Source organism: Diadema antillarum, unplaced genomic scaffold (genome assembly GCF_040938485.1).
Source record: "Diadema antillarum isolate AM-2024a unplaced genomic scaffold, OU_Dant_1.0 seq00001324_RagTag, whole genome shotgun sequence".
NCBI classification, from domain to species: domain Eukaryota; kingdom Metazoa; phylum Echinodermata; class Echinoidea; order Diadematoida; family Diadematidae; genus Diadema; species Diadema antillarum.
Window position 1 is genome coordinate 840,855 of NW_027272095.1, and position 72,089 is coordinate 912,943.

Sequence of the window (72,089 nt, forward strand, 5' to 3'; positions counted from 1 at the left end):
CTTTCAGCATTCCACCGTCCACTAGTTAGACATCTCAGTGGGCTTGAGCCGTTAAGTGTGTAGCCCTCTTTACACCGGAAGTAGACCGCGTCACCATCTAGGAACGTAGATACACCTCTTGGCAACCTCGAGCCGTGTCGCGGAGCTCCAGGGTCCCCACAGGCTGCCACCCCTGTCGACATTGCGAACACGTTTGTTACATAATGTCACGTGTATATTGTAGACAATTGCATTGCGCAAACGAATCCAAGAGACTACACCATTTGTATTCCCCGGAAAGCTTCATTTATTCATTCATTCATTCATTTTCATTCATTCATTCATTCATTCATTCATTCATTCATTCATTTCTTTGGCAAAATAAAAATTAACAACAAAATACAAGTCATAACAGAGAGGCAAATATAACAAGGCCAGGACTCCTAAGAAGTAACATGTGCTTGAAGCTAGAACTCTAAAACGATAAATGAAAAAAATACATCTCAGTATGATGTATATCCACGAATGACATGACATTCGGTGCGTTTATGCTTAAATTCGCAAAGACGGAATCAGTGGTTTCAAACGCTGATCCAAAATGCCTTTCACGGAGGTGGTGTTTGTGCACATTGTTGTCCTGCTCGAAAAAGGACCGATTTCGCAAATACGCACTGCTCATTGTTGAAAAAAAAACAACAACTGTAACCATTCTTGCAGCAAGCTGTTTAGCGTACATGATATAATGTTTATGTTTGTTTGTTTGTTTTTTTTTTTTCCAGTAAACATGATTAGAGAGTTAATGTATTTATGTGCGATTGAAACGAACTTTGCGTGAAAGTGAGTTGGATGTAATCGTGTTTTGCACTAAACCTTTTCGGAATTGTGTTTATGCACATGTCAAACCCATTGTGAATGGTTGTCACATTGATTTTAACTCTGAGAAAAGCTGAATTCCCTTAGACGCTCATGTGAAATACCGATCCCCGTAAGTATAATAACGGTTGGGTGTAATTATCATTGTAAAGAAATAGACCCCATTGGTATTACAAATCAGCACCAAGAATCTTATCCTCTTTCCCCCGCTCCCCTCCCCCCCCCCCCCCCAATATCCGGGACTTTTTATTTTTGTTTTCTGTGAACATCGGCACTCAAAGCACCCATACGTTGAAGTATTTATGTTTTGCATCTTATACTCGATGACCATTTTGTCATTCTAAACTAAAGCGGAAGTAGAACTCAATGAATACAGCTTTTGACTTTTTTTTCTCACGTTAGGAAAATAACATGAAGAGTTTGTTCGCAAAAACCGATAAGTCCATATTTGCCAAATGAAGATATTTGCGATTAAAGGTCAAGAAAAAAATTGAGAATAATAAGAAAATGTTTGCTTCTTTTGACCATAACTTCAAAAATGGATCTTTATTATGTAGTGACTAATGTATCATTTAAAAGGTATTATTTTGTACTTTATGACAGAGACCGTGCTTCAAAATCTTCAAAAAATGGACTTAGAAAGAAATTGTGAAATCCACCTTTGAATAGCAAAGTGCCAGTTTCCTTGGTACCTTGATAAAATGCTTAATCACTGCTAAAATCCACTTCCTGGCAGTTCTCCTCCTCGCACATGCATATCCTGTTCCGAATATGGACAGAGACAAACAATCAAATTGAAAAAAAAAAAAGCCAAGAAAGAGTAAAAATTATAGGATTGCTAAACGTGATAATATTGTTAAACTTTACCTTTCTGACACAGGTATGTTCTATCGACATCACATATCACATTTTCCCACGGTGGAGTCATTTTCACACAATCGGCATCTTCGCTCTCGATTGGTTGTCCGCCTGCCCACTGAGTTGTTGTAATTCTGGTACCTGACAGAAAAAAAAAAATATTGGCGAGCACGTCACTTACATTCATCTATGAATTTTATAAAATGTATTTTATAAAATGTATCGAGCATTTATTTACTAACGTGAAAAAAAGAAAAACAAAGCAAAGCGGTGTTATATTGTTGAATAATCATCAGAACAAGACAAATGCAAAAGATAAAACAAAACCAAAAATATTGACAAACTTGGACTAGGTTCGTGATATAAGAAAAGGACGATATTAGAAAACTTTAGCATTTTAAATAGTCTGCCCTCATTTGCAAAATACAATTAATGACGACCGTTCTCTCTCCCCCTCTACTCTTTCGCGCTCTCGCTCTCTCTCTCTCTCTCTCTCTCTCTGAGTCTCTCTTTGTCTGTTTTTGTTTATCTCTTCTTTTCTTTGCATAAAAGCGCCGTCCAGACACGTCCGAACTAAAACTTTTTGGAACTTGGCCAAAAACAAATACAAATACAAAAACAAAAACGAGTAATTATAGCGATTCCCATCGCGATGAAAAAAAAAATGATTTCGCTTGAATTTGTTGTTTCTGTTTTTTGGAAGCATCTCAACTTTCGGTACTGTGTGAACGGTATATGCAGAAACTCAATGTTGTCAACCCCACTATTCAATAGGCCACAGTTAGGTTAGTATACCCATGGATGTTGGGGGTCACGTTACGGTCAATGTTGATTTGGATTACGGTTGTTGTCGCTGTTGTTGCTGTTGTCTGTGTTGAATCATTGCGATACTTTCAGCTGCTCGGCATGTGTGAACAGCGTCAAATAAACAACAATTTTGCATCAAAATGGGGAAAAATATACCATGTATGCAGTTATTGCATTTATTGCATATATCGTATCAGAACATAGGCCTATGTATTATGCTATATACGATACGCATTTACAAATACCGCTCAATGTACTTCACTTCCTGCCCACTCATAGTACACGCACACTCACGCATCCTCGGGGTCATAATGATCACTCTTTGAAATAATCTCTCGTGTTGTCACGTACGTGACATAATTGCCCTATGCACGGTCACAGTAATCACGTTGTCAATACTTAAGTAAATGAGGTTATTTTTCTCCATGAGTGAAAGTTGTTATGAAGGAAGTATACACATTTTATAAGGTTTTGAATAATCGAGCTATTAGTTCATATATCTGACACAAGATTCATAGAGATTCATATGTTGCTTCAACACTAGCATTTAATTTTTCCTAAAATTATCCAGCCATGACTTTTTTTATGAGTAAAAGCAAAGTGATAGTGAAAAAGGTAACACAAATAATCACAGTCCGTGTCTCAAAAGAGAAACAAAAGAAATCTAAAAGTAAAGCGAGGTTGAAATTACAATAAAAACGTGAGATCAAAATCATTGAGATGATAAAGGACATTACGAGTAGTCCGTTTTGGTGTTATATTCTGGAAGCAACTGCAAGAGACGCATCCTCCTCAAGCATCGGGCAACTCTGCCAGCATTGGCCAAGTTTCACCGTACTTCATCTCGTATAGCTGTAAAACACATATTTTCCCGCCGCATTTTTTCTCCGAAGTGGAGCCGATGGCCTTTTTTTTTTTTCCGGCATTGAATTTTCGCGAGTTTCCTCTGATGTTCAATGCATAAAGTGTATGCAAGAACTTTCGCGTGCATTTTTGCGAATTTGCGAAATTAAGATGCACGCGAACATTCCTCATTTACAGTATTCACTATCCTTCCTGCCACCCCCTTGTATGTATCAAAAGATACATATTACATACATAATGATATGGGGGGGGGGGGGGGTAATGGAACCACCGAGGGAAATTTACCGTCTGTCCAAAACCAAGACTTGCTTCCAGTATCCTCCACCCCGCCGATCCACCATCGCTGGGCCTCTTCATTCTCCTCTATATCAAGAGCCCTTGAAGACAGGTATCTTTGTGTATAAGAGTCTTGGATCTCGGCCAGGATGCCGAACCCGCTCTCCCGACAAGCATGTTCTGCTTTCTCCCTCGTGACGCTATATCTGACGAACCGGAAACAGTTATCAAGGTACGAGAACGGCAACACTGTTGAATTTGCTTCTTCAGATTCACACGTCTTATCTGGAAAAAAAAAAGATAAGAGAAAAAAAAAATCCGGCACATATGACAGCCTCAGCGTCCCTAATGTGGCCAAATGAATATCTAGATAATAGCATGGATAGTAACATTTATCTATAGATTACTAGGATAAAACGAGCTGTATTTACTCAAGACAAGTCAATGCAGATTTGCACTGCATAGTTCCTTTAATGCTTTAATACATTATTGCAGATACACTCAGCAAAAAAAAGAAAGTAAACACTTTTTCGAGGTCATATTTTTCATACAAGATTTTTATGAAAATCAATGTATTATATACCATATTGAAGGGAATTTAATTGGCTATTAACCCGTTCCATACGGGAACCTGGTTGCCTCTGTACTAAGTCTATAGGGACTTCAGAATTCAGTATGGAACGGGTTAAGCTGATAGGTTAATTGAAAAGAAAACTTTACGCATGAGTGAGCACATTCGTTTTTGTCCTTCAAGGAACAGAATCAAAAATTGCAAAAATTGACATGTTCTCTTTCATTTGCAAGTGGCCTTCACGATAACATTGACAACAAAACACCAGTTTAACACAATAGGAGACATGAATTAAATAAGAAAAATAAGTTTTTGTTCTCTTTATCTCTTCATATAACCTCTAAGAAAAACATAGTGGGAAACTAAAGGGGAAAAATAAGAAATTCCTGTCAAGTCAAATTTCAAATGACATAAACTTTAGGGAATGATAAGCATAAAGATGATTATGTAAACATAATTTCTTTTTTTATTTCTTTTAATATAGTGATTTAAGAATCCATGTGACAATTTCAAGAACCAAACATAATTTACTATTACCTAATTTAAAAAAAAGGCTCAAATTTGTACCATTTTTGTTAATTATTACTTCTTCTCTTATTTCATTTGAATGTTGATTTGACATAAGATGCTTTATTTTCCTCCATTATCCCTAGCCTTCATTGATCTTTTGGGCTTTAAAGATATCATAGAGATCAAAGGTTTAGTCTTTCAACTTAATTCATGTTTCTTTTTGTGTGAAATTTGTTGTTTGTTCTTATTGTTCTATGGAAGAGCACATACGCATGAATGACAACTTGTTCAGTTTTGCAATTTTTACTTTTGCGTCCTGGAAGAGAAAAACAATGGTGTTCACTCATGCGTAACGCTTCCCTTTATGTTGACCTAACAGGTTGATAGCCAATTAAATTACCTTCAATATGGTATATGATACATTAGCTTTCAGCTAAATATTCTATGAGAAATCTAAACTTGAAAAAGCATTTACTTTCTTTTTTTTTTTGCTGAGTGTATTATTGGTAAAACATGAAACAGCTAGAACGTAGCACACGGCTTTGTCCATTTTTCTCTTTTTCCAATTCTCTGCCCCATACGCTGAGCGCTGAATAAATAAGATGCAGTAATATTCTTTGTCTGCTGCTTCTTTTTCTTCTTCGAGTGCTTCTACTTCGTCGTCTTCTTCATTTCGTTTCTACTTTTTATTTTTGCACATCACTCTAATATTAAGTTTATCGGTGGATCTGCACAAGACGACAAGAAATTGATAGACAAATTTATTGCAGAATGATAGAATAATGGCTATAGGATTGGAATGTCATATTTTACATGATCCTTGTTTATAGAAGAAACAGATAATATTCACATTCCAAAAGTAACACAGACACGCTCATACGCAGAATACATTCAAATACCAACAATGAAAAGAATGATAATCATAACTATAAGCATAAAGATTATTATGAAGCAATGATTTTGATTGTAATGATATAAAGTTACACTATCATCACTAGCATGACTAGGATTTACAATAACAGTAATGATAATAACAACAAAAATGTTGATAATTATCACAGCAACAACAGTACCCAAAATAATAATCACCATTCCCGGTGTTATGATGATGATAATCATAAACACCATAATAGTAATAAACGCTGCAGCTGCATCGGGCAGTGCTCTGTGCAAGGATTATGAAAAAACGTACCTGCTTGACAGATAAATCCATGGCGGTGGCCACAGAGGGCGTCATTCCACAAATAACCTTCCCTCTCTCTCCAAAACTCGACACAGGTTTCACCAGGAAAGTTCGGTTCGCCATCGTTCCAGAAGAATCGTTCAATGAGTGAACCTTGTTCTGCAGAATAATTAATCGCAAAAAAATCCGTTTACAATTCCTCATGAAATATTTTTCCCCGTTGAACCGGACGGAGTACATTACAAGTCGGCTTATAAAGTAATAATTATTCATGAGTATGCGCTTTCAAGATGTCACTCTAAATGTTGGTGCCAAGGAACTTCTGATACTTGCAAGTGGAATTCATATGTAGCTTTAGGATAAATAAAAAAAAAAATATGATAAAAATATGAGCGCAAACAAGTACAATTCTTCGGGATATTACAAAACGATAAAAAATAAAGTAAAAAATAAAAACAAAAAAGTCATGCGTACGATTAATGCGTATGATTATGGTTCAAGACCTGCCATGTAGGAAACCAAATTGTACATTGTTATGCGTCCTTACAGCTCAAGTGAAGGTGTGCACTCGTTAATGCATCGGTGATGATTCGTTACGTGTTTTCCTGCTTTTAGAAGATGGGAAAGAATAAATGTGAGCTAAGCCTTTCAGAAATAAGATATGTGACCGTGCATCACAAAGCCAACAAAAAGTCTCTCGTTGGGCGCGCAGTCTCTCGATTATCGCAATCAGAAAATTTGCGCCCTCTCCTGGTTTATTGCACCAAGGAAAAGGGGACGGAGCCCAGACTAGCTCCAAACTTGAAATCTCTGTTATGTGAATAATTTCAATATTTGGACTCACTTTGCACAAAACACAAAAGCATCAGAGCGCCAAAGGAGTTATCTCAGGGGTACCCATAGAAATGGGAGAAAAAGAGATCAAGTCAGAACTAAAAAGACAAAAAGTGATTAATGTAAAGAGAATAACTAGAAAACCTACAACCAGGAAAAGAAAGATACTCTCTACACCCCAACACGCAGTGTCATTTTAACATTTGACTCAAAACAAATCCCTGAAGAGGTAATTCTCTGCTTTCAATCATTTAATGTAAAACAGTGGATTCCACCTGTTGTAAGATGCTTTAAGTGTCAACGTCACGGTCAAACGGCAGCCAACTGCCGTTCAAAGATCCGATGTGTCAGATGTGGGGAATCTCATTCTTTTAAGGAATGTCCCAGAAAAGAAAATCCCAAATGTTTTACCTGTGGCGACGACCAGTCGGCGGCTTACAATGGATGTAAGATGATAAAGAGAGCGAAAGAAATACAAAAACTAAAGACGGTACATAGTTTGTCATACGCTGAGGCCGTAAGAACGTATCGGGCAAAAGAAGAACAAACAAAAGAAAGGACACAGAAAACTCCTCTTCCAAATCGAGTGAGCTATGCCTCAGCGGCAACAATGGCAACCAATAGTGGCAATCCACCGGTAGCCGGTGCCGAAGGGTTGGCAAGAACAAAACCACAGAAACAAACGGCGCCACGCATTCTCCCATATTCTCCAATACTGTAAGTCAAGCTGTTGAAACAATCAGCAATTAGATGGTGGGAACAGACAGAAAAACAGATACTAATAAGAGTGTTGTACGGGGTAAGTAAAAAATTGAACTCAACTATTGACAAAACAGGACAAAAAGAGAAAATCAACATGGAAGTAACTTTCTTGTGAATGCTTCAAACGAGGAAATATTTTCCTTTGTAGCCGAAATTTCAGAATTTGCTCTTAACTAAAAATCCATGTCTGGCGATTTTTTGCTGGTTTTGTGATGCACGGACACTAACATATATTGTTAAGAAATGTGACACTGCACCTCAAAACAAACAAAAAGTCGCCAGACATGAATTTTTAGTTAAGACCATATTCTGAAAGGGGAGACTTTAAGCTTTAAAATGATGTATAACTCAAATCAAATGGACTCTCCTAACCTATCTAAATATTGGAAAGAAAGCACAAACTCAGGAAAAGTGTGAACTGAGAAAAGAGGCTCTGAAGTACAGTGTCTATTCAAGCGTTTAATCTTTACCAAACCGTGCTAGCTGTGCGATAAAGGGGACAAAAAACAGGAAGTAAACCACCAGAGTAAAAACAATGAAGAGATTATCAAATTAAACTGAAATTAAGCATGCCTCATTAACACATTCTGTCCATAATTAATGCCAACTTTCAAATCAGTAGCACTATCCTTTCAAAAGTTATTAGAGTTGAAAGTGAAGGGTGTGGACAAGATTTTTCAGGAATGAAAAAGGGATTCTAAAGACACACCTAATCACACTATTCTACCAAAAATGTTTGAGATAAAGTGCTAAAACAACACACTTTCCTGCCCGTTTTATGATACCAAATTTTAGCATAATGTAAAAGAAGACCCGCTCTTTCAGAAAATATGGAAAAGTCAAGTTCGGCTATAGGTTGACCCATTTCACTTATTTTCAGTCCTCATGCAAAATCAGTGTGTGCGACTTTATGTTCGTTTTGAGGTGCACGGTCACAAATATACACCCACTGAGGGGCAATGAACACAGTGGAAACCTGAAATTAGGTCTATTAGGCGTTCCATCATTCTCTGCTAAACTAAAAACGAAATAAAACAAAAACAAAAAATGTACATCTCTCATTCTCTCCGATATCTCCTGTAGTAAGCTGGACCTGATATTTCCTTATTTCTGACACCATAGGCAAATGGTGTGTTGTGGTTTTCTTTTTTCTTTTTTCATCTTCTTCCTCGTTTTTCTTTCTATTTTTTTAGTATGACTTCATGGAAACTAATGGTTTCATATCCTAAGTCAACGGACAGTTTTTTTTTTTTTATACATATATATGGAAACAAAAAGACAATACACTCACCTGCCGAGCCCCATCGCCACGTTCTGCCTCTCTTGGCGCCAATCCAGTAAGAGTTGGGACTATCTTTGATCATTCTGGCGAGGTAATCATGACTATCTTCGTCCTTCGCCAGGGCCAACTGTCCGTCGTATCTTTGTCGACAGGCTGCGAGGGCGCCCTCCCAGTTCTTTAGTGCGTTATTCTCCCTAAAGTAGCACACGTGGGGTTGTTCTGCGTCCTGAGATCCCTGGTTGCAGTCAACTTGAAAAATAAACCCCAAAACAGTAAGTGAACAAATAATGTGTTATTATTTTTTTGCTCTTTTAACTAAATATCTCAGTGACAAAATGTTCGGGAGACATTGGTACAAAATATAAAACAAAGAAAAAGCTAATCAACATGTGCAAGTTGATATAAATAACCGAAGTAATAATGTTAGTCCTAAGGTTCGGTGAGAGTTTAAATTTATCTCTTAAAGGACAAGTTCACCTTCATAAACATAAGGATTGAGAGAATGCAACAATAATTATTAGTAGAACACATCAGTGTAACTTTGAGGAAAATTGGACAATCGATGCAAAAGTTATGAATTTTTAAAATTTTTGTGTTGGAACCGCTGGATGAGGAGACTACTACAGCTGGTGAGTCATGTGCGTACAACAGTATAAAGAAAATGTAAAAGAAAATTCAACATATTTTCACTTTTTTCGCATAATAAAAGAGCTCTTGACTTCCCTCTTTCTAAATGCAGGGGGAATAATATTACCCATAACATTTGTCGGTAACGAGTCTGGGGAATGTGTACTTTTTTCAAAAGATGGAATTTTGTGAAATTCTCTGTATATTTTCTTTATATTGTTGTACGCATGTGACATCTAAGTTATTCATACACTGCAGTAGTCTTCTCATCCAGCGGTTACTACACACAAACTTAAAAAATTCATAACTTTTGAACGGATTGTCTGATTTTCCTCAAACTTTCAATGATGTGTTCTACTAATATTGCCACATTCTCTCAATCCTTATGTTTATGAAGGTGAACTTGTCCTTTAACAGGACGTTCTTTTTATTATCTCAGGTGTCTTCCCTTCTGTTTATCAATATTTTGCCCCCCCCCCACCCCTCCCTTTCATTTCTCCATACTTCCCGACACTCAACGAACTATCAATAGAATTAGATAGTGGCAGAGCCGATAGCAGACAACTATTAAATGTGCTCTGCTTCGAAATCGATAATGCGTATAGTGCAACAGGGATAAAGTCACTTAAGTATCACAAAAACAATACAAAGGCTGATATTCACTTCGACAAAAAGGCTCGCTCGAAGACCAACGACCTTCCATCTCACATGACAGAGTGACGTTATTGGATAAAGAGTATCCAGTCACTTTGTCGCACGCAAAGGAAATAACTGCTCCCGGCAGGTATCTGTCTCGCGGTCCATTTGATATGTTGCCGTATGCAGGCACGGGTGGTTCCGCACATTCGACTTTAGGGGCAACTGCATGCAGAAACAAAGAGAAACAATCATATGAAAACGACTTTTCCGTTGTTTCGTTTCCTAATAGCCCTAATAACTTAAGCAAATAGGCATATAAATAAAAACATCAGAAGGAACGCTACAAAAATAGCGTGATATGCTGCTGCTAATAATAATTACTATAATGACAATGATAATAAAGATAATAATAATTATCATAATAAAGATAATAATAATAATAACACTATTATTATTACTTTATTATCATTATTATTATTATTATCGTCGTTATTATTTTAAAATGATAGGGTTTTCTTTATCCAGGGTAGGCTCTTCATATTTGCCGACTGCTCTACCAGAGGGCTCTGCAATGTTATTATTATCACCCTAGCGTTACCAGGTACCCATTATACACCCGGGGAGCGTGGTGGGTAAAACATTTTGTACAATGGAGTATACCCTGTGCTGGAATCTAACTCGGGTTCTCCAATAATTAGAAGTTTGGGTATCCACTATGCCACAGCGCCCTCATACGACGGAGTGATGAAGTGATAGATATAGTTCAAGAGATGAATTGTAAGGAAGTCGACAGTCTGTTGTAGAGAACGTCGTAATTACGTCTCTCGGTTTTCTTTATTTCTCTTGGAATAATAAAGCAACACGAAAATAATTATGGTAAACGCAGCTGCAGCATATTGTAAGTTGTGTATGACATGAGTTCGACATTGTCCATCGAATCACGACAAATCTGAAGCTCACACGTTCGCATAAGATTATTATTAACTCTTTCGAAGCCAGAGTATAAAGTCAGTGCTTGAAATGCTATGGAGTTTTCTGTCGTTATCAGCACCAGATGCAGAAACAGGGATAGCACAGTCTTCCACCCGCTACAACTAACGTATTAAGACTTTACCATGTGATCTCAACGCGTTAACACCTTTCTATTTTCCCTACATTATCCCCTTTCAAAGTACTGGTCCTCACGTGGTTAGCGCTAATTGCTAAGAAGGAAACAGCCGTATGTAGCAGAGCGCTTCGCTATTTTTGAATGCAGGAGATATTATATCTTTGCTTAAGATCTGGTGATGTCAGTATACGATTGATGCATAAGACACACTGAGCACCTAACTCGAAAATTAGTATTCATGTTCCATGGGGGCAGATTGGATCGGTGAGGAGTGGTTGCGCGACTTTAACTTTGGCACAGTTTTAAACCCGCGAGTGGGGTTAGACTGTTTCCAAAGTGTAACGAGAGCATTCAGTTCTCACCTATCCAGAAAATAGGCCTGGACATTATTCGTTTTATAAAATTAGCGCGTAAGTTCATGAAAATAAACCTTTTTTTTTTTTAATACAAATCATACGTCCAGAACACCTACAAACAAGACGCATGGCTCAGTATGAATCAGTAAAAATCAATGCATAATAATTGACCAATCAGACTGCAGAAACCCTAAAACCATATTTACGATACTATTCATGATGAGGTTCAAAGCCGAGCACGGTCACTACTAACACTAATGCCGCGATAACTTAAACATTTTGGTGAGATCCAAGTATAAATTATGACCATTTACGTTAACCACCTGGACAGGCAAAAGTCTAATTTCAGAGAGGAGGAATTTGGGGGGTTGGTGAATCTATTTCTGATAATTTGTTACTTGTATGTTTGTTTGTTTGTTTGTTTGTTTGTTTCATTGTTCCATATTCCTCGTATTACTAAATGAACTGAATTTATGGAATAAGGATTATAACAAAGACAAGAATTAAGATGATTAAGACATGTACAATATGTAGAATCTACAAAGAAGCATTGTTTGTAGGGCGTAGATTCAAAGAAATTTTACCGATTCAAGTCAAGCTAACAATCTCTCAAAATCTCTTTCAAGGTCAAGTCAAATTTATTAGTCAATTCTAATGACCTTTTCAGGCAAATTGCATCCTTCTGTAAAGTGGAACTGATTATCTGCCCCATTTTCGTCTTTTTGCTACTCCTTGAGTTATCAATCCTGAGGCACGAAAGTAGGAAAAAGTCCCGTTTATGCGTGCGTTTCTGATCATAATGTGTCACGTGCTAGCAGAAAGTAATTGCTGGTGCTGAAGCTTTGCTTATTTTTCTTTTCATTAATACCGACTAAACCAAAATGTAAGCCGTATCAATTGCCACTTACAATGAACACTGTCCATTGTCTTGTTCACAATCACTATTCGGAAGTGTACTTCCATCTAAAATGAGAAGAGACACCACCCACCAATAAAAACAACCAACCAAACAAACAAACAAACAAAGAATTCATAGATGTTTTTGTATTGTGCCTGGTTGTTTTTTTCCGAAAGAAGAAAAAAAAAACCGAGCACATGCTTTGTACACCGCTATGCAAATGCCTTCCTTCGAAAGCCATCTGCTTTTCTGTTGTAGTAAAGTATTTTTCGATATAATAGAGTGGGGTGTATTATATTATGCCTATTATATTTTCTGTATCATATAGGTTGCAAATAATCTTATCCTCATCAAGTCGTGGAATGTGTATAGGATCTTGTTTCGGTCTGCAAGATTAACGGTAGAAAAAACAAAATCATAATGATTCATGCCGTCTTTTCAATGAGCAAAACAAATATAACAGTATGGAATGTTGTTACAATGATAGTCGGGCACATTTCGATCCTTTTGCATACTAGGATAATTACTAATATCATATGTATGGGGTAGTGACAATGTAGGTTGAACGGGGTAATCTGTATCATATTGTCAAGGACTAGATGCACGGTTGACGGGTTAAAAAGAATTATGTGTGATTTTTTTTTTCCCTCCAAATATCAAGATGGCATGACGAAGGGAATAGGACTTATGTGCGTTTGCTCCTATGGTGGGGGAGTCTTTGTTTATCCCACCCACCTATAGACCTTGGATAGTTCCTATAAAGCGGGATATTTCCTCCCCATTGTCAACCGTAACGTCTGTTGTAAAGCGAAGCTCGTGTTTTCTTTTCTTTCCTTCCCACCACTAATGTCAGGAAACAAAGAGGAATTTGCATAAAATGTTGACATTTTCCATCACGATGCTTTTAGGGTTGTACATAAACAATGTGTATGCAAATAATGAATTACCGCCACGTTTACACGCATTACCTTTTCAAAAGATACCGTTTGTGATCGTGCACCACAACATCGACAAAAAGTTGCATACACTGATTTTGTATCAGGACTCAAAATGAGTAAAACGGGTTATCAATTAACGTGATAGTCAATGTGGAGTTTGTCATATCTTCTGAAAGAGCAATTATTCCTCTTCTATATCCTCAAGAGTATGATCATTAAACGGACAGAAAATGAAGAGCTCATTTGCAAAAGGGGTTAGATCCATTTTTGACGAAAATTGAGTTATTAGCATCACACTGCACAGAATTCCATTTGAGTTAGTTACAGTGAAAATTTTAAATCCAGACAAACATTTGAATAGAAATTATAGCAAAATTAGATTTTTATTTTCCATACACTTGTGTACAAATTCTCACAAACAAACCAGTTTTTCTCTAAAGTACTAAAAGTGGATCTAACCCCTTTTGCAAATAAATTCCTCAAATAGCGTTTTTAGCAGTTTTTCTAGAACATTTTTATTATATAGTGTGATCAGGTCCCTGTTTTGTGAAGATTGATAATTGATTATCTAGATGGTTTCTATCATAGGTCTATGGCAGCCTATGTGGTAAGAAAATTTATAACCAATTATATCTTTTCATGAAACGGGGTCCCGGTGTGTTTTAGAGTCTCCTTTTGATTTCTTTAAAAAAAAAAAACCTCTGCACACTTTTAACTTTCATCTCACGTAACTTCTGAAAGGGTAATGCTACTGCTTAAAAAGTTGGAAATAGTCATGGATGGAATGTGTTGATATAAAATTATCAATTTCAGATTGGTATCATAATCTCTTCATTGTTACCATCGTGTTTTACATTGTGTTTTTGTCCCTTCACTAGAGCTCGCACGGCTCGGTAAAAGTTAAGTGCTGGAAAAGAACCTGCAGGCCTACTTCAGAGCCTCTTTCTTCAATACACATTTTTCCAGAGTGTGGGCTATCTTTCCAATAGTGAGAGAGGTGTAGGAGAGTCCATTAGAATGACGTTTAGGAGATTGTATTTGAATCTACAGGCTTAAAAACTGCTCTTATATAATCTGCTCTTAACTAAAAATCCATGCATGGCGACTTTTTGTTTTTTATGATGCATGGTTTTGATATACGTTCATCTCACTCGGCGGAGGGACTTTGTGTAATAAATAATAAATAATTTAGGATCATCTTCCACGCGGTACTCGAAAAGTTTTCGCTGAAAGAATACACTAATATTTACAGAACTGCCAACAGTAGATTGACCCTTGAAAGAACTAGAGTGTATCCTTATCTCTTCAAAATCAATGTCTAAACATAAATAAGAGTCATTAAAATTGTAATAATGGTTTAAAAATGATCTGACTGTCACATGACCGTAATTTTACTTTCTCCACTGTTGACATAGAATTATAACTCTTAGTTTAGCATCCATATACAGGGGCATATCATAATCAAAATGAAGCTCAAGAAAAACAACGTTTCATCGTGAGTATCATTGAAGTGACTTTCAAGGGTACATAGTCTGAATATTAAGATCACTCACAACCTTACTACTCATAGAAAATGATGATAATTATTAATGACTCTGTATGATTTTGTTACCTTCAAAATGAGATGTATCCATGTGTGTGTGTGTAGCTCGTGCGACAGCTAGCTCCTATTCCCCCGGGCCGCCCCCGTCCCCAGCACCTTGAAGAGAGAGACCCTTTCTTTGACCCCACTTCTCTCGCAATCACTGTAATGCGAGAAGGCCTTTACTTGAAAAAGACTATGATAATCCCATCACACGTTTAGAACATGACATTGTACACATCGTTTGTATGTTGTTGTTTTTTCAGTTTGTAAGTGTAGTATAATACAGTCGTGTTTTCCCGTTTCATGTTTATCAACTATTACAGTAACCACGACCTCAAAAAACTCAATGACACTTTAATTCTGGATACTGAAACCAACCTGTGTAAATCTCCAGAAGACTTAGCTGCATGTTTTTAAACTAGAACATGAGCTGTTAGTGTGTTTCCATCCATTTTCTTGCGCTTTCAATATTGCCTATATAAATACGAGTGGCTGTGTGCTAAATTTACCGCAGCTGCGTCGAAACCCAAACGGTACTGTCGTTGGATGAGACAGTTTGTGAACATACCACAGCACAGACATCTTCCTGGTACCTTCCGGGTTCAAAAGAACTTTAAGTGTGTGTGTGTGTGTGTGTGTGTGTGTGTTTGTGTGTGTGTACGTTGTTGTTGTATTTCCTTCATCGTTTAGCTATAATTGAGTCTCATGACAGGAAACGGATAAATTGATTGGGCAGGATGATGTTGACTGATGAGTTTAACACATTTCTTTCCTTGTGTTTATTCTGGAATGATGAGTAATTGCATTTTATTTTCAAGTCGTGCTCTCTATAATTTATACAGATGATTATTTTACATGAATGAGTTGGCAGGAAAGTGTTTCTCTTGTTTTTGTTAACATTATTCTGTTTTTGTTTAAACTGTTTCATTCGAAACTTGCTTTCAATTACCAGTCGGGGTCCGTCGAGCCGGCATTCAATATTTTGTTGTCTAGGTCATGCCATTTCGTTCTGTCATACTGCGTACACTGCGTACATAATATAGATGTTTGAATGAAAACAACAACATCAACAACAACAGCAACAACGACGAGAAAATTCTAGAGAATAATATCACAGAAAAAATATCATCATCATGAATGATGCGAAATGAATGAATCAGGATTTGAAAGAAAAATCCATTGACCATCCCAAAACAATAAGATAATCATGATGAAAAATCATTTTTATTATGATAAATAAAAGATCATAACAGATTTTCTGCAAGAGAGAGATGTCCATATTTATTAAGAGAAATGTTGACCATTATGATGAAGAAATCAAACAAAAAAGTAAAATGACACCCAATGATAAGATAAACAAAAACACCCAATGATAAGATAAACAAAACCACCTTCTGCAAATGATATGAAATAACACACCTGTGCAGTTTGGAATGGCACCCTTCCATTGGTTGTCGAGTCCGCACACCCATATGATCACCTCCCCATCACCTGCCATGACGTAGCCCGATTCACAGGACCATTTCAGGGTAGATCCAGAGGGGACCACGGCAGAAAGGTTGAGGGCTGGATCCATAACGCAGTTAGAACATGACTCGACGGGTGGAAAGCACTCCGCGTGCACCCGCCCTGGAGGCGTAAGATTTGAGGATGTTGGTATTACTTTGACGGATATATTTGAAAGAAGGGGAAAATGATTGGTGAAGGCAGAGAACAAATGGCCAGCTATAAGGCACATTCCCAAAGAGGTACATACATTCATATTCTGTTATTAGGATGGTCACAAACACACACGTATAGAAGAAAGTAAAGGCCCACTGTTTAAACAACGCCAGAGTTATCCTATTAAAACGGTTCCAACAAAATGTTGCTCGGAAGTTGCTGAGGTCACTTTTGCCAAAGTCTACAATAGCCAGCAGTGCCAGGGTAATTGCTCCGACATTACCCAGACATTACCCCGACAATACTCGTTTACCCCTACATTACCCGGACATTACCCCAAACACACTTCTGTTAAAAAGTTATCGCGATGATTATTCCTTTGATACAAATCATACGCATGTGCAATAGTCCTAATAGAAAGACACACCTCTCGCCGATCTTGCACGTGGGTACATTGTACCCATACCTTCTTTGCACGTGAAAAGGGTAGATTTTCATGTATTTCTACCCAGGGAAGGTTTTCGATGCATGCACGTCTCTTAAAACAGTACTCCCCGCTCTCTCCAACAGCAGTTTTATTGCCTGAGGCGAGGAATTTTGTTAGTGTACATGCTGGACAGTGTGCTGGATGCTGTCCCTACGTTGTAGGGGAAAGATCCATTAAAAACAGGGCTTTTTATAGACGATAAAATATAGATAATCAGACAAAGAGGTTCATATAGGAATAATACGCAAATGCATATTGCAGGAGAGGGATAAATAGATAGGAAGAGACAGAAAAAGAGAAAAAAAAGAAAATAGTGGGAGGAAGGTATAAATAGTAAAGATAGCGAGTTGTAAAGGAGAACATAGTATACAAATGGAGACACTTTCAATTCTACTACGCCCTTTCAAGAAGTCGATAAAAGTTGCGATTCGAAACTATGTACATGTTTAAGGTATCATTACGTATGTGCTTCAGTACCTAACCTTTTATCCCCTAACCCTTTTTATTTTTTTTTTTACAAGAACGATAATCCATTATGTGTATAAGAGATATGACTACCAAATTATTTTTAAGAAAGTGAAAGAAATGGGAAAACGAATTCACCAAAACATCAAATCTTACCAGCCCAGCATCCGAAGGCAAGGAACGCGGCGAACATGAACTGGAATGCAACCATGATTAGCTCCTGACACGTCCGTCGCTAAAACAGGATATTCACTCCACCTCTTCAAAAGGAAGTATGCCGCAAACACGCAATAGATCAGTCCAACTTTGCAATCTATTTAATGCACATAGGTATCGTGTTGGAAACATGAACCGATCGACGCACGCATAGAATATTGATGCATACACAAAACGCGTTTTGATTTCCTTTTCCTTGTAGTGGTTGTATACAGAAAGGTCAATCAAAAGTACACTTTGTGATGAATAAATTGGAGCGGTTTTGTTTGTGATATCTGGAAATTTAGTGCAAGAAAACCAATAGTGAAAGTAATATTCATGGAAATCAGAGACCTGCACAATGTACACTTTATTTTTCCCCATTAAAGAGAAGCCAATGTTGATAAGAAATGAATAGAAATGAACATTAATTTGATGTAATTTAAGATGATGTATCTGAAAAAGAAAACAAAACACACACACACAAACACACACACTTACACAAAACAATTAGGCTGTCGCCTTATCAAAGCAAACTGAGGAATTGAAACCAGCGGAGTAAATTGGAATCAGTAACAGATAATATAGTCAGGCTGGTCTAGGTCGACCGCACACAGGTCATTTCTAAAAATCTTCTAAGTCGAAGGAAAATTTACCCGATGGCTATATCCATGTGTATAAATTCAATCGTGTAAGGTCGAAATTTGTGAAAGTCAAAATTTGTGTAAGTCGAAATTCACGTCAGACGAAGCAGTTTCTCCACTCCTCTTTAATTCGACTTAAGGGGTGTTGACTGTGCATAATGAAATTCAAGGATTTCAATGACGGATAAGATGGCACTACTTTATTGTATGCTGACAATATTTGCCATTGTACAGTCTCAGAGAAATATACAGGAGGAAATGGTTATCTCAGACAATCTCTAGAACGTAAAAATTAGATGAATAGATAACTGACACAACCCCATACTAAAACATCAATGCCGGTTCCACTCTAAGTAATGCATGCACGTAATGCCTCAAGTACCAATAACATACAGACCAACCTACCTGAAAACAGTAGACAAGATATAGAAATGGCCAATGGTACCGCAAGGACTATACCATCATATTAAGGTCTCGTCTTTAACGAGACATCCACCAGCCTCTTTCGTAACTTCCCGTATTGATGGAGAGTGGCCAAGTTAGTGTCTGTCCCACAAATTAAGCGTTTGCTATTTATTCTTCCCCACCACAGAAGTCTTACCCGAGGTCCTTTTACCATGCTTGCAAGTTTGCCACTAATATGAACCATACAGAACAGTGATTAAGTTATTTGGAATTAAGCCAATACAGTCATACCACGCTACGATAGTTTAGCCATGATAAACGGTATATGAACTTGCTGATTCACGAACAAATGGGTTTCCTCATTTATTTGCGCGCTAATTTTAGAAGCTTGCAAGTCTCTGGATTACACAGAACATTCGATTGCCAAAAAAGTAAAAGAAAAAAAAAAGAACACCAAAGCCAACATAAACCATGCGATTGATTATTTCGGTCATTTTAGGTATATGGTGACAACTCCACCTTACTGAGTGTTCAAATCTCTTCAAATAGTCGTCTGAAAACATGTTATAAACCAAGATTTCTTAGTTATACATTTCTGAGGATAAAAAAAAAATTTTCCATACTTCATTCCACAATGAGTATACAGACAAATACTGGATTATAAAACCTTTATTTGTATGCAAGAAAATACAATGGACTGTTTATATCCTTAGACATGTATAATAAGTATAATATAGACAGACATTTTGGACAGGTGCTAAACACACACACACACACACACACACACACACACACACACACAAACGTACATAATGGGGAATTTGTATAAAAAGCATAATATTCAGATAAAATGCAAATACTGCCCTTTTTTGAAAAAAATACGCGTTCATGTTGGTTCAATGAAATATTAAATTGACAAGAGCACAAAATGCATCTTTAACCACTAAATTCTCTTTGTTAATGAGAAAATACAACTTTTTAAAAGAAAAAGCAGATGTACCTACAAAAAACATTTCCCAATGACCCGATTTCTATGCACATCCAATATATACTCCCATTTTTTTCATCGCTGACATTCTCCCCTAAATTTTATTGATGGTACAGTCCTCAATCTACACACACTACGCCATCTGTGTCCTACTGTGGAGTAGTCCTTTAGGCCCAAGACCACTGATATCATAAGACATTGAAAATTATTGTAAAAACCTTAAAAGGGGAGTTAATTGAAATTTCCCCTTTGGAAGGAATTCCCCTTTAAAATAATTCGTTTTCAGACGTATTTCCCCCAATGGATCGTTAACAGCCTCGACAACTACTATGCGATAAGCTATTTTCAACTTCAATTATTTTCAGCTCAATTACCACTTGGCATTTCGCAAAGCGCCATAGGGTAGTATTAAAGCTACATCAGCAAAGATATTTTGTTATTTCATTATAGTGGACATAGGCTGCATTAATTAGGTGTAAGTGATAATATTATTTTTTTTTCGGTTCATTTCTGCAAATTTTTGTTCAAGAATACAACAATGTAAAATAACGCAAATACAAGTTTTGTGAGAAAAAATGAAATTATACACTCATTTAATCACAAGTCTTTCAGATATAGATTATTGCATTTCCTTCTACATGCTATAGCTGAAAACAGTTGGAGGCACTGTTGTAAGATACATAAATGTTTGATTGGGTGACCGCTGTTTCCGCTTTCAAACAGAACAACATAATTATGTATTCTAGGATTTGCCCACTAAAGAAGGACAGAACGTTTGATTTTATCTGAAGGGAGAAGAATAGATCAAAAAAAAAATACACAGAACAGGGAAATTATTGAAAGGTCATTTTATAGCAGTCACGTAATGAACTCTCTACTTGTGAAAATGTAAGTACAAACACGGAAAGATATTAAATACAATACCGGAATCAATAATGATTATTACACGTGCAATGAGAGCAGTTCATTGCCCATTAACTTCTCCATTGCATTGTTACATTACATTGTTTTGTTTTTTTCAGATTGTTACAAGAAACATTAGGGTCTAGCTATTCAAAATGAAAGTCAATTCAATTTAATTCATTTCTACAAAGTTGATGAAACAAATATGAGTAGACAAATGCATACAGGCAAATTACAAAGTACAAAGCAAATGAATAAAATAATATTAATCAGAAAGTGGAGGGATTAAATTGATTAGCACAGGCTAAGATCAGCCGCTGAAATTCCAACTTATCCCCCCCCCCCCCCGTCCCCATTATTCAATATCGACATCATTCTAATGACGAACAAAAATAAGACATTTTTTTAAAGGGTGTGTACAGTTCTGGTTGAGGTGAGGATTTAGTTTTTAACGTTTTGCAAGATATTCAGAAGCCACTCTGTAAGATGTCGAGGAGCGTGCCATTTTAAGGGGTATCAAAAGTTTATTTAATGAAAACCGGTTTTGAAATGGCTGAGATATCCAAAAACAAGGTGAAACAAAGAGATCCTAATAAAAGACGTGGCCTGTTGACTTTTATTATTATCACTTTTTTTATATCTCAGCCGTTTGAAAACCAATTTTCATCAATTAAACGTTGAATCCTTCTTAAAATCACATGCTCTTTCATATTTCATAAGAGGTTACTCATTATCTCACTTAGGAATTTTCAAAACATGAATCCCCACCTCAACCAGTACTGTACAGTCCCTTCAACACACCATATGTATTTCTCGAAATATATATCATATCGTATCTATGAAAATTACGTGTAAAAAATGTGATAAAACAGCAACATACCCAAGAGAACATCATCTCAATCGAATTCTTTTACATGATGGTAGTAGTAACTATATGTATAATATCTTGCAATCATATGTAGACGCTTGCTTTACTTGCCTCGGTCTAAAAAGTTAAAGCATACAAATACATGGTAATGTATCATCCGCTGTATGGATGGTTGTCAACACATCTACGACATGCACTTTTTGAATAATTTTTCTTTTCATTCATTGGTGATTGTTGAATAGAGTGTATCATTAGAGTGCTTTACAGAACAACCAGTTACATCTCTTGTATACGTCATAGTACTGTAATAATTTCGAGTTATTGCATTAATTAGAAGAAAAAAAAGCTTATATTGTACCGCATAGTAACTTATGGGACGTGAACATTCTAAAATTGAAATTATAATTTGACTCTTCTCTCTTTTTCAAAGCCTCCCCCAAGACCGTTAATGATATCTTGCTCTTGTTCTACTCTCATTGTCCATCATGCAGTTCTCTACAGAAGCTACAAAATAAAGCAATTCATGTAATAGTTTGGCAGCAGATGGGACAACCTTACGATATGGTTGATTCTTAACTTTTTCAAAGAGACAACAATTGATACATATTTTCCTTTCTGTCTTTCAGCTTTTCCTGCCTGCAAGACCGCTACGATTCACTACCATTTAATTGCAGGTATGTTGGTGCAGCTGCCTGTTCCCCATACAAATCATTGTCAATCCTACCATGTCTTGTCTTTTTCCCATTGATTCTTGCATCGTTTTCGGTTAGGGGTTGCTTGTCAAACGCTCCCCAACCACCATCGTCTACACTTGATCTTGCATGGGTCATTTCGTAGTATTGCTTGCCATACAACGAGTTGTCATACATTTTGTCTTCTTTCTCATCACCGTCGAACTCATCCCATGGATTGTTGTTCTTTGGAGCTACAGCCATTCCCATGCCATCAGCATCGGTGCTCATATTGTTGCTGTACGCATTTTCGAGGGACTTTTCGTCGCTAAATTCTTTCTCCAAGTATTCTCTTCGGTTAGATTTGGCTGCGAGGCGTTTCCTGAAATGGGACCGTACAAAAAGATGAAGTTTCATACTTTGTGTTTTGTATGGTAATCGGTATGTTATTGGCGTGTGCAAGTTAAACGCTTTTACTTATTAGAAAACTGGGTGTGGCTACTACAAAACACACGCGCACACACACACACACACACACACACACACACACAATCTGCTTTGCGATGCTTTTTAAAGGCTCTCACAAATTTGTTCAACGTACAGAGCTCAAACTACGAATTATTTCGTCTTAAGTCTGATAAAATATCAGTCATACGACATTACAATTTTACGACTAACATCTATCAAACAAGTTTGAAAGACGCTCACGATACTATCAAAATATTGTAAAGCTGATGCCTGCTTTGACCATGTTATCTTCCAATAGCACTTCGATGGCGATGACTCTGGAGTACTTTTGTGTTTGAATCTAAATACATCGCAAATTTGACTAATGCGTAAACAAATCATACTCACCTCCGTTTTACAATAATGAACACTGCTATCAGAACAATCAGGAGAAAGAGTTAAGCTGCACTCGTACCGGCAATAACTACAGATTTGAGAGAGGAACGAAAAATGATACTTTAGATCGTGGAAGGAATATTTACTGCATTCGGTGGTAATTATTTCTATTAATCCTGAGTGTTTATAGTACTTGAGTTTTTCCTTGCTCTCTTCTTAGAACTACACTTAAGTGTTTATCGGAACGAGAACACCGACAGCAGTGATTGAGTATCTGAATGTAAGAACGACCCATGTCCATGGAAGACCATTTCGGGTATAAACTTTAAAAATTTAATATGTTTTTTATTTGTCCAATAATATTCTATTTATCTGTGATGGGAACGCGACATTGTATGGTTATTAGAACATATGTTATTATGACAACTGAATTTACAATAATTGTAGAGAGGCCATTTTGTGTGATGGACTTGGGTCGTTCTTTGAATCATATGGACCTGGGTCGTTCTTTGAATCATATACATGATATTCTGCTATAGAGATGAGAGAAGGATGAGAGAGGGCGCTATAAAATGAATGTATAAAGAATGACCCAAGTCCTTCTTTCTTACATTCATATAAGACTTAACTCATTTATTTCAGGCACTTCCGGGGGTAATTAGGATTTATCATTTATACACAAGATGAGTCCATGCATAAGCTACAATCTCCCATGTCAAACTGAATTTGGCAAAAAAAAAAATGGACTTGGGTCGTTCTTATATTCAGGTCTTCAATTCTATTATGTTCTTCTTCATCCAGGATATAGCATCCTCACAGACTTGTCATTGCTCTAACCAATAATAATCGAAACGTTATTAATACCCCCCGGCGTTGCTATATAGGTGCCCACTGTACACATGAGTCGAGAGGGACATTATGGCTTAAAAAAAAAAAAAGTGTTGTCCGATTCAAACGCGGAACTTTGACTGAAATTCAAATATCTAATCCGGTATTTATCACCTTCTTTTCCAGGAGTAGATCAAATAGATTAATGCAGACATTACTTACTCGGTAAGACACAAACATTGTGTCCAAAGGTACAAAGGTAAGGTTTGAAGTGATGGTATAGGAATTTTTTTTCTTTTGTAATACAATGCGTTTTATGGATTTTTCACCTCAAAATCATTAACATAAGGCGGAATTACAAGATCCTGACATCCGATCAATATTCATTAATAGATTTCCCTAAAATCAGTAAAACAGCATATTTATTGAAATGATTCTTGCTTGGAATAGGTGGTCCTGGAGGATCTGCTCTTGTTGTTTCTTCGTTGATAGCCGTTGTTGTTAAATCGGTCGTATGCAAATCTGTGTGGAATCGCCAAAGTGAGCAGTAACATTTTGGTAATGCCGAAATAGATTTTGTATGGACATCATTAATACTTAATAGAATCCCTTGTTTAACAGTTTCTCTGCGAATGAGTCAGATATGAACAAAATTCACAAATGAACTTATGGACAGGGGATAAATGTGACAAATAGGGGGTTAGACGTCTTTTAGTTATAATTTGTATTATTGAATACGGTGTAAAAAAAAAAGATTTTAAAAACTTTGTAATGAGGGAAAAGCATTTAAGACGCTTAAAATATAAACATCTACACTAATCTACGCCTGATTGTGTATTGAACGATTGTGTGTGTGTGTGTGTGTGTGTGTGTGTGTGTGTGTTTGAAGGAGACTTTCACATTCTATTTTACTCATGCGTAACAAAACAACCACCCCCCCCCCCAACAAACACGAAACCACATATTCGCTCACATGGAACGTTTCAGCTAAAATGTGCATGCTTAAATGTTTAATTCCATTTGAAGAATGAATGGAGGGCATCAGGTAGAAAATCTCATTGAGCGTGTTACTTTATCTTTAATAACATGGTTCGAAGCAACATAATTAAGTATGACAACAATGTATCAAAAACTTTTCGTAGACGCATGTATTAATTGAAACACATCGTATCCTCCATATTTCACTTTTGATGTATGCAAATACAGTGAACTCCCGTTTTAACGAAGTCCTCAGGACCGGCAGTTTTCTTTCGCTATATCGAAATTTCGGTAATCATGTAGAAATGCATACCATGCACACCTACCATTTCCTTCCTTAATTTGTCAAAGAAATCTTCTTGTGGCTATCAGAAATGTCAAGGTGGACCATATCTGACGGTTTCATGGAATTTTATGGTCAATTACAGAAGAAAAGTAGTTAATTTTGACTCAAAAGTACGCTGATCGACGGCTGTGTCAGCGTAGCATGATGATTGATCGATTATGTGGAAGAGCGATATAACTATGATAATCGATCGTTGTAGTCTGTGATACAGCCGCTTGTTTGGTGTTTAACCACAATAACTACGTCGGCTCGACAGTAAAATGTGGAAGAAAGAAAGTGATCTTGATGCGTCTGTTTTTTTATCGTTTTAGTTAATTTTCTCCTGCGTGTGACTGAATATCTGTCAACATTTTTGGCTGACTAAATGATGGACGGATAATATGTGTACAAAACTGTAAAAGATGATAAAACTGGGAATTATCCATCATGAATATTGCACAATAAAATTGATTTTTACTACAAAACAAAAACAAATATTGGGGTTTCAGTTTTTGTATACATAATTAAAAAAAAAATGAAATGGAAAAATAAATACTATCATATTCATATCTAAAAGACAATTACTTTCTACTATAAGTTGAACTTATCAATAAGAAACAAGTTAAATTTACTATTTCAATTTCAATATTCTCTTTCTTTTTAGGTAAAATGAGCACTTTATGAGAAGTCCACAATATTAATACATGACTGTATAACATACACTTTTTGTAATACTATTCTCATTAATTTATTAAATTAGGCCTATGAATTATGTAGAATACTAGAAATCCCCTTTGAATTCAACCTCCTTCTCATCTTATTTTCTCTCTCTTTTTCTCTCCCTCCTAATAGCCTAACCTTTTTCTTCCACTTTTCCTTCAGTTCAACCTCATTCTATTCCCTTCAACACTATTCAAATTAAATTATTATTATCAACTGTTGTCATGATAAAATCAATACTTGCCACAATTTTTAAAGAAAGGATCAATGTCTAAATCCTGGTATGAATAATCTGTATCAATAATTTGAATAGTGATAATCATGATAGTGGCAATGAAAACAAAGAACTATCAATAGCTCACTTGAGCCTTCGACTCAGGTGAGCCAACAATAAGAAGAAAAAAAACGAAAAAGAAAGTAGGGGCTACACCCTACACGTATTGCACGAGTCAAGTTCGATATTGTTAGTAAGCGGCTAATTAGAGACTAGAATCTAGACCAGAATCGATTATAATCGTTGACATCCTTCTCTGCGAAATCGGTGCACTACACACTCGCGACCGACGTACTTTTCAACTCCGATTTCTCATTTTTCTTACCTTTTCGGCTTTCTAATTCCATGAAAACTCTCTCATATGGTTCAATTTAGCATCTCCAATAGCTGCACAAAATGTGATTGTCAAACGGCGAAGCGAACGGTAGGTGTGCATTGCTACATGATTACCGACATTTCCTTACAACCGAACAAATAAACGATGAAAATAGTGAGAGTGGATAATGTTGAGGCCTGAATTTTTACTTCGTTGTAACCGGAATTTCGTTATAACCGTACCTTCGCTATAACGGAAGTGCACTGTGTGTGAGTTAAAAAGGGACAGATAAACGCAAATAAAAGTCAGAAAGGTTAATACTTTCAAAATATCATGTTGACAATGTTACCTGTCTTGGCTGATGCATGTGAAATTTCACCTTCGGTAGTCGGGATAAGTGTTGTTGGTGAGTCCGTCGGTGAGGTAGGACTATCTGAGAAGACAACAATATGTGAAAACGGAAGAAAATAAGAAATGACATCCACTATTAAAATCTCATAATGTTGCTGTTACTAAGGGCACGAAAAGTGTCAATAGGGTTGCGCTTCCTTCAAAATATAAAAAGAAGAATATTGATATTGAGATATCATGTGCCCGCCTATACTGTGTATTATTGTTATACGTATGGATATGATACTTTTTTTCATTACGAATTACAAATAAACGCACACGTATTACATATTGAAAATACAGAATATGAAGACGGGGAAATATGCGATTACCAGAAACTTATACACATTGTCTTTTTCAGTACTTTAGACACTCTTTCTCGAATTTACTTATGGCTAATAAAGACAAATGTCAAAGAAACCTGTCCCGGACGACGTGTGAGTGATCTCTCCTCTGGTTGTCCCGCGTAAAGTTGTTGCTGACTCGGTTAACGGGTATCCTGCATGGAAATGAGGTAATGATAATGATAAGGGAATAAAATAAGTATGATTTGTGAAAATGTCACTTGTCTTTGCTTATGTAGCTAACATACAAAAAAAAAAGAAAGCTATGAATGAATGTGACGCCTCATAAAAATCATATATTGGTAAATGCAAGTTAATTGATGGACTTAATAGGTCCCCACGCATTGTAATGTCTAATTTACAAGGTGCAAGATATATCTGTTCTTGATGCGTTTTCCTGTTTTTGTTTTTTTTTTGGGGGGGGGGGCGGGAGGAGATGGCTTTTGCAGTTGATGATTATTTCCGCGATTCTTTGATTTAGAATATCTTGCTCAGAAAACTTATTCCCATCAGGATGGATTTTATTGAAAACACACACGCACAAACAACTTTCTCAAGACTGGATTTTGGCTCCTTTTTTTGGTACTAGTTGTAGTACTGGGGTAGTAAAGAATGTAGATGAGATAGAAAAAGGGACAGATGGTTTTATCTATTGTAGATTGAAACGCGGATTATTGACTTTACACAGGAACAGCTCAAATGAAATAGGGAAAACAAAATCGAATGAAAGGGCAGGCGATATTCAGTAGAAATTCAGACCACAATATTATCCGCTCTATGTTATTTATTGTTTATTTGTTGGGTTATGACGAAAATTCGATAAAACGAAAGAAAACTGCAGGTCCAGGAATTCGTTACGGGAGTCCACTGTATCAGACAGAGCCGAAGTAATATTACCTGTCACAGACATCTTTGTAGAGCTAACCCCATCAGGTGTCGGGGAGGAAGACATCACTGGCTTGGTTGAATGTAGAGAATAAGCTGGTGATAGATAAAAAAGAACAAAGATTATTTATCTACATTGAAGATAATGTTATATCTGGCATAAACAGGTCCCTTGCTTAATGTAATTCATCTCGCACACACATAGACAATGCAAGTGTATTATCGCAGTCTTAATGAAGATTAGAATAAACTGTCTCTTCACTTTTCCAATACAAGTGATTTTCATAGTGATAAATGCTTACAGAATTTTATAGCATCATTGAATTCAAGAATCAGTTATACGTTTAGCAGTCAAGAGGTTTTTTTGAAAATTTTACAAGAGAAAAAAGAAATGTGGATAAGGAGGGACTAACAGGAAGACAGTGTTCCGCTCTAATGACAGGTACAAAATATTAACAATAACTGAAGAAAAGAAATATCAAATCCCATGCAGATAATGATGCGGGTGGTCAAAGGACTGTCAACTTCAATGTTCGCACCTGTTGTCTGAAAATTTGTTGTTTGAGGCTGAGTCGTCATATCTGCAGACACAAAGAAGAAGAAGAAATGAAAATTTGTTGTATAATTTCAATCATATATTATTGTTTTACGAATTGGATCTTAATACACACTTTAAAATGTGTACCCTATGATATCTGTTGTTTAAATGAGAAGCTTTTTTTTCTTAAGAGTCATTTTCCAAATAATTGTTGTTGCTCTTATTCCTGTTCCTCAATTTAATGTACACACACTGATATACATGTCTATGTAATGGCGTTGTTTGCTAATTTTCAGCACTATTTTTGGAAGCCGTATAGGTGGCCCGGCCTCACGGAAGTCATAAAAATTATGTGTCCTTCATGGCTTGCAGGGTGGAATATTTTCAGCAGTTCCATGCATCATAAGCGGTGCAATGTAAAGTTTACATACACAGGAAGTGTAACGTTAATCAGAGGCTATTAAGCACACTCAGCAAGTATTTCGTCTGCACCCGAGAAACAAACGGAGTCTCCTTTTAAATCGATATTGGCCGATATAAAGCATGCGTGTGTATGTAGCTTTGTGAGCTCTCTGATCGACCATAAAAGTTATTTTTATTGGAAGAGGACAACTACAACTATCTTGGCAACAACATACTTTAGTATTATTCTGTTTCTCTTCGTTGGGCCTAGTAAGGACAGAAGTACAGTCATGTGGGCTGAACGAAAATGATTTTGGATCATTCTTTGCCTTTCCAATGTGTTTGTGTACTGGACTCTGTTGATTGTGATACTGCTGTTTTTATGGTTAGTTGGTTTTTGTTCCTGCTTGTTCAGTCATTTTCTTTCTTTTTAATGGACCGAATTATATTCAAATCGGTAGGTATACAGATAGCGGCACAATACGTTTTGATCAGACTGAAGTTTACCTGTCGTGGATAACGACTGTGATGTTCCCCAGCCAGTTGTTTTGACTGAAGTGGGAGACGTTTCCGTGGGTGAAGAGGTAGGAACTGAATGGGAAATCAAGGTCATGAATTATCGTGCCATCATGATCGTATCATACTGTAAAGAGAACAGGTGTGTGTATTTCCAAGTACGTACCTGTAAAAAGTACCCATTCCTCCTCCTCCACCTACCCCACAAAACACACACACACACACACACACACACAGGGAAAAGGAATGAAATGATTTGGATAACAATAATCTTTGCTAAGGTTCAGTTTTTTTTTCAAAGACAGGTCTGCATATTTGAATATCACGTGTGTGCGTGTATGTGCGTGTGTGTGTGTGTGTGTGTGCGTATTTAATAACACACAAAACTGTAAATAGAATGGACTGGTATGAGAGATAGTATCACTGAAGAAAGAAGTATTACCATGCATTTACCTTCAACGAATTTGTCAACAGAGACAAGAATATATTTTCTATGTTCTATTTCAGCCTGGCAAAAAATTACCAATTGAGTATCTGAATATAAGAACGACCCAAGTCCATGGAAGACCATTTCGAGTAAACTTAAAAAAACTTTATATCTGTTTTATTTGTCCAATAATATTCTATTTAACTGTGATGGGAAGGCAACATTGTATATACAAATTAGAACATAATATATATTAAAATGACAATTAACATTTACATTAATTGTGGAGAGGCCATTTTGTGTGATGGACTTGGGTCGTTCTTTGAATCATATACATGATATACTGCTATAGAGATGAGAGAGGGAAAAGAGAAGGCGCTATAATATGAATAAAAGAATGACCCAAGTCCTTCATTCTTACATTCATATAAGATTTAACTCATTCATTTCAGGCACTTCCGGGGGTAATCAGGATGTATCATTTAATACACAAGATGAGTCCATGCATAAGCTACAATTTCTCATGTCAAACTGAATTTGGCCAAAAAATGGGACTTGGGTCGTTCTTATATTCAGGTCTTCAATATACTGTGTTATTCATTCCCCTTATTGATGTTTTCTTTTTATTTCTTTCAAAAAAAAAAACCCCGAAAAGGTGGAAAATACCTGTGCAGGAGAAATCTGATTGACTCCACGTGCCGTCCGTCTGGCAGTAACTGACCGGGGAAGCTGTGGGTATCAAACCATCGGAGCACTCGTAGATGGCAAGGGCTTTGAATTCGTTTCCTGTGACTGTCACGTTTGTACCGTTCACTGATGGTGGCTCGCCTTGGCAAGCAACGGCTGATGACATAACAAGGGTAATGCTAATATTAATACGAAACATGCCAAAAAGTACAAAAAAGAAAGAAAACTAATATTAGATCAATTTTAATTTCATCTTTTTCAATAATACATTCATGTATTATCCTTTTCTCCCTTTTCTATACTACTACTGCTACTACTACTAATAATAATAATTATAAAAAATTATGCTAGTAATAATAAATATAATGATAATAACAAAAATAATAATAATAATAACAATAACAATAATAATAATAATAATAATAATAATAATAATAATAATAATAATGGTGGCTACTTGCATAGCGCACAGGTCCATTTTTTAGTACTTATGGCGTTTCAAAAAAAAAGATGTTTACATGTGTATACATGTTCAAACATAAAAGCAGAGAAGAAAAATGGCAAGCAATAGACAAACATAAACCAGATAAAGAATACAATTGTTCTGTACAGTATAGACCGCAATTATAGTCATCAGTGTCAGAGGAACATACGTTTTAATTTTGGTCCAAGGAAATAGGTTGTGCATTTAAAAAACACGTAGTTGACTCCTCTATTTGTTTTTCTGTGCTAGAGGTTTGAGTTTATTACTTGTTTGTTTTAATGATTTTTCGAACACTTTTTGTGGATTTTGTTTTTCATATCAACATTCTTGTAGCTGCATACAACTGTAGGTGCAATGTAAAACTGCAATGCAAGACTGTACATTGCAAACTGTTTAACGAGTTAAAGTTGTTGCGTTTAAAAGATATCAATACATTTCAATTGGGCTTATTTATGTATAAGTTTACAAATAATCTTCTCCCTGATCATTTTTGTCACTTATTTGAAGAAAACTCAGAATAACATAAGTATGAAACTAGATCATCTTCATTAATTCACATTCCAAAACATTAAAAAGTCTTATTCCAACACACAGTGCGTTTTTGTGGTCCCAAGGTCTGGAATAATCTCCCAGCCCATTTAAAATCTGTACCTTCTTTGAGTTTGTTTAAATCCCATTATAAATCGTCTCTCTTTTTTGGAATAATAAGGGCTTTTTACACTTGTACATTTTTGTTTAGCCCCGGACCAACGGTGGGGCTAAGGGGGGGGGTGGGGGGGGGGGGGGGGGGGGGGGGTGGGGGGGGCCTGAAAAAATTGGTACGGGACTAACGATAGTCCTGGGTCAGAGAAAGTCCGGGGTTAAGAAACACAAGTGTAAAAAGCCCTATAGACTTTTTTGCTGATATTGTCAGGTTTGTGGGTGTTTCTTCTCTTCCGCCGAGCCGCGGCCGAGCCCTCCTTCATTTCAGTGGAGGTGGTCTCGGCCGCGGCCGATCCGCGGCTGAGCCCGACCTCTTCTTGGTGTAAACGCAAACTGGGTCAAATGCGCGGCCAATTTTAGTCTGGCTTCCAGACCCTCTGCCCGTACTATTTCGCTATTCACGATATTAACCTCCTCAACGTCGAAAACTAGTATAATTTAAGCTGATTTTGTCCTGCAAAGGATTGTTTCCTTCGGCAAAGGCCTTTGCCCGAACGGCGACTTCGTCGCCACGGAATTCAGTTGGCAAAGGGTCTGAAAACCAGACAATACCAAATTGCGTTTGTTTACAAGCAGAGCGCCACCACGACAAAATATTGAAAGGTTTGAATCAAAAGCGCGGCCGAGCCCGGCAGTGTAAACGGAGGGGCTCGGCCTCGCAATTGAGGTTGGGCTCGGCCGCGGCTCGGCCCAGCCCCGCACTGTAGACGGGGTCTAGAACTGCAATATTTCTCTTCGAGGAATATCTCATCTTAATATTGCCTTTGGAAATATTATCATAATATCATAATAATAATATAAATATTGTGTTTTTGCTGTCTCTTGTGTTTGTGACGCAGTGCGTTACTGTTAGGCAGCTCACCACAAGCTCTGCTTTTTGAGGTTCTCTCTTCCTTGTACAACTTTATGTATGTGATTTACAACATGAAAAAGATGGAAAAATAAATGTTTTACAAACTTGAACTTGAAAACTAGCCTAGGAGAATGGAATAAATCTGTCCTCGAAGGTGTACTATATTTCACACAATAAAAAAAAATGATTATTAGAAAAAAAAACTGTTTATAAGTAAAGTCATACTGAAAGAACGTATGACAAAAAAGTGAATAACATTAAAAAAGATGTTGTTTGTAAGTAAAATCACATAGAAAGAACGTATGATAAAATCAAAGCTAACGTAAAAAAAAAATTAAATAAACATACACAACCATATCTTTCCAGAGTTGTTTTCGATTTCCAACTTTTTTTTTTGTCTGTATTATCCAAGTTATAGATCTGTTGCCTCTAGTTTTTCTTCATTTTTTTTTTTCGTATTAACACTTCCTACGTTTCTTACCTACCTTGACATTCCGGCAACTCCGAGTCCCAGTTCCCGTTTGTAAGACACGTGATTGATGAGGAACCGTTCAGGTGGTAGCCAGTATCACATCGGAAGTGAACCTTGGCGCCATCGAGGAATGAAGACGTTTCGTCTGGCGTCCTCACACCATGAGCTGGTGCACCAGGATCACCGCAAGCCACCAGTCCTGCCAGACAGAGAAAATACTTTGTTTCGACTTTTCATAGGTTGATATTGTTGTTGTTTTGTTTTGTTTTCCAAACACGAGAGAAGTGGTAAATATTCTTCTTCTTTTTCGCCCCCACCCCTTACGGAATTCCTCGGTCCTTCCCTGATAGTCCTGTATTGCGTCAAGATGGTCTTTCGTATAACAAGGCACCCCTTTTAGTCAGTTTGATATAGTTTTGTTATGAAGATGATCTGAAAAAATAGACACTTAATTTGGCAAATTTTCATACAACATGAATAATGTGACTAATCGGAATGAAGTAATGAGCAAATGAATGAATGAACTTTATAATTATATCGTGATTATATCATATTATGATTATCTACAACCGAAAGTAATGTTCAATTTGCATCAAATACTCGTTGCTCACGAGGGTTCTGTTTGTTCGTCAATTCGCCTGCATTGCTTTTTTTTTTGGTGTATCTTTTAAGTTTTTGGAGAATAGCACTGATAAAAACTGTTGGCCTGAACTGCATACTGTAGGCTTCCTATATAGTCTCTCCTGCTGAAACGATCACTGTGTGTCCAAATGTGTTCTCATAGTCAACTATGTGAAAACGCTCGAATTTAACAGTGTGAAGATGGTTTCACACTTGGGTGTGGTTTTTCACAGTGAGTTCACATAGTGATGATCTGTTTCACATTGAGAATTGATGATCCGCAATGTGTTCACATTGTTGAAACGCTCGAATTTATGGGTATGAAGAGATTTCACACTTTGCTCACACTGTTTCACCATGGAGCTACTAGAGCTCCGTGGTTTCACATTGTATTCACATTGTGTTTCACACTGTGGAACACTGTGTTCTTTCCAGCAGGGGCGTTTAATTGCGACATCTCAAACCACAGCTGATAATGATAAATGATCTGTCCGACAAACAAAATCTCTTCTCTGCTTCAACTTCTGTGACACACCTTTTTGACAAAAGCATGATGCAACTTGAGAACAGCCCTGATCATTCCAACCGAAGTTAAGGCTTTCCCTCATTTCAACGCACTCCTCCGCGCCCATGTTGTTAGGTTCTCCAGGGGCCCATTGTGTAGTGTGGACTCTAGTGTCTGCAGGTAGGTACAAAGTACAGTGAACTTCCGTTATAACAAAGTCATCGGGACCGGCATTTTTCTTTCGTTATAACCGAACAAATAAACAGTAAAAATACATAGAGCCAATAATGTTGTTGCCTGAATTTTTATATCGTTGTGACCGGAATTTCGTTGTAACAGTGTGTCCGTTATAATGGGAGTACACTGTAAATACAGTGCATTCCCGTTATAACGAACTGCCATTTTCTTTCGTTAAATGGACATTTTGTGATAGCTGAATAAAGTACATAAACATAACATGAAGATGATAATCTTTGGAACTGAATTTTTCCTCCGTTGTAAAGAGAATTTTTGTTGTAAAATCATTGTTGGAGTAATCATATTTTTGGTTTCTCGTTTAGTTCTCTTTTCAGATTTTTTTTTCTTTGTTATATCGGAAATATAATCGAGCCAAAATAGTACATGAAGAAAGTGTAAGACAAAGGAACTGTCTACAGCAAGCAAACAAACAAATAAAAATGTGGCATCAGTTGATGCTTCTGCATGCATAGACCTATGTCTCAATGCAATTATATTAATGGATACTTCGAAGTCAGGTAGCATTGTTACGTCACCTACCGTCCGACCAGAACCAAGACCTTTCAATGTCGTTGGTGTCTTCGGACGCCCCAATCCACCACAACCTCTCCGTAGAATAGACAGACTCCCAAAGCGATGCAAGAGAAGACAAGAATTCCTGGGTGCTAAGATCTAAAATCTCCACCAGAAATCCATAGTTTCTCGATTCACAGGCGTCTCGTGACTCCTGCCATGTAAGGCTAACTCCGATGAAATGATAGCACTTGCCGTTATACGTCGCGTTTAGACTAGAAGATTCTTCAGTCCCATTAATACAAGAACCCTCTGCAATAGAATAGTGTTTTGATGAGAGATAATAATGAGCAAAAATGAGACGAAATTTGAATAGCGCTACATTCTTCTGCTCTTTAAAAGAGATATTGTGTTATCTATATACACATTGTTCTTCATTATAAGATATCTCTACACAATTCTGCATTGTTTGATACAATCAACTCTTGTTATAACGAAGTCCACATGACTGGCAGTTTTCTTCCGTTATATCGAAATTTTGCTATCAGCGATCAAACAAACGATAAAAGTAAAGAGCGTTTAATGTTTTCGGCCTGAATTTTACTTCGTTGTAACCGGAATTTCGTTATAACCATGTTCGTTATAACGAGAGTGCCCTGTATATTCTGAAAACAAAATGTCTGACTCGCTTGCTGAGTCTTCCGAGAAGACGTGCCTATTCAATTCATAACAAGGCCTCATTGTTATACATAAATCATTTTAATAAACGCTTAATGAATACAACGTTGTTGAATATGTTCTACTTACCTATCTATTGAGTTGCGTATGATTTCTGTAATGAAACCCGAGTCGAAATCAAAACTTCACGTTTCTCTTGTCAAGGGGATCAGTAACAAAAACTAATGGTTGATGATCTGCAAGTTGTTGTTGTGTATCCGCATGTTTTTCTTTTTTTTTTTTGGGGGGGGGGGGGGGTTTGAAGGGGTTCTGGCAATGAAGAAAATGTATGAAAAAGAAAACATCTTCGCTTGCCTGCTTCGCATATGAAACTATTTTGTTCGCCACAGGCAGCATCATTCCAAAAATGGTCTCCATCGTCAGATTTCCGAAGTTCCACACAGCTTTCGTGGTTTCCGTTAGGTTCCCCTTGGTTCCAAAATAGCCTTTCAATGTACGACCCGTCTGTGGAAATGAAGCAAAGGTTAATTGACCGCTCTATTCACTCCAATGTGTTGTCTCTCCAGATGATGACATATTAATTAGCAACTAGGCTACGATAAACTAGTAATGATAGGTAATAATATAGTGTTAATGGCTTTACTTTATCAAATATTCATATTTTCTATATAAACAATGTGTCCCTATTAGAATTTTGTTCATAATAATTTTAGGCATTTTTTTCCTAAATGTTGTAATTTGTGATTTCCTTATTAGCACTGAGAATTAAAGTTGGCCTTATCATCAGCTTCTCCCCTGTTTACAATTGAATACGATCTTGCCGTTTTGATCGCTGTAAGTGATATTTCTACCCTCCATTATTTCAAACTTTCCAAAACATATTCGGTTTCGTCTTGTATGTGTTTTCAACTGTTTTATGGTGAATTGTTTCGTGAATAAAGTTCAATAGCGCCCTCTGTAATCTGCATGGGTATACTTTTTTAGAGCATTCTGCTCACTCACCAGATGCCCATTTCCAGTCTCTGCCCTCTCTAACGCCAATCCAGTAATTGCCACTGTTAACCATGCTTTTCAAATGATCATGAGTGTTGTTGTTCTTTGGGAGCGCCAGAATGTCTCCCTGGACTGCGCATGCCTGAACAGCGCCATACCAATCGCTGAGAGCCGTTGAAGTCGAGAAACATACGTTGTCATGCTCTGTGTAGGACTCTGGGCAGTCAACTGCAGATGTTTCAATGCCATCATAGCCAAATTACGAGATAATGTGATGATGACAAAATGGCAAGATTTACAACAAAGTAATAGGATGGGAACCGCAGAGGGACAAGAAATATAATAATGATTAGTGGTTTGTTTATTTCCTTTCTCTGGGTGGAAACTAAAAATCTGCCTATGTTGAAAGTGGTAGGAATGCTTGCACAACGTTCGAAAAGGATTCGTTATATTATACTTAGAAATTCAGGGGAAGCGTGGGGAGAAAATTGATATTTGGGATGTTACTGTTGGGATGTATAATGAATAATTTGTCGAACTACACTTTCACATCGGCAATTTGTTATACGAATGGAAGGATTAAAGGCATGATTAGACAATGATGAATCTACAAATTCATAACCTTTAAATTGATACTTAATTTTCTGACACTTTCGACATTCGAGATTTACTAGTTGTTGGGCATGTAATAGAAAATAACCAAAACAACGAAGTAAATTGTCTTTCCAACATGTATTGTATCTTTGACAATCCCTTTAAGGCACACTCAAATTGCCCTTGTACTCAACAGGATTTTTTTTTTTTCACTTGTACCGTTTCCGTGGTAACTGTTCTGAAATAAGGTAGCGATATCATTCGGTAATAAACGTTTCTATTTTAGTAACACCAGAAGAAATTTATAGAGTTGGCCAATGTTAAACATATTAAACACGTTAAGTGGTAACCCTGCTTTAAAAAACAGAGTGTCCCACATCGTAAAACATAATGTAAAAACAGTGTGAACGAATTTTAAACACAGTGTGAAATCTCTTCACTACGTGAATTCGGGCGTTTTTAACAGTGTGAACACATTGTGAAACATTGATTCACAATTATTCGTTAACAGTGTGAAATAGAACTTTACTGTGCCAATACCGTTTGAAAAAGAAAAAAAAAACACCACAGCGTGGATTGTATTTGCACTGTCAAATTTGAGGGTCTTGACAATCGACTATAATTATAAACACAGATTGAACAGACTGCGAAACTCTGTGTTCTTTCCAGTAGGGAAAGCTTTCGCGAAAATGATGACAACGACTATAAAAAAGATAAAGAAAATAAATAAATAAAGATCACAGTGAATAGATTCAATCACGATTATCATTCAAGCGTGGTGCCGGCATGTATACTCACTTCGGCAGATTGGGGCATTGTCGGGAATCCATCTCCCATCGGTCCCACACGTTAGGTTTCCAGTGGAGTTTGGAAAGCTCAAAGAATAACCAGTGTCACATACATACGAGATGTTGTCACCCTGATGGTATGTCTGTTGATCATCCTCGACTATTGATCCGTGGGCAGGTACAGGGGGAGATGAACACGTGACCTCTGTAGCCACAGATATAGGGGAATGGGATATGAGACACTTCGATTAGATGGAACTGAAATTGGCAAACTTATGGGAATTTTTATTCTCCAAATCAGTGAAATCATAGCACGGAGTTAAGCATCCCAGGATATGGAGCCCCCTCCCAAAAAAAAAAAACACAAAAAATAAAACAAAATAAGATGAGCAAATTATGTTGACTAAAATGCGCACATCTCGTGAGATTCGATCTACACGATGGGCTTCAGGTCTATCTTACACGTAGAGGGAGGCAAATCAGTTATCATAAAGAGAACAGTTACACAAAATAGTATATGCACGGGTTTATGATCATAGGAAGAAGAGGTGTTTTTTTTTCTCAAACACAGAGACATAATTGAGGGGGTCGGTGCAATATAGTGCTGACCCACACTTGTGTCAAAAATTGAGTTACATGCATTTTCATAATCCTTATCCTTCACTCTAACCTCCGTGAAAATATCATATTTGAATTCAACCAATAAGATGGTAAAAATGCATGCATTCATGTTTCATTAATGTACAATGTATGGACTTTCCCAACACTCAAAGCGATTATATCAAAGTGACTATTTTGTGGGTTAGCACTATATTGCACCGACCCCCTCAATTTTTTAATTCCATTTTCTAAATTTACCTGTACAGATGGGTTGGGGTCCGATCCAAGTATTGTTTTGTACACACACCCATACCACCATCTCCCAACTCCCGTCGATGACGTAGCCGATGTCACAGGTCCAAAGCAGGTAGGAACCCTGTGGCACGGGGGCCTCTCCGTCAAAGTGTCCATCAACAGAGCAATGAGAACACGGAGAGGAGGGGAGGGAGCACTGGCCATCGACTGACCCTGCCGAAATGCAAATTTAAAGACATTACTTACCCTTTGTAGATTAGACATTTTTTTTTAGCAATCTTGTTGTGCAAACAAATCATACAAACAAACAAACAAACAAAAATACAAAGAAAAACAAAAAGCACAAGTACAGACGAATGAGCCAGATTTCGTACGTTATCACGGCACTTTCACAGAATAAAGTACTTGATGCATCTGGGTTTTTTTCCAAAGAAAAATGCACATTAACAGTTCATTTATTGACAGGGCAACGCATGAAGAATTCAGCTGTGCACATCATGTTTAGATTTGAAGAGTTTGTTCGCAAAAACCGATAAGTCCATTTTTGAAGATTTTGAAGTATGGTCTCTGTCATAAAGTACAAAATAATACCTTTAAAATGATATATTGGTCACTGAATATAAAGGTGCATTTTTAAAGTTATGGTCAAAACAAGCAAAAATTTTCTTATTATTCTCTTTATTTTTCTTGACCTTTAATCACAAATATCTCCGTTTGGCAAATATGGACTTATCGGTTTTTGCAAACAAACTTCATTTGTTTTGATAGATGGATGGTACTTGATGGCAAAAACAACATGTCTTGAATTATTACTTTGATACAGCGTGGGTATGGGTAATGCAAAATATCGGTGACATAATTACAATGGAGCTCCGTATTATCTTTCAGATGACCTGTTACAACACGTCTTGAGACGAAAGAAAAAGCATACCAGACTATACCTGGTGGATAACTCCATATTTAACTTTGGTCAAATCCTATATAAGCCTGTTAATATTAACTTATTTTTTTTAACATCTTCATAACTGCCGTCCACGTGAAGCAATAATAGTCATTACACAAGCCCAGATTTCAAAGGGTAAAAGTACGCACACCGGGTCAACTTGGTGGGTGCGAATATTAATGGCCTTGAATTATTGAATTTATTTGACGCGAGAACGCCCTAAGATCTAACAGTATCGGGGTCATATTTTGGCACAGATAAGAATGATGAGTATACACCTTGTATGTACTTACCACTAAGATATCCAACGCAAACAGCAATTAACCATAATGCTATGCACCTGGACATGTTGAAGTTGAAGGGCCACTCTGTTTTGTGAACATGTTACGTGAAAAAAGGTTAGACTACGTAAACAATACTTGTCTGTTTATCTCTGACAGCCAGTGTCTTAGTGTTATAACGGTTTCTTTTCAAAATACTAGTAGACGTGGATATGTAATGGAGGCTTGATCTAGGTACATCTTTAACTTTAACATATTCTGAAATAATGGTCGCCAGTTTACTTACTACAGGTTTACTACTGACAAACCAATAACAACAACAACAAAAGGAGCGTTTCCCGATGGTATTATAAGGACTCAAAATTGGTTGAATTGGTCAACCTGGTCAGCTACCTTTTCTGTTTGGTTTTTGACTGTCCTTTTTCCAAAAGAGGAACTCTATTTCAACACTATTCTGAAGTTGTGGATGGTGATATCTATAGGAAATTGTAATCTTTGTAGCTTACAAGAACATTTTCTTGTAGTGCGGTTTGATTAGGTGTACATGTATATCTAATAGGTCATATCCCATTTTGACAAACCCATTATATACTCATCACTTTTAACTCTAATAACTTTGTTATACTGATTTGAAAAAATAACAATAAAAATGCATATCTGGCGACTTTTGAGTGGTTTGGGGATGCATGCAGGGTTACATGTAAAATCCATTGCATCATCGTCGGCCAAGCGTCTATAATATGATGAATTTAATCGTCAAGAAACATTTATTTGACACATAGGTTCATGTTGAACTTAGCTGTTATTAATGACTTATCAAAAGCAATTTGGAGAGTACGATTGATAAGTAACTGATATCATCATAGAAAAAAAAAATGATTTTAATGCAAGTAAGGTTTATAACTGGAAGGCACACTGCCAAGCAGTTGTGATGATGTGTGGCCGGAACATCCACTCCCCCTCCTGTTCTTGGCAACACACGCACACACACGCACACACACGCACACACACACACACACACACACACGCAATCAACATCAACGCAAGAAACGCATTTATTTTACCCCTTTAACGTCACTGTTAAGTTATTTCGGAGTCGCAAGTTTTCCATCGTGAGAAAGCATCATCAACCCCACCAAAAAAAAAAAAAAAAAAAAGGAAATGATGATTAGAATAAACCAATCAAAATATCCATCAATAAACAAGTATATAAGATAAGTAACTGTGTAATTGATTGATAAATAAAATTGATTAAAAAGAAATAATTCGTAGATTTCCAGATACCATCTAAAGAAATTTTTCTGAAAACTGTGTAAAAATTCTTACTATCACACATGCTATATTTTGGCTAATTGTAGCAACAAGAACAACAAACCGAAAGCAACAACAACAAACAAATTTCTCGTTCTTAAAATGTGGTCATTAAGACTAACGACCATGCAGGCGGTGATGTTTAAATTCAATTACAAGGCCAAACAAAGCAAAGCAAAACAAAAGGCATACCCTTTTTCAGCTCTTGCAACAGTAATAACATGGGCTTGGCAGGTCAAGTTAAAATTTATGAATAAGAACTATAAACGGCGAAACAAAAACTTTTCCATGCATTCTGTGGTTTGGAATGTGCTTTCCAATCCAATTTTGACAGGTAGCTATATAGATAAACGCCTTGTGTTCTTGTTCAATAAACGGATTAGATGTCATTCGTTACTATGTTTTAGCTTGAATTAAACCAGTTTTAAATAAATATTTCGTTCTACCCCTAAATAAATGAATGAATGAATGAACGAATGAATGAATTAAAGAATACATAAATAGAAAAAAATATATAATATAAAAACTTACAAACCAGTTATACCGTGGAAAGTAGGGTCCCCGTCACAAAAAAGCAAGGTGTGTACCAACAAAAAAAAAACCAAGCAAACAAACAAACATTGCCTAATCTTCCCCAATCAAAATTATATGCAATTAATACAAAGCTATATTATCGAGAGTATTGAAACCGTAACACAACACTATGACGCTGTAATAACGTATGATTCTAAAAGAGAATATTATGATTTCACATCCTAAAACTTTGCGACAGTTACTGAACAAAGCAGGAATATAAAAGTGATCAGATATACCACGTCCTGTTATTCCCCGTTTTCTAAACAAGCACGCGGTATAGTATCAGTACGACTGTCTGAATAGGAATACGCCTCCCTCAGTTAAGCCTTTTGACTCAAAGTTAGAATTTTCGTTTGGTCTAAGCTTCGTTCTGATTACCAACACCATCGATGAGCAAAAGGTTATCAGACATCAAATTTGTCATGATCACTAATTTACCCTCGATTAGTCGGTCGGGAGCAAACAAAAACAGAAGATGGCATGCGGCCACCTGAAGTACACTTTTAGTAGCATCGTAAACGCATGCATGCACACACACACACACACACACACACACACGCACACACACTCACACACGCACACACACACACACACACACTCATATATATATATATATATATATATATATATAGATATATGTTTTATATTTATATATATATATTTATATATATATATATATATATATATATATGGTTCTCCGGTGGCCTAAAATAAAACCAAAAAAAAAAATGGTTAGGTCACTGAAAACGACTTTAGTGTCCCGAACTCTCCACGAGAAAGAAAGAAACAAAACAGTGCTGAGGTATGATTATGTTTATTTTCTATGATATAAATTACTCCAATAAATTAATACAGTTTATTCCATCTGCAAAATCAACCTTAATTTATGCATCAAATCTGTAGTTGCTTTTTTTTTCTTAAACCAATCTAATATAATTGTAAGAACATTGCCAACTATTCTGAAGGACTTTGATGCTTACCTACACACAAATATGCTACCAATTCGTCTAGTGCACAATTTAAATGTGATAACAATGGAAGATCTAATAATGATGATAATGATGTTGATGATAATACTAATAATACTAGTGATGACAATTATAGTAATAATAGCAACAACAATAACAATAATAATAAGAGTAATAATACTAAAAATAATAATAAAAAATGATACCAATATAATAAAAATCATTATCATCATCATGTCTACTTTATCATGGGTAGCCTCTTCAGTGTTGCCACTGCTCTACCAGTGTGACTTTCTATTATTATCACCCTAGAGTTTGTCAGGTACCCATTTATACACCTGGGTCGAGAGGGATATGGGCAGGTGGGTAAAAACATCATGACCCGGAATCGAATTCGGGAGTCGGGAGTCTTATCAACTATGCCACAGCGTCCCATTACTTGTCGCCCTGATCACTTTTCCTACAATATTTAACATGACATGATATAAATTATGGTCATATTTAAGTTAATATTGTAAACAGAAATATGTAACAGACATGCACGTGACACATACATAGAAACACTAAAAACAAACCCAATTATGTATGATATGCCCAAACGTTAAATTAACAAAATTCATTCAAACCCATTCTTGTTTGTTTATTTTTTTATCTGAAATTCGTTTATTATAACGACATGAAATATTCTGAATGAATAGTCTATTATTATTTACATACTTTACAACTGTTAAATCCACGATTCCCTTCTGAACTTTTTTTTTGAGGGATATTATGCTATACGTCTCATACATGTGTAATGTCTGAATCCAACCTTAATAAACTTAGGGAGAAATTAAGTTCAGAGGATTGGTCCACCGTATACAGTCAAAGCGACATTGATTTAGCCTTTGAAAATTTTATGAATATTTTAATTACTAATTATGATTCTTGTGTTCCTCTCCGAAGACCTCACCATTCTAATCATAAAAAAATACCACGACAACCATGGGTTACAAAATCTCTTCTCAGGTCCATTAACCGCAAGAATGAATTTTTTCAAAAGTATTGTAAAGATCCATCCCCTTTAAACAAACTACGATATGTTCGTTATCGGAATATATTGACATCCATAATACGTATAGCCAAGCGAAATTTTTTTCCCCGACAGTTTGTTAAATATAAATCTGATGTGAAGAGTACGTGGAAGGTGATTAATGAGGCGCTCAAACATAAAAATAATACTGAATCTCCCAAATATATTTCAGTGGACGGCCGCCAGATTAACGACCCGGTCAATATGGCGGAATCTTTCAATGATTATTTTGCAACTCTTGGTCCACATCTTGCCAGTAAAATCCCTAAATCATCAACTGAATTCTATAGATACTTAGGTAATAGGAATTCTCAATCAATATTTTTTTAACCTATTGCTGAAGAAGAAATTATAGATATAATTAAGAAAGTTAAAGGATAAAAGTTCAGGATATGATGGAATTACAAATTTTCTTTTAAAAAATGTTTTAAACGAAATCATTACTCCTCTTACATACATGTTCAATCAATCCTTATTTAATGGTAAAGTCCCCAATAAGATGAAGGTCGCAAAAGTTGTCCCTATCTTTAAGAAGGGACGGAAAGATTTGGTGAATAATTACCGACCAATTTCTTTGTTGACTTCAATCTCTAAAATTCTTGAAAGTTGTTTACACACGATTATTAAAATTTCTCACAAATCATAACATTCTGTCGGATTCTCAGTTTGGTTTTAGAAAACATATCACAACCCATGCTTTACTTACTTTTAGAGACAAGGTAGCTCATGCTATAGATAGTTTTGAACATACAATTGGAGTTTTTCTTGATTTCTCTAATGCTTTCGACACGATAGATCATGAAATCTTGTTTTATAAATTGTGTCACTATGGAATCCGCGGTACCCCCTTAGAATGGTTTAAGAGTTATTTAACAGAAGGAAAGCAATTTGTTAATATCATTAGCAATTAAAGCCTATTTCATGTGGAGTCCCGCAGGGCTCCCTCTTGGGCCCACTTTTATTTATCGTATACATAAACGATCTTCCAAAATCATCGCAAATTTTGTCATTCATTTGTTTCGCCGATGACACAAGCTTGTTTTTTCACATCGAGACCCTAATGCATTAATAAATATGATGAATACTGAGCTCAGGTCCGTGCAATCCTGGATTTATGCGAACAAATTATCCTTGAACATAGAAAAAACCCATTATATGGTATTTAGTAATTCTTTGAATGTTGTTCCATATGATATCAAAATAAATGATTTATGTTTAAAGCAGGTTAATAACACAAAGTTTTTAGGGCTTTGGATTGACCAAGAATTATCCTGAAAAACTCATGTTAATTTTGTAAGTAAAATTTTGTCTAGAAATATTGGGATTTTGAATAAGCTCAAACATTTCTTTCCTGTTCATATTTTGCAGAGTATATATTCTTGTTTAGCTCTTTATGTGCCATGGTGGAAACACCCTGTGTGCCACGTTATTCTGAGACACGAAGGTAGTCATGCTTTGAGAAAGAATTTTGTTTTTCCAATCTATATAACTACTACAAATTTCTGTTAAGATGGGCATAATTCGGTATAAATTTATGACGAATCTATGTTCAATTTTTCTTTGAATGACCAGTTGCTACATTACTGTAAAGGCATGATTTTTGCACATAAAACCGTGACAGAAACTTAAAATGTACGAGCAAATCTAGTTGGGAACATCGCTTGATAGCCGACCACCACATATAATGCAAGCCGTATATGAGAGGAACAAAAGCACGAGAAACGCTTTCATTGTGCCGCGGGATTAGCAGTAATTAGCGGTTTATCGATCGGTCTTGGCGGCTTTGTTTGTTGAGCAGAATATGCGAAGTTGGCACGCCGTCGACTGACTCGGACGTGCGAACGTGGCACATAAAGAGTTAATATCTCCACACTTTAATTATGGAATTTTGGCGTGGGGAAATGCAATTCACTCATTACTAGATTCCCTTCTCCGTATTCAAAAGCGTGCAATAAGAATCATAAACCACGCCGGATATTTTGCCCATACCAATTGTTTTTTCCATAAAAACAGAATTCTGAAAATTTCAGACTTATTTTATTATAATCTCGAAATTTTCATGTATAAACTAACAACTAATGAATTACCATCTGTTTTTATCAACATGTTCAAAAGGAATCGTTCTATCCACTGTTATCCCACTCGCCAGAGTGACGCCTATCACCTTCCCCGTACTCGCACTATTTTTGCAAAGAAGACAATTATATTTACTGGACCCAGATATTGGAATGATCTCCCTCTAGATATCACTTCTTCCTTATCTTTATTCACCTTCAAACGCAAATTAAAACAGTTATTACTTAGTGGATACACACTACCAAGCTTTTAGCAACATTTTTATGCTCCCAGTCTTTTGTCCTTGTCCGCAGCACCAAGTTATTCAAGTGATTTCATGGTACCGATACATCTTTTAATAATATTGCATTTTTGTCATTCAAAACACTGCAAGATTTGTATGCAGTCTGGTTTGTGCGATATCTATGTGGTTCATTAGTTTATTACTCATCGATTTGTTGTACTGGTGTAATTTTAGTTGGTCAAGACAAACATATCCGTTCTCCGTGTAAAATTATATGCCTATGAACTCGGGGAACCTACAGTTTTACAAGCTTTAAAGCTTTTATGTAGGCCCCATCATATTTCTTATACTTACTAGTGACATTTTCATACGATGTGACCATGTACATTTGTGTCAAGTATATTTTCTTTTTCTTTTTCTTCTACAATCAAAAGACATGATTGTATATATTTTGTACTCTTGTTTTGTTGTCAATAATTTTGTAATGTCATCATTGAGAAAATGGAAATATGAAATAAAATTGAACTGAACTGAACTGAACTGAATACATCGAAAATTGTCATGTTGATAGTTTATGATATATATTATATACTTTGAATTAATGTGCAAGAGATTATGCTGGCTTATTGTGCGTAGTGTAATGATAATTACTTAATCTATGTAGTCTTTTGTTACACACGTCATTTGGGAAAAAGCAGAAAGAAAACCAAACAATCCAAACCAAACTCAGGAAGTACTGAATTAAACCAGTTTTAAACAAATAATTATTCTACCGTCAAATAAATGAATGAATAAGTAAGTAAATAAATAAATAAATAAATAAATGAATTGATGATATCAAAGTTAGAACCAGTTGCATGCGTACTAGTATAGGATATACGCATATCATGGAAAGTATGCCCCCTAACAAAAAAGGGGGGTGTACCAAATAACATTGGCCATCCCCCCCCCCCAAAAAAAAGGGGGTTTTGTATCTAAATCAAGACTATTTAAACCTTACACAACACCATGATGCTGTAATAACTCATGATTCTAAAAGAGAACAAGATTTCACATTCCAAAACTGTCGCAAGTTACTATAAAAAAAGCGAGAGTATAAAAATGATCAGACCTACCTGTTATGCCCCGTACAAGCACAGTGTACTTAGTATCACAACGACAGTCTGAATTATGAATACGCCTCCGTCCGAAAAGCCTTTTGACACAAAGTTAGAAATATCCTAAGGTCTAATCGTTGTTCTGTTTACCCACATCGTCGATGAGCAAAAGGTTATCAGACATCAAATTTGTCATGGACACTGATTTACCCTCGACAAGTCAGTCAAAAGCAAACACAAACAACACAAAATGGCATACGGCAACCTGAAGTACACTTTTAGTAACATCGTAACCGCGTGCATACACACACACACACACACACACACACACACACAATTTCTCCCATAACTTAATTCAGTTTATTCCATCCGCAAAATCAACCTTAATGTATGCATCAAATGTGTAGTTATTGGTTTTTTTTAAACCAATCTAATACATTGTACAAACAATGCCAACTTTTCTGAAGGATAAATGAAAGAAAGATATTATTCAGAGGAGGAGGGGGGGGGGGGGTCTTTGTTTGATGCTTACATACACACAATGCTATCAATTCGTCAAGTGAGAATTTCAATGTGATAAAAACTGGAGATCTAATAACAATCATAATGATGATGATAATACTAATAATACAAATAATAATAGTTTAAGTAATATTAAAAGTAACAATAACAATGATTATAATAGTTATAATGAAAATAATAAAACTATCAATAATAATAACAATAATGTCTTCTTTATCAAGGGTAGCCTCTTCAGTGTTGCCACTGCTCTGCCAGTGGGACCTGTCATTACTATTACCCTAGAGTTTGCCAGGTGCCCATTTGTACACCTGGGTTGAGAGGAATATAGAAAGGTGGGTAAAAAACCTTGATCAAGAACGTTAGCAGTGGGCGGGAATCGAACTCGGAATCCGGAAGTCTTATCAACTATGCCACAGCGTCCCATCACTTGTCGCCCTGATCACTTTCCTACAATATTTAACATGACATGATGTAAACTATGGTAATATTTCAGTTAATATTGTAGACAGAAATATGTAATAGACATGCACATGACACATACATAGAAACACTAAAAACAAACCCAATTATGTATGATATGTCCAAACGTTAAATTAACAAAATTCATTCAAACCCATTCTTGTTTGTTTATTTTTTTCATCTGAAATTCGTTTATCATAACGACATGAAATATTCTGAATAAATAGTCAATTATTATTTACATACTTACAGAACTGTTAAATCCACGATTCCCTTCTGAACTTTTTTGAGGGATATTATGCTATACGTCTCATACATCGAAAATTGTCATGTTCATAGTTTATATATATTTTGAATTAATGTGTAAGAGAGTATGCTAGCTTATTATGCGTAGCGTAATGCTAATTACTTAATCTATGTATTATTTTGTTATGTGTGATTTGGGAAAAAGCAGAAAGAAAACCAAACAATCCAAACCAAACTCAGGAAGTACTGACTAAAATTTGGGGGTTGGTTTGACTTAATTTTTACTTTTTTCCAAGTGCAATGAGAGAGAAATTCAGATCGAAACAAATTATGAAAAAAGAATGGCCTTAAACTGACAAATCAATTCAGGGCTTATCAATTTTTTTGGCAACGCCATGCCCGACAATATAATAGTATCATGACAGTGAGTACTGTAATCTTATATGAACGTCCAATAAATGATCACACACACACATAAAAAAAAAAAAATCACTGAATCACTGTAGATGCAAATTTTACACGCTATCAATAGGTGCGCCATCAAAACATTGTAGAGCGTGCACGCAAACACATTGTTATAATCATTATGTACACATGAAGAGATGATATATATATATATATATATATATATATATATATATATATGGGTGAGAATTTTGAACGATGTACAATTGCCAATTTTCGCACCTAATGACATTCTTTCCCTTAGAACACGCCAGGATGATCTAAGAAACCAGATTTTTTCATGCCATCTCAAAGATTGGTAAATTTCCTTTCAGGAAATATATGGTTTTGTTGACTTTTGCCTGATATTTTTCATTTGACAAGGACTTAAAGCGTAAAAATACGTTAAAAACGCTATTTTCACAATTATTTTTGTTTTTCAAACTAATGATGTGCATTCTTTATCGTACGTGGCATCTAATATCTGACCATGTTCTGGATCTGACATATCATGGGTATGAACCACAAAATTATAAGAACTTTATGAGCACGTATAAAATTACAGAGAACAATTGAAATACCAAAGTCCTAAACAGGCGAACGTCCGTGATGCTTTTATTTCTATCGCTGCTGCAAATTCTACTTTGTTGTCTCAACTGTAATGTATACGAAAATTTGGTGTTCCACCTAATGAACATATCCTGCAAAAATTGTACGTCTGCTGGCTGTACATGGGACGTAACATTCTTTTATGCAAAATTATACTCAGTTTTCGTCACGGACGTGCTTCCGCTATTTTCTAATAAAGATCGTATCCCATTAAACGTTATTGGCGATATTGTTCAGAGTCGTAATCAACTAAGATCTAGCCACACGATAATATGTTTGTTTTGTGTTTCTGTCCATCCTTTGTCAAATAAGAACCAACATTATATTTTTAGACGAACCTCCGAGAAAAAAAGAACGTCCGTGATTATTAAAACGTTTTCGAGTGGGACACCATCTTGCTTTGATGGCGAAGGTGCATTTTACCTTTGGCTCTCTAGCCGAGGAGCTGCATGTCATATTTGGAGCGGACTGAGGTTCGTCCGCATTTTTTGGACCATGCAATTCACCGAAAACCAAGCAAATAATTAATATTTTCTTTGAAAATTCACCTCCTGATCCCCTTCTCAGCAAAACATGTTGTAAGGATGTCAAATTTCTTATAATTTGCATTGACAATACCTTTTCAAATTTGTGAAAGAGTTAGGAAGGCTAGGTACTCTCTGCCGATTAGTTATCCGTCCTGGAACATGACCCTAGTAGTAGAACGAACGTCCGTGACAATTCTAGCGAACGTCCGTGACGTATGCAATCCCTCCGATAGGGATAACTTGTCCCGAAAGTGTCCTGTGTTCTTTAAAACTTTTGGCTCCAATAGCGACAAATAACGTTTTACAAAGTAAACAATGAGTTTAGAGCAGTAGTTTCAGAATTTTTAAGGCGTTATGTGATCATGATGAACAAACAGTTGAAAATTTACTCACAATTTTACGCTTGTTTTCTCTCTAATTATACAAAAACAGCTAAACACTGAAAACAAAGTTATAGGAAAATGGAATTTTGTGTAATCTGTAATTTCTGTGCATTTGAATTTCTTTCTAATGGGGTTCTGGAGACAATTTGTGCTGTTACAGGTTCTGAGAGTTTCGCTCACGGACGTTCTGTCCGAGAAAGGAAATTTCTGATAATTACAAATATATCACTGCACATAAAGTCAATGTTAGTTGAAAATATTACCAAATCACCGAGCCGCTCATACCCAAAAGTGAATAACGTTCAGCACTCAGTTTACGTGTAATAACAAACGGAAAACGTTTTGGTCACGGATGTTCGTTGGTAGAATAAGTCAATGGATTACATAGTAGGAGAAAGAGGATCAGTGCCACTTTTTAGTGACAGGTGCTCCAAGTGTTTATCTTTTGAGTATGGTAGCTGCCGTTTCAAACAGAACACGTCCAGTTTTGGTCTCCATAACGGACGTTCGCTGTAATTGTCATGATATTAGATGCCTTAATTCATTCTTATTTTTCTCTTCATGACGATTTTTCTATCATTCCCTCAAAAGACTGAACATGCTGCGACCAAACAGAAAGCAAAAACAAAACAAAACAAACCAAACAAATCCGAAAAGTGCTACGCAATCACATTCAGGATAATGACGGAATTAGGCTGTAATGGACATGTATTGAATAAGAAACGGAAAGGTTTCAAAATTACGTGGAAGCAGTTGAATGAAAATGACTGAGAAACAGAGAAGGGATCGAGCTCCAACACACAGAGAAAATAATTGCCAGTGCACTCCCGTTACACCAAATTCCTCTGGAGAAGTTTTTGTTTGTTTGTTTATGTTTTTTATTCATCGAAATGCCGTCACAAGCGAACAAAAATAATGCAGTATACAATTATTGTCTGACGAAAACACACAAATCCTTCGCTTATCATCACATGGTGTTGTTTTATACTCATCAATGAAAAGCAATGTTCATTTGTAATTCTTTCCAAGATTTTTTTTTTCATTTTACATTTAAGAGACAGAGAGATCGTCAATTTGTTTGTGCTTTTGTGCTTTCTTTGAAAACACATGTTAAAAAAGTAATGATTAAGAATAGGTTTAAGATTGCACTTTGATACGTTCGCTCTTCCAAAGATTCGTTACTCCGATGTCCAAAGGTTTGTTATTCCGAAAATGAAAAAAACAATGTTTCTAGTTAATTCAGGAGGTTTGTTATCAAAAATGTTCTTATTCCGAAAGTTTGTTAGTCCGAAAAATAAATGTTAAGGATCATTATTTTAGGTCTGTTCTTCTACAAGTGGAATGGGCCTGATATTCGTTTAGGTGAAAACGGTTATTATGAAGTTTTGAAATTTGGATAAGCGAACACGGTTTTTCATGTTCCAATTAATAAACCTTTCGATTAACCTTCGGAGATTCCTATCATTCACCGAATAAAAAAGCTTCATAATTATACGAACTCTATCAATTTTCCTATTGACAAACTGTATGAATAACGAGCCTCCGAAATGACGCGCTACAAAATGTTTGTTATAACAAACCATATTGTATAATATCGAAGTCACAAACATCCATCCAAGTTATATGGACTTATTGTGTCTTGTTACGACGAAACTTCGCAGTATCGAACCTCTTATCATTTCTGATTAATATAATAACACAAATTCTCCTCGGTAACAGTGTGTAACACAAGGAGCAAACACAGAGGGATTTCTTCCTAACGTATTCGTTTGCCCTCCCCGGCTAAACTTCGTATTTCTATTACGGAGCACATTTCTGTTGTTTTTCTATGTTAATTCTTTGTCATGATTTTAGCTGTGACCTTGTTCGTCATAAGCAAATTTTGCATTGTAGACTTTAGATAACAAATTTAGGACCTGAATCTTTACTACATGATAACGAAATTTTGATAAATATATTCGTTCTCAAGGATGGACTACGTCACTGAGATTACACGTACGTTTGTACGTTCATTTACGAGAGAGGGAAAAATTGTTTTCTTTGATTCCTCAGTATGAGAAGATAAACAAGCTTATACAATTGAGAATTGGTAATATCTATTCAGGATTTTGCAGAGGAGTTTGTTCTCGACATGAAATTGCTGTTTGTTGTGAGTAGAATGCGTTTCCAACTCAAGAGAGCTGCATTGTTCAATATCTTGTTTGTTCCGAACGTCCGTGAGCTATATGCGAACCTCCGTAATGAAAACTATGCTATGTTTGTTGGGTTATAGAGACTGCCTAGATCACATGCACCTTAAAAAGTTATGTTATTATTTGGGAGTGAGGATTAAAGTATGGGATAGTAAAATAAGAGGTCAAAATATTGAGTTTCTGTAAAATGCGCGTAAAGAGGAGAAAGTGTTTAGCGGAAGAGCAATATTTCAACAGAAACGACGAATTTAGTTAAACCATCAGTTGTCTACCATTTCGTACAGGTTAAGAGTACAAGCTTGAAAACTCTGCAAGCACGTACACATGTCCCTTAAGATATTTCGTTAGGATTTTGAACTGAATCAGATCTTTGCAAACTATGTTAAATGGTATTCAAATGTATGTGCAGTACTATTCCTCACGGACGTTTGCTGCTCTGGACATGGTAAACTTCAGCGGTGAATAAAAACTTGTTCCTCTGGGAAAATCCTAGTATAATTGGGTTCATATCAAAGCTTGAGTTATACTCGTTCAGGTAAGATGAATGATTAAGAGAATTTCATACTTTTTAAATTTTGCCTTGTTTTGGCTCAATTGTACATCGTTCAAAATTCTGACCCATATATATATATATATATATATGCTTTGTTAACAAAGCAGTACCCGCTGCATGCTATAAGGATTAGAACCAACACTTGCTTTCGGGCGAAAGCTCGGTGGTCTAGTGGAAATGACGCCTGTCCGGTGATCAGGAGGTCGTAGGTTCAAATCCTGCTCGAGTATGTACGCCCATGATTTTTTATCATGGCTACTACTAAGACACTGATCAATTCAGTGCTTATTTACGTCGATGTAGGGCAATTTGTCCATCAGTTGCAATATCATAACGTACATCTTGCTTACCTTACACTGCCTTAGATGACAGCTAACGTTAACAAGACAATTTGGAAAGAACAGAGTAAAAGATAATAATTGAAATCTAATGGTCATTGTAATTAGTATCGGTTTTTATTGTGAAAAAACAAGCAACGGAGGGACACTCTGAAAGACAAAATAAAACTACTCTTACATGTAACATGGTAGGAAATAATTATGTTTAAGATTAAGATTAAAATATTCCAGGTATTTCTAAAACGTTCTCAGAATAAGGCGCGTTTTTATGTTCCATATCTTTCCGACAGGTGCCATTTCTTTTATTTTGTATTCTTTATTTTTTTCCGGTTAGGAGAAAACCCCAAAAGAGTTTTGATGCACGAATCCTATATCCTTGATTCGTAGTACCTCAAAATGGGATGGAGAAAATGTCGTCAGTAAAAATCTTAACTATACGACTCTTCACATTTTATTTTTCAAGAACTGAAAATTGCACTTCTTTGAAGAGTGCACTTTACGTAACTTCTAAAGATTTCAAATATTTCTGCAGGTTATGAAAAAAATCCAACTTCGTGGAAAAAGGATAAATTAAACACCCTTTGGAATGTAACTGCTCGTATGTGTTTATATACATATACTACCCATGTAATGTTTGCGGCTGTGCATATTCACAAAACCAACAAAATGTCGCACTGCTGATTTTACGTGAGGAGTCAAAAAAGTGTAACGCGTCAATCAAGTCAATTTTGAGTGTTCCACATTTTCTGAAAGAGCTATTTTTCTACATGACTCTTATGTATTTGATCGTAAGATAGATGGGACAACGGGTTTTCAGCATTCATTTTCCATATTTTTCATTCTTCATTTTTCTGAGTTCAATTGATTTGAGTTACACATCATTTTAAATCTTACGGTCTGCTCTATAAGTATCTGCCCTTGACTATTAAAATACACTTACGAAAAAGTCCTGTGGTACTCCTGTGGTAATTACCACAGGACGGTACCACAGGACAGTACCACAGGACAGTACCACAGGAAAGTACCACAGGACAGTACCACAGGAATTGTCCTGTGGTATTTTGGGACATACCACTGGACAGTACCACAGGAATTCCTGTGGTATTTTGGGACGTACCACAGGGCAGTACCACAGGAAAGTACCACAGGACCGGTACCACAGAACAGTACCACAGGACAGTACCACAGGAATTCCTGTGGTATTTTGGGACATACCACAGGGCAGTACCACAGGAATTCCTGTGGTATTTTGGGACGTACCACAGGGCAGTACCACAGGACTAGTACCACAGAACAGTACCACAGGAACTGTCCTGTGGTATTTTGGGACAGTACCACAGGACAGTACCACAGGTCGATCATTACCACACAGCATTACCACAGGGTAGTACCACACAGTATTTCCATGGTACCAAAGGAGAGTACCACACAGGATAGATCGAAAAAAAAAATCTGGGAGAATTTTAGCCACATATCAAGGAATATTCCTGATAGGTGAGTGATGGATTTCAGGACAAACATGGCCCTACTTAATAATCTGTCCTACTCCTAACATAATATGTTTGAGGTTATATTATAACCTCAAACGAGAGTCTAATGGCCAAGAGCCAATCTAGTCCTATAAAAGATCTATATAGTCATATTCTATTCCTATGTAGCCATCGACCGTATCAGTACATATATATATGGCCGTCTATCCGTAAAGCATTAAGGCATGGTTACTAACTCGATTATGCTTTATTATCAAGATATGAAATTACACTTTCATAACAATATCTATGATATTGGGAATAACATAACATAATTAGACAATCTTTCATAAAGTTCAAAGTAAATTCCATCATTAATACTTTGACTTTTTAAGTCATATATGTATTTTCTAAAATCTAGAGTGCTTTTTATGAATATTCATGAGTTATGTAAAAATTTGTACCACAGGACTACCACAGGAGTACCACATGAGTACCACAGAAGTCCTTATGAAATTTCTCATGCTTTACATCAGCACTTTCACTAAATAGGTAATACTGTAGGAGTATAGGACAGGATAAGTAATGGCAAATCAATTGCTATAATTCACAGCATAACTCATCTATCAATTAATTGAGAAATATTAATATATGCTTTTTTGTTTGTATTTTTGTTATAAATTTCAGTTGATTCTGCCTTACAATTTTCCTGTGTGGTACTCCTGTGTGGTACTGCTGTTTGATATTCTCCTGATGTGATAGTCCTCTGGTATAACATGTTAAGAAAAAAAAAGAATACCCTGCAGCATTTTTCTGTGGTACTTACGAATTTAATTTGCTGTGTGGTACTTCTGTGTGGCATAGCACCATATTATGATTTTCCTGTGGGATTTTGGACAGTTCCTGTAGTACTCTCCTGTGGTATACATCGAAAATTACCACAGGAATTCCTGTCGTACTGACCTGTGGTACGTCCCAAAATTCCACAGGACAATTCGTGTGGTACTGTCCTGTGGTACGTCCCAAAATACCACAGGACATGTCATGTGGTACTGTCCTGTGGTACTATCGTGTGGTACTTTCATGTGGTACTGTCCTGTGGTACTGCCCTGTGGTACTGTCCTGTGGTACGTCCCAAAATACCACAGGACAAGTCGTGTGGTACTGTCCTGTGGTACTATCCTGTGGTACTGTCCTGTGGTACTGCCCTGTGGTACTGTCCTGTGGTACGTCCCAAAATACCACAGGACAATTCCTGTGGTACTGTCTTGTGGTATGTCCCAAAATACCACAGGACAAGTCGTGTGGTACTGTCCTGTGGTACTATCCTGTGGTACTGTCCTGTGGTACTGCCCTGTGGTACATCCCAAAATACCACAGGACAACTTGTGTGGTACTGTCCTGTAGTACTGTCCTGTGGTACTGTCCTGTGGTACGTCCCAAAATACCACAGGACAAGTCGTGAGGTACTGTCCTGTGGTAATATCCTGTGGTACTTTCCTGTGGTACGTCCCAAAATACCACAGGACAATTCCTGTGGTACTGTCCTGTGGTATGTCCCAAAATACCACAGGACAAGTCGTGTGGTACTGTCCTGTGGCACTATCCTGTGGTACTTTCCTGTGGTACTGCCCTGTGGTACTGTCATGTGGTACGTCCCAAAATACCACAGGACAAGTCGTGTGGTACTGCTGTCCTGTGGTACTATCCTGTGGTACTTTCCTGTGGTACTGTCCTGTGGTACTGCCCTGTGGTACGTCCCAAAATACCACAGGACAAGTCGTGTGGTACTGTCCTGTGGCACTATCCTGTGGTACTTTCCTGTGGTACTGTCCTGTGGTACTGCTCTGTGGTACTGTCCTGTGGTACTGCCCTGTGGTACTGCCCTGTGGTACTGTCCTGTGGTACGTCCCAAAATACCACAGGACAAGTCGTGAGGTACTGTCCTGTGGTACTATCCTGTGGTACTGTCCTGTGGTACTATCCTGTGGTACTGTCCTGTGGAACTGCCCTGTGGTACTGTCCTGTGGTACGTCCTAAAATACCACAGAACAAGTCGTGTGGTACTGTCCTGTGGTACTATCCTGTGGTACTTTCCTGTTGTACTCTCCTGTGGTACGTCCCAAAATACCACAGGACAATTCATGCGGTACTGTCCTGTGGTACTGTCCTGTTGTATACGTCCCAAAATACCACAGGACAATTTGTGTGTAAACTGTCTTGTGGTACTGTCCTGTGGTACTTTCCTGAGGTAATGTTCTGTGGTACTGCCCTGTGGTACATCCCAGAGTACCACACGAGCCTGTGACACAGTACCACACAGTTCCTGTGTTAACATATATTTGTGTGGTACATTGTGTGGTACCAACCAGTACTACAGGGAGTACCACATGAGCCTGTAAAACAGTACCACACAGGTCCTGTGGTAACATTTATTGATGTGGTACATTGTGTGGTACTGACAAGTACTACAGGGAGTACCCTACAAGCCTGTGGTACAGTACCACACAGTTCCTGTGGTAACATTACAAGTGTGTGGTACATTGTGTGGTACCGACAAGTACCACAGGGAGTACCACAGGACTTTTTTTGTTAGGGTCCACGCTTTGCCACTTTTTGTTGATGTTGTGATCCAGTGTCATGTATATATATATATATATATATTCACACACATATAATATACACACATATATTCATCTTCGGCTCTTCGTGGAAGGAACCAGTCCATGGATGCGTCGTTGCTACGCCAAACGCGCACAGACACACTGCGCGGTTACCATGCACTGTGGCAGCAACTACCAGTCTAGACGCATTCCATCACAAGCAGGTTAGTTTTGAAATCCGTCCGACCAGGAGCAGACGTATACCCTTGTGTGTATGTTCTGCTTCAGAAACGGATTTTAATCTAACATCACATCGCATCCTGGTCGCTGATGAAGAATGCGATGACTAACCTGTTTGGTGTCTTGTCTCTAAAACATGCGCTTTCCTCGCCAGGATAAAGCGTTTTAATGCCATTTTAGGTTTTAATCTCATACACATATACATATATATATATTTTTTTTTTCTGAAAATGCAAGATTGGGACCACAAGCCAAAGAGCAAATTATGTTCAATTCAATTTTAATTCAATAGTTTATTTATTTCCATCATCACAAAGAAAAGAAAAGAAAAAGTTGACATAATCCAAAGTGATACAATTTTTTTTTTCATTTCTCTTACACTCGTCCGATAAAGGATTTTTTTTTTCAATACAATATAAATTATACACGAATGATGTCGTAAAAAAGAAACAATGCACTTTGTCATGGCAACAAAAATAGTAAATAATCACAATGATGGAAAACAGTGTTCCACTAAAAAAGCCACGCTTGTAAAACGTGGAACACTGGAACAAAACAGCAACAGCACCAATTTGTTATACCAATAAGACATATTCATTTTAAATTCTTCTATATACTATTGTACATTTTACTCATTGATATAATGATGTTGATACTATGAACAATACTTACTAGGATTTTAGGATGCAAACGTATAAACTATATAACATATCACATTTGTGGCACAGACACTATGGGGCCAGGTGTGCCAGGAAAATTGAACTGAAAGGAAGATATGCAATCGGCCACAAAAAAAAAAAAACATAACGACGACAACAACAATAACACAATACACAGAAACAACAGAATTTGAGGAAATGCACTCAGACAGATACTGGACAACGAAGAACGAGGAAAAAGGAGCAGGGAAGAATAGAGAAGGAAAAGGAGAGGGATGGAAAAGGTCTGTGGACACACTACAAAATCTCAAGGAAAAGTGAAACATGACGGGTTTTTTCATTGAACAGAATTAACTGGTATATTTAGAAAACAAATATTTTTTGAGTTTATACCTAAATGTAATTAACTTCACAGATTCTTTTAGATCATTATCTAAGCTATTCCAAAATCTGGGTCCGGTATAAACAAATGTATTTTGAGTGTGCACAGTTCTAACTAAGGGAAGATGAAATTCTTTAGATTGTCTAGTGGGATAGTTATGTACGTGGCTGTTACGGTGAAATAAAGAATAAAATATTTTGGGTAGATGATTGCAGTTGTAATTAAACATAAATTGACCAAGTTGAAACAAATACAACTCTTTTATTTTCAGAATTTTGTGCTCAAGGAAAAGCTTGTCAGTATGTGCTCGGATATGAAGGTTAAAAAATGGATATGAAGGATATGAAGGTTATTAAATGGTTTTCTTTTTTTTTCGAACACTTTTTTTTTTTGTAGAATACTTTGATTCCTTGGGTCTTACAGTCCAATTTTCATTTCTTAAAAACTCTTTACACACTCTTCACTTTCAACTCTAATAACTTTTGAAAGGGTAGTGCTACCTCTTTTAGAGTTGGTATAAATCATGGTTAGAATGTGTTCATAGAGCATGACTAACTCCAGCTTTATCTAGTAAACCCTTCTCTGCTTATGCTGCGGAATTGTACATTCTGTTTTTTGTAGTATTCATTGCACAGGTAACACAGCTTGGTAAGATTAAGCGCTTGATTAGCTCATAAATGTGTACTTTTGAGCCTCTTTCCTCAGTAAAGATTTTTTTTCCATAGTATGTGTTTTCTTTTCTAAATTTATATAGGTTAGGAGGGTTTATTTGAATTAATCTGTATATCATTTTAAAACTCTAAGTCTGCTCATTCGGAAAATTTATGGCTGGCGACTTTTTTTTTTAGGTTTTGAGGTGCAAGGTCACTTATATACAAACATGCACTCACACACACACACACACACACACACATACACGCACACACACAAACACACATGCACAAACACAAATACTCATAAAATGTTGCATTGGGTTTTTTCGGTGATTTCCTAATTCTTACGACAAACAGTACTGTACAGTGGATCTGGGCCCCCTGGATCATCCCGTTTTTCCAGTCGGCCAATACTACGAATCTCGTTAGCTGCAATGTACAGTGGATTATTGACCATTGAAACCTCCTGGTCTCCTAAGTTGTCAGTAGTAGAATTTTCATTTACTCTACAGTACAGTGGATTATCAACCATTAAATCCTTCATAGCTTCCAGGTTGCCATCAGCAGAAATTTTGTTAGCTCCTCTGTACGGTGGATTATCGACCGTTGATGTCTCCCTGTCTCCCCAGTTACCATGACAACAAACTCCGGCACTGTGAGAGCTTGGTGCTTGCAGTGCTTGGTTGGTCTGTCCACGTGTCGAATCGGAGATCGCAAAGTTGTTAATGCTCGCTGAGATATGATCATAGCCGACTTGCCCGTCCAGGACGTGTTGCTTCGAGTCAGAATCTACCTCATGGCGATTCCTAATAATCATGCAGGGAGCCAGAAAAAAAAACGGGCAATGAGATCTGTTGGGTCAACTCTAAGACCATGTTGCTGAAGCTAAAGTACACTGTTGACGCGCTGGATAGCATAGTTACCAGAGGCGTATCCACAGAGGGTCGCAATGCCTTTATTTTCAGTTAAAACGATAGAAATAAAAAAAAAATTGGAGTGGGGTGCGTGCGACTCCACTTTAATTTTGCGAAAGCGCCTCCCCTTTACGGAATTACTGGATCCGCCCGTGGTAACTGTAACTGTGGCATTTCTCGTTCCATACTGAATTCTGAAATGCCCATAGACTTAAAATATGCAAGCCACCAGGTTCCCGTACGGAACGGATTGCAAAACATAAGTAAAATAATGATTATCATGATTATGCCCCAGTATGCTGCACAGTGTTGCGATTCACCTGTTACCAAATCATTGTTTCGTTTTAATAAATGGATGATTAAATGCTATTAAGGCCCAATAATGCAACTTGTATATCAAAACGATAAATTACTGACGGGGAAGTGGCGGAGATGGTTCCTATTTGGAAAAAAAAAATATGCCATCGTAAATATATGAAGAATTTGTTCGCAAAAACCGAAAAGTCCATATTTGCCAAATGGAGATATTTGTGATTAAAGGTCAAGAAAAATAAAGAGAATAATAAGAAAATGTTTGCTTCTTTTGACAATAACTTCAAAAATGTACATTTATATGTAGTGACCAATATATCATTTAAAAGGTATCATTTTGTACTTTATGACAGAGAGCGTACTTCAAAATCTTCAAAAATGGACTAATCGGTTTTTGCGAATAAATTCTTCATATGTAGGTTTGTTAATTGATTTGGATGACTGATCTAACGTGCCATGATATCACAATTACTGACACAAGAAATCTTAAAACCAAAATTAGCTCACATACCTTCGTTTTCGCACAAAGACATATACAGCAGCGGGAATGAGGAACAGGAACAGCACAGCGACCGTCGCACATGCACCAGCTATGACTGCTCACGTACGGGGGGGGGGGGGGGGGGGGGGGGGGGGGGGGACAAAACGATACCGTTTTTAAACAAACGATCAGCCCTCTATAACCGTCATTATCAGATTAAAGTCTCTCCTCCCCCCCCCCCCAATTCTTTTTAGACCTGTCAAGCCAAATGTTAAGTATTGGTAAAATGAGTTTCTCGGAAGAGTAATGTGAGTTTATGCAATCTTAACATTCGATTCACCTTGGCCTTCCCAAAGGTAAGGCTTCTATCCAGACAGTGGTAGATGTATATCAAGCCCATTTTGTGTCCGTTTTATTAAACTCCTGACTTTAGAAAAATGTCACGTATGTTAAATGATAATTTAAATTATTCATCTTTGGTTTCATACATGTGCCACAAAGGCATAATTATGTTTGCAGAAAGTAACACAAACAGATTACAAGTAAATGAAATTATTCGATAGAAAAAATCATATTTTCGTTGATACGAATTATATAATGCACATCTTGATGTTCATCGTGAAAGTCATTGAAATCAAATATATTGTATCTAATACACAATCTTTAACATTTAACTTTATTCGACTGCTTACTAGGCATCAATGACAATGATTGGCTTGGGGTTGTTGTTACATCTTCAACGGAAGTAGACAAGGTCGATGTCAAAAATCCTGGATAGGGAAATAATCATTAATGATAATTTCAAATGCTCTAGCAAGTGTTTCAAAACCCACAGTTTAATACTTAGTAATTGTACATGTATTTGTCATAAACAATCATTAGATATAAAGCAGTTAGCAATAGGTTAATATATCTGAAGAAATTTAGACTTTTCCGCAAAAACAAAAAAATCCTTGTTTTTATATCTTCGTCATTTAGATACAATACAAATAACTATTTCAAGAATAAGCTGACACATCTTCGATAAAAGCTTTCATACATTTATGTTTTTTTCGATGTATTAGGGCATACCTGTTTTTGACAATGTCGGTGGACTTTCACTACCAGTCGTTATAAGGAATGGGGTCGTTGAACTCGGCAGAATTCCATTGGCTATAAAAAGAGAAAAAGGTTTTATAAAACAATGTACCATATGTCCCCCCAAAAAATTACAACGGGACTCTCCGCAATGATATCTTTAGAAACAGTGAATCAATCCACTACAAATTCAGGGTATAAAACTATTACTCATTGCTAACATCTTACTGAAAACCACATTCGATTTGTTTCAGTGGTCAAAGGAAATGAGGAATTTTGGAGAGGATGTCAAGAATCCCTTCCCTTCCAGTTCTGTCTATTGCTTTCACATACAAAAGCATTGAAGTGCTAAACTTGGAAAATTCAGACTCACCACATGATTTACAACATTCCACATTACCCTGTGACCGCTTAACCAAATTGAATAGAGGTTTCTGCAAAATAGAGCTAATATGTTATATTAAATATTTTTTTAAGACCCTGAAGTAGCATTTAGACTGTTTAATCATATTGGGTGTTATCAATGCGAAAATTTGATTTTCTTTTTTGTGGACTTACTGTAGCAATATTACCTGCGACTCGGTAAATGAAAGAGGTATCATACGAGCACTATCATCACAGCACTAACTGTTGAGGTTCATAGCCTACATTTATTCATATCCAAAGAAAAGACAAAAACTGATGACTGATTAACAACAGGACCAGGCAACATTTGACCCGCACCACGTTATTCTAAAACAGGGAACAAATATTTTGTCTAAGCTCGAAAGTCTGCAGAATGAGGACATTAATCGGAGAAACATTTTTTTTCTTTTCTTTTTTTTGGGAGGGGGGTGTTTGTGTGTGCGTGTGTGTTTTGTGTAGGTGTGTGTGTTGTTGTTGTTCTTTACTTGATGAATTAAAAGTAATAAATCTTGGGTACATTATTCCTGATTTCAAAGCCTTGGATGTTTTGGTAAAGGAAACGTATCAGCTTATATCAATCAGGCTACTTAGACTGATGTCTGTTTTTTTTTTTTTCTACATAGTTGATAGCATTCAGAATTTATTATGTTCTCATAAATCCAATTTACTGGCTGATCCTGTGCAATAAATAGTGTCTGGCCTTTGTTTTATTTAAGTTTGAGGCATCACCTATCTACTTACAAGTGCAAGGTGTGCAGAATATACTTATACCAAAATTCACTATACTAACAACTGATAACCGGATCAGCATTCTACGGTGACTGTTGATATGTCAGAATAACCCGCCTGTAGAAGCTTCATCCTAATTAGTATAGAGTTACACGCTGCCCTGTACAATATGGTATAGAACTGTACGGAAGTAAATTGCAATCTATAGATATGTTGTGTTACCCATTAGTTACGAGCAAAATGTTACAAGTTCCTCGCAGTTTTCTCTTTCTCTTCAATTCTGATTTTTCTATTTTCTTTCAAGTTATTTGTAAATTATTTTTGTCTTCGAATGCAACTGAAATATTGCTTGAAGGTCTATTTACATTCATCATTTACGATACTCTGATTCACTTACATCATTGCAATTGTACAAATTTATTATTTCATGGCAGATTATCGTGTTCTAGAATGAAAAATAACAATGACAGGTAATTCAGCTTATCCTTTATAAACATTGGAATCATATTTGGATTTCCATTTAGGTGGATTTTGGATTCCAGATCTCTCTTGACGAGATACTTACTTCCTCTCTCTGTCTTTTTTTACACATTTGTATAGATTATTGCAATTGGTTGGCTTGCATTGCATGAAATTACACGTCTCTTTTGAACAGATTTTACGCAGGTCTACACTTTTCCCAGGTATGAAATAAAATGGTTCAGTACCAATTACCTGAACACGAGGAATTGGGTTTGCTCCATGTGCCATCCGCCTTACAATAACTCACAGGAACTGTAGTGGGTAGAAATCCTTCCGCGCAGGTATAAATCGCCTGCCCTCTGAATCTACTCGACCTTATCGTGAAGTTTGCTTTGTTAACTGCATGCGGATCTTTGGAACAATTTACGGCTGTACTTGGTAAAAATCAGAAAGATCTAGTTAGTTTATTCCGAGATATCGAGTTTATAGCTTATCTTTGGTGTTGTAAGTCATCATGGATAGAATGTTATCAAAACTTCAGAAGTTTGCGTTGTTGACCTTTATTTGTCTTTTGCTTCCATTGGCAACCTGAGGCGAATAATTTGTTGCATGTTTTGTTAATGGTGATTCTCTTGGACTTTTCAATTTCTTTCTTCGTTTTCATTTACCATGCAAAAGAATTAGTCAATCTATGGAAATTGAGCAGGCTCAGACGCATTCTTTTCTGTGTCCATACATATATTTTTTTGTTGTTGTTAAACTTCCTTTTTGCTGTCTCTCTTTAACTTCTGTCTTTAATTTTCCTATTTATTTCAGTGCTACATTTCATTTTAAAAACTTTGCAATGTTGTGTAGGAAAAATAACAATATTTCAAGACATAGATATGCAAAGGAAAGACGACAGTAACTCTTACACCATAAACAAAACCAAAGAAAATATATTGTCATTTTGTGTGCAATTGAAGAGTTTGTTCGCAAAATCCGATAAGTCCATTTTTGAAGATTTTGAAGTACGGTCTCTGTCATAAAGTACAAAATAGTACCTTTTAACTCTTTATGTGCCACGTTCGCACGTCCGACTCAGTCGACGGCGTGCCAACTTCGCATATTCTGCTCAACAAACACAGCCGCCAGAACCGATCGATAAATCGCTAACCCTGCGGTACAATCAAAGCGTTTCTCGCGCTTTTGTTCCTCTCACATACGGCTTGCATTCTATGTGGTAGATGACTATCAAGCGGTGTTCCCAACTAGATTTCGCATGTACACTTTAAGTTTTTGTCACTAGTTTATGGGCAAAAGTCATTCCTTTACAGTAATGTAGCAATTGGTAATTCAAAAGAAAAATTGAGAATAGAATTGTTATACATTGTATATGGAAGCAAAGTTTGGCATTTCTCTTTAATTTTGCTCAATATTATGTCCAGCTTAACAGAAATTTGTAGAAGTTATACAGATTGGAAAAACATAATTCTTTCTCTAAGCATGACTATCTTCGTGTCTCAGAATAACGTGGCACACAGGGGGTTTCCACCATGGCACAGAAAGAGTTAAATGATATATTGGTCACTACATATAAAGGTACATTTTTGAAGTTAGGGTCAAGCGAAGCAAACATTTTCTTTTTATGCTCTTTATCTTTCTTGAGCTTTAATCGCAAATATCTCCATTTGGCAAATATTGACTTATCGGTTTTTGCGAACAAACTCTTCAATTGATACTTCCGTGCAATTACATATTCATAATTTTTGCTCATAGCAAAATGATATTTTTTCTTATGTAGAGAAAAGCTGATAATATCATTATCATGGTGACATAATCATAGGTGACTCAAGCCTGTTTATATTTCCTTTTTCCTAATTCTGTAAACTCGCGTGTGGCACACTATTTTCTATAAGTATGTTAAAGAGTAAAGAATTAGCAATGTATATATGCTTAAATCTACGGAGTACCTCGGCATGAAGGTCTAGCAGCATTCCAACTCCCATTTGTAAGACAGGTGATTGATGCGGACCCGTTCAGCTGGTAGCCAGGATCACATCGGAAGTGAACCTTGGCACCATCGAGGAATGAAGACGTATCGTCAGGCGCCCTCGCACCGTGAGCTGGAGCTCCAGGGTCACCGCACATCACCAGCCCTAGGCGGACGTCGGAGTGAAACGGAATTGACTATGAATTATGCATCGTGATTTCGTGGACTTACTACATGTATAGTTCGGATATATTTACAGCTTTCGTCATTACGCCATTGTTGGAGTGTTACGTTTGCAGTGCAAATGAAGAGTGCTTAAAAACAACAGCAATAACAACCAGATATCCATGAAGGTATTAACTGAATTTTCTTGTTCAATTAAAATTAAAAAAAATAATAAACTAGAAATGTCGCTATGGCGAATGCCTCCACCATAATGCATGATTCTCCCAATAGATGTATAGTACAATGTCTTCACAATGTGTGATGACAGTTTCACATAACTGGCAAAATAATGAAATGACAGGTTTGTCAGAAATATCTTGAATGTTCGCTTTCCTTGAACTAAGTTCGCTATAATTGTCTATTAAAGAGTTCAGGTGCATGTATTTGGGGAATTGAGGATTTTTACCTAACTTCTGAGTGACCCTTTTATAAGTTTATGCATTGATTAATGTTAAAGGTATGAAGAAAGGGTATTTTAACAGTGCAATATAGATTTTTTGCATTTAAACCTTGCCTTGACCCTTAACCTTTGACCTTTGACCTTCTGGCAGGGAATTTCCAAGAGAATCCCCATTAGGTAATACGTGTACATAATCAATTTATTGTAAAGTGAATTTTACAAATGACAATGCAAGCATTGCATATAGGTATATATTAGTATATGAGGGAAATAGCAAAATACCGAGTTGACCTTGACCTTTGAACCCCTGACTATTGACACACGACCCCTAAATTCCTTAGATAATCTCTGCAAGTCAGTGCATGCGTATGTACCAAGTTCCATGAAGATACATTGAACCATTTGCGAGGAAAGTGAAATTGTAACATTTACACCTAACCTTTGACCTTTTGACCTTTGACCATATGACATAGAAACTCTCTCTGGAGAATCTTAATGCAGTAATACATGTCTACACTAAGTTTCCAGAAAATACCTTTGGGCACGGCATGGAAATGGGGGAAATAGCAACATTTATAGCATTTGACCTTGACCTTTTGACCTTTGACCTTTGGCCAATGTCACTAAATCTACTCAACTAATTGCCTCATCATACATCATCCTTGGACCAAGTTTGGGGAAAGCTGCTCCATCCAGTTTTGAGTTATCACATAAAGAGATAAATTTTAGGATTCGACCTTGATCTTTGACCTTTGACCTCTGTCCGATTTCACTCAAAAATCAATCAAGTAATTGTCCTACCATACATCATCCTCGGACAAAGTTTGGGTGAAATCTGCTTGATCCAGTCTTGAGTTATCGCGTAAACGGATACAATTTCATGATTTGACCCTGCCCTTTGACCTTTTGCCTTTGGCCAATTTCACCCAAAATCTAATTAAGTAATTGCCCTATCATACTTTATAATTGGATTAAGTTTAGTAAAATTCCAGTCAATATTTCTCAAGTAATCGCGTAAACGAATGCGGACGTACGTACGGACTTACGGACGGACGGACGGACAACCCGAAAACATAATGCCTCCGGCACCACTTCGTGGCGGAGGCACACAAATTAATGTATTTCATAATGTCAATAGTAACCTTGATAAAAACTAGAAGCACTCGCAATCGAGCACATGTATCCCCCGAACCCGTCTCCCATACTCCATCTCGATTACTTTTTAGGCCAGAATTATGTATGATATGGCAACTGTTGCAGGATACAATAAAATCTCTATAGGTGTAGGTGTATAGATTTGATTATGATACATTTACATACCAAATTTGAAAAAAAAAAAAATAAATCGGTCAAAAAACAAGGTAGGGTCGCACACACAAACAGACTATGTAAAATTTACCTTTTCATAATTTATATAAAGACGGAACAAGAGAGGGCGCGACCACCAAAACCAATATGGGCATCTTCATGTCACTATGATGCACCTTTTCGCCAAATTTGAAGAAAATCTTATAAGAAATGTGGCTGATAGAGCACACACAAGAAATGAGCATTGGCATCCAAGGTCCGAACACTGAGGGAGCTGTCAACACAAACTGTTGTGTCCTTCATGTAGAATGATCACCCATACTCCTCCCTAGCAAGTCTGAATAAAATCTGTTGCGTAACAATCATGTTATTGCATAAATAAGCACTTTTGCACATTTTGACATGATCAAGATGACCTTTGACCCTGTAAAAGGTGAAACAGTGAGGGCAGCATAATCAATAGGTATAGATGTATAGATTTGACTATGATTATATTTACATACCATATGTGACCCTGCACCTCAAAACAAACAAAAAGTCGCCAGATATGAATTTTCAGTTGAGACCATATTCTGAAAGAGCAGGCTTTAAGCTTTAAAATGATGTATAACTCGAATCAAATGGACTCTCCTAACCTATCTAAATATTGGAAAGAAAGCACAAACTCGGGGAAAAGTGTGAACTGAGAAAAGAGGCTCTGAAGTACAGTGTCTATTCAAGCGCTTAATCTTTAATGAACCGTGCTGGCTGTGCGATGAATGGGACAAAAGACAGGAAGTAAACCACCAGAGTAACAACAATGAACGGATTATCAGATTAAATTGAAAGTAAGCATACCTCATTAACACATTTTGTCCATAATTAATGCCAACTTTCAAAGCAGTAGCACTATCCTTTCAAAAGTTATTAGAATTGGAAGTGAAGAGAGTGGACAAGGTTTTTCAGAAATTAAAACGGGATTCTAAAGACACATCTAATCACACTATTCTACAAAAAATGTTCGAGATAAACTGCTAAAAAACACACTTTCCTGCCCGTTTTATCATACCAAATTTTAGCATAATGTAAAAGAAGACCCGCTCTTTCAGAAAATATGAAAAAGTCAAGTTCGGCTAGGTTGACCCATTTCACTTATTTTCAGTCCTCACGCAAAATCAGTGTGTGCGACTTTAGTTCGTTTTGAGGTGCACGGTCACATATTTGAAAAAAAAATGGTCCAGAAACAAGGCCAGCAAAACGCACACAAGCAGACCCTTTAAAAGTTGCCTTTTCATGTATAAAGACGGAACATCATAAAAAAAATAGGCATCTTTGTCGTATCATAATACACCTTCATGCCAAATTTGAAGATAATCGAAGAACTGCAGCCAGTAAAGCGCTCAGAGGCAGACCCTATTGAATTTACCTTTTCATGTATAAAGAGGGAACAGGCGAGGGCGCCATAACCAAAAACAATAGGCCTCTTCATCTTACCATAATACACCTCCATGCCAAATTTGAAGATGATCGAAGAAGAACTGCAGCCAGTAGAGAGCTCACAAGCAGACCCTATTGAATTTGCCTTTACATGTATAAAGACGGAACAAGCGAGGGAGCCATCACCGGAAACAACAGTCGTCTTCGTCTATCCATAATACACCTTCATGCCAAATTTGAAAATGATCGGAAAAGAAACGCAGCTGGTAGAGCGCAGCTCACAAGGAAATCTCTGCGGCGGCGGCGGCTGCGGCGGCGACGGTGGACGCGGCGGACGCGGCGCGAAGAGGCCAAATCCAAAGTATCCTCCGAACTCTGTTCGGGGGATACAATAATTTCCTCGGTACGCAAAGAGTGGATTAGCGTAAACCAAAAAAAAAGTTAATTGTACTCTTTTCGAAGATTCTATTCAGAAACCCGCGTGCACGCTTGACTGCTTTTTGACAAGTTGACCACAGACAACTGACAGGGTAAGGCCTGCCTGAAACGTGTTCCTGCATGAGTAGCTTTCAAGGCGACCGATATATTACTTGATTTTCACCTCTATATTGACAAAAGAAAAATGTGTAGAGATAACAAATTGATCGCAATAATGATGTTTTATCATTATACATGGCGTTTTACTACTTTTGATTTCAGGAATTTACAAAACAAACGCGCTCTTTAGATATTTGATTTTAAAGTTGGGTTTTTTTTTGCATCACCACTGCAGTTACTGTTGTTTCGATGGTCTTTGTTACCTTATAAGATGAATAAACAACATTAAAGTGTAGTTATTTCTATAAATCATCACTTTTATCCCACTACATTATGATAATTATAATACACATGTACGCAGAGTCAGTTAAATGTCAGTATGCCATGATCATCTAGGGACATCAATTACACATGGCACAACACACCGCTAAAATAAAAGATCATGGGTTACATTTTAATCATAATTATCATCAAAGTACTATCATCTATTGAAACCTAAAACCTCATTGGGTCGAAAATAACCTAAGACCTCACTGTCTCCAAAATAGCACGGAGAGCTCTGAGTGTCTTCAGTAAACATTATTATCGATGTGTGAGGTCAATATCAAATAAATGTTATATGGCAAAAAGACATCCGCAACTTTTAACGCTCTTCCGATTTATATTGACATGCAATCTTTGCTTTTGATAACAGATAGCCGTTTTCTAAATATTTTGATTATGCTATGGGAACTCTCGAATCATGCTTGTGTATGTATTCTCTTGTTTGTTGTTATCCTGAAATATAACATGGAATGATACGTACTGTGAAATATCGATAATGATGTTAGCAAATTCAGTCAATCAAAAGATACGTAATAAGTAGTTAATAATAATAATACTAATAATAATAATGATGATAATAATAATTAATAATAATAATAATAATAATGTCTTATTTACCAAGGGTAGCCTATTCAGTGTAAACACTGCTCTACCAGAGGGCCCTGCCATTATTATTACCCTAGCGTTGTCAGGTACCCATTTATATATCTGGGTCGAGAGGGACATTGTGGGTGAAAGCATCTTGTCCAAGGACGTACGCACTGGGCGGGATTCGAACTCAGTTCCTCCGATCGGGAGTCGGGAGTCTTAAAAAAAAAAAACTATTCCATTAATTCTTACTTTAAAGTTTTATGAAGGCTTCATTTAGCATGATTCTCTAGGGTTACACTACCTCTCTGGCAGAAGTATCCCCGATGAAAAGAGCACGGTCCGCCATTCCACTGGAATTCTTTGTTTGCAAGCATCTCAACACACAGATCGGAATTATGCTCTCTGCGCTCTCCCTCGACCCACTGGCTGGTTGTCACTCTGGTATCTATGTTTAGATAAGATCTTTGTTTATTTTTTTTTTCATACATCGTTTTTCCCCTTTTAGACAGAATAGAAATAAAGTGCAATTCAGGGGATCTAAACGTTGACCTATCGTAGATAATTTATGATAATTTATGGACGTAAAACTTTCCAGCAAGGCGACAATTCCATTTAAAATTTGATGTCTTTAACTGTTGAAGGAAGCAGAGTAGCATGGAACGTAAAATATCTTTAAAATAAAATTCAAAGTGAAACAACAAACAATTGAGGACCTGAATATAAGAACGACCAAAGTCCAATTCTTGGCCAAATTCAGTTTGACATGGGAAATTGTAGCTTTATGCATGGACTCATCTTGTGTATAAATGATAGATCCAATTACCCCCGGAAGTGCCTGAAATGAATGAGTTAAATCTTATATTAATGTAAGAATGAAGGACTTGGGTCATCCTTACATTCATATAATAGCGCCCTCTCTCATCCTTCTCTCATGTCTATAGCAGAATATCATGTATATGAATCAAAGAACGACCCAAGTCCATTATGAATCAAAGAACGACCCAAGTCCACCACACCAATGGCCTCTCCACAATTAATGTAAATGTTAATTGTCATAATAATGTATGTTCTAATTTGTATATACAATGTTGCCTTCCAATCACA

General features: G+C 36.7%; 2 protein-coding genes and 1 long non-coding RNA gene across 3 annotated transcripts; all 3 read right to left on the bottom strand.

Moving 5' to 3' along the window:
- Positions 1-21,905: 21,905 nt before the first annotated feature.
- Positions 21,906-34,202, bottom strand: LOC139708297 (E-selectin-like). The gene is made up of 9 exons (XM_071620264.1): positions 34,181-34,202; positions 33,236-33,421; positions 30,691-30,867; positions 29,589-29,672; positions 28,681-28,722; positions 28,154-28,237; positions 27,334-27,411; positions 23,094-23,169; positions 21,906-22,620 (listed from the first exon to the last, which is right to left on the bottom strand). Exons 1-8 carry the CDS (start codon positions 34,200-34,202, stop codon positions 23,144-23,146), a joined length of 699 nt encoding a protein of 232 aa, XP_071476365.1. The 3' UTR covers positions 21,906-22,620; positions 23,094-23,143.
- Positions 34,203-35,394: 1,192 nt separating this feature from the next.
- Positions 35,395-42,541, bottom strand: LOC139708298 (C4b-binding protein beta chain-like). Its single transcript, XM_071620265.1, has 6 exons — positions 42,496-42,541; positions 39,010-39,219; positions 38,162-38,356; positions 36,779-36,997; positions 36,131-36,280; positions 35,395-35,408 (listed from the first exon to the last, which is right to left on the bottom strand). Exons 1-6 carry the CDS (start codon positions 42,539-42,541, stop codon positions 35,395-35,397), a joined length of 834 nt encoding a protein of 277 aa, XP_071476366.1.
- Positions 42,542-60,510: 17,969 nt separating this feature from the next.
- LOC139708278 (uncharacterized) lies at positions 60,511-66,469 on the bottom strand. The gene is made up of 5 exons (XR_011709333.1): positions 66,165-66,469; positions 64,465-64,641; positions 62,611-62,691; positions 61,570-61,654; positions 60,511-60,638 (listed from the first exon to the last, which is right to left on the bottom strand). It is a non-coding gene; the product is annotated as an uncharacterized lncRNA (long non-coding RNA).
- Between the last annotated feature and the right edge of the window lie 5,620 nt (positions 66,470-72,089).

What these genes read in the sequence shown, in the direction of transcription:
- LOC139708297 (XM_071620264.1), bottom strand. Translation starts at nt 34,202, where the DNA reads ATGGTGAAACAGTGTGAGCAAA. An exon ending in GGTGAAACAGTGTGAGCAAA is followed by an intron (nt 33,422 to 34,180) that starts GTGTGAAATCTC and finishes TCTGTCTGGCAG; the next exon opens with GACTGGTGGCTTGCGGTGAT. An exon ending in AACAAATTTTCAGACAACAG is followed by an intron (nt 28,238 to 28,680) that starts GTGCGAACATTG and finishes ATCTATCACCAG; the next exon opens with CTTATTCTCTACATTCAACC.
- LOC139708298 (XM_071620265.1), bottom strand. Translation starts at nt 42,541, where the DNA reads ATGACAAATTTGATGTCTGATAACCTTTTGCTCATCGATGGTGTTG. An exon ending in ACCCCAACCCATCTGTACAG is followed by an intron (nt 38,357 to 39,009) that starts GTAAATTTAGAA and finishes CTGTGGCTACAG; the next exon opens with AGGTCACGTGTTCATCTCCC. An exon ending in AGACTGGAAATGGGCATCTG is followed by an intron (nt 36,281 to 36,778) that starts GTGAGTGAGCAG and finishes TCATTTCCACAG; the next exon opens with ACGGGTCGTACATTGAAAGG.